Source organism: Falco punctatus (genome assembly GCF_963210335.1).
Source record: "Falco punctatus genome assembly, chromosome: 4".
Lineage (NCBI taxonomy): Eukaryota > Metazoa > Chordata > Aves > Falconiformes > Falconidae > Falco > Falco punctatus.
In genome coordinates, this window is record NC_137583.1 from 81,324,809 (window position 1) to 81,396,897 (window position 72,089).

The 72,089-nt window shown below is 36.6% G+C and overlaps 1 long non-coding RNA gene across 1 annotated transcript; it reads left to right on the forward strand.

Moving 5' to 3' along the window:
* The first annotated feature begins 13,803 nt into the window (after positions 1-13,803).
* Positions 13,804-54,739, forward strand: LOC308062434. The gene is made up of 2 exons (XR_013927583.1): positions 13,804-20,632; positions 25,789-54,739. It is a non-coding gene; the product is annotated as an uncharacterized lncRNA (long non-coding RNA).
* The last annotated feature ends 17,350 nt before the right edge of the window (positions 54,740-72,089 follow it).

Consider the following 72,089-nt stretch of genomic DNA (forward strand, 5'->3'; position numbering starts at 1 on the left):
TTATCGAAATTCTTCATCGTTTCCTCCTGTTGCAGTCTTCCAACTTCTGAGTGAAATTTGCCCTTGGCAAGGCCAAAGTGAGTCGAGCCCCAGACATTGTAATTTTCTGTTTTTAAATACTAAGTTGTACTTGACTGAATTTACATTAAAATTATTTTTGCCACAAATGTAAGAAGGAATGGCTCACAGTGAACATTGAAACAATTAATTAGAACTTTTTTTTTATTTATTCTTACCTTTGTTGTATGGTAATCAATAAATTACTTCAGTCCCATTTTTAAAAGATGTAGGAGTTTCTGTAGCTGTCTATAAAGTAATTTTGAATTTTAAGTGTCTTTTGCCTTCTAACAGAGGTTAAGTCCCGATGTATATAGCTCAGTATTAAGCACAAAGATGACATCACTTACATAACTCAGTCTTAATCTAAAATAAGGAAAAATCAGGAAAGTTGGTTAGAAGCTAAGATATTGCAATAACAAGACCATATTATGTTGACTTACTGATTCCTTGAAAATTCTATTGTAAGTACAGAATCAGTTTATGGAGGATACAAGATCTAAAAAGAAACACAGAGTTATCAGTGAATGATAATTGCTATTTATCATCTGTTTGCTGAGAAAACAGGAGCAGTAAGGGCATTGCATCACTTACTGCACTTGCTAACCTCAACTTGGCAAAGCAAGCTCTTCACAGCAGAAGACGGTAAAGCTGATCATGGGTTTGAAAACACTATTAGATGGGGCACTGTCAAGACAATAATCTTCTGACATTTAGTTTTTTCCTCTCTGTTACTAGTTGTAGATTAAATATTCAAAAATGAGAATTTTGACCACTGTTATTTGTTTCCATCCATTTTTTACTTCTACTTTTTGTGCTTGCATAACAGAGTAACATGGTTCTATACAGCTAGTTTCATTAAAGACTTTGAGACCTTATGGAACTGTACGTATTCCAGACATCCACAAATAATGCTATGTAATGTACAATCACATCTCAGAGTTGTGCTTTACATTTGTGTGCTGTAGCTTATGCATCTTCTTTCTATAACTTGTCACACAAAGCATTCCAGTGCTCCCTCACCTATCCCTGCAGAACAGACAGATATCATTGCAAATTAAAAAAAAAATCCTACCCTATTAATGGCAGGTGCTGCTATTCTTCCTTATTGCACAGAGCTCTGTTCTTCCCAGGCACGTAAGCCATGCCACATGCCTGTGTACCTGAAAGAGTCAAGGGAAGAGCTCTTATTCTTCCTCTCTGATTCAATTTAGCCATCATCTGCCATCGCAGCACAGCCTCCCTGTCTGTCCTGTAACAGAGCCACAGGACTAAAACTGATGTGAATTGCTCATGGGCTGCAGCTGACTTGACTTGCTGGCTGGACATCTCCCACCTGTGCAACCCAGCCACAGCCCTTCTCAGGAGTGCATTACAGGAACTCGTTTGGGACAGTTAACATTTAAGAACTAGTATATGGTGATGAACATAAATGTTTAAATCAAGAATATAAATGTTTGAAGAAGTGGAGCACAAATGGCATAGTGGCATTTGTTTTGCGGGAACAAATGAATCACCCACCCAAGGAGTGGTGTTTATATGCTTGCAGTAGTTGTCCTGGTTTTTACAAATACTGTGTTTCCTTCTAAATTCTCTGCTTACCCATTTCCCAAACAGCACTACCACAGAGATTATATGAATATTATGTAATAAAAAGTTCAATAAAATACAGTAAGATGCTGAAGTAATTTGGTTCTGATGCATTTACTTCTCTGGAATGGTAAACAAGGACTTACAACAATTTGGTTTTCAAGTCTGTTATCATCCACTACCCTTTGCCAAAAGTACATCTTTATTAAACCTCAGCAACAGTCCTCCTGTCCTCCCCCACCCCTAACCCCCCTTCACCTTCCAACATCCTTACTTTTTTCTGGCATAAACCTCCTTAATGTAAAATAGCAAATCTGAGCTGTTGGAGGTGTTGAGAGGGCAGTTTCCATCTCTGCGGCCTATAGGCACTGACTCATGACTGCACAGCTTTCCTTTTCAGCTGGCCATAGTGGTTCCTTCCTTGGACTGGCCACTCTACCTTATCTTCAGAGCTTCCTACCTTGTCTTAGCTGCTAACATAGAGGCAGATAAACCACCACAATTTAAAATTCAGATCATTCAGTTATATTAACAATTTCATTGTTTTATTTAAGACACAGGCCACGATCTCTGTTGTTTCACTGGTGGCTACCTGAGCACTTTACCTGTCCGTGCGCAACAGACAAGGGCAAGAGGCACGGTTGCCCCAAAGTAATTATTCTCAGTGATGGATCAGAGACCTTCATTTCTGTCTCCAAGACTGCTTTCCATTGCTTTTTCTTAAACATCTCAAGGCACGGGCAAATCTTATGCCCATTTTGTGTCTATATTGTTTTCAATTTATTGTTTCCCTGTCTTTTTACTACAATCTACACATATGTTCTTTGTATACTCTTAGTAACATACATTTTGTGTGAGGCATGAATAATTACAGGAATTAATGAGGGAATGAAGTTGTGTAAAAATCTGGAGCAGAATTTCTTGGTAAGCTTTTGGAAATAGCTGGCTGGCAGTCAGTGCCAGAAGTCTGGCAGAAGTGGTGATTTTTCTATTGGCTTGGTTTGGAGGGGAACTGCAGGAGATAAAAAGATGCTGGAAGTAGCAATAGATGTATTTTTAATGAAATGTACATAGAGCAGTATTTCTAAACTGCATCACTGGGGTGATAAACCAAGTAGATACCAAGTGCTGTCTCTGAAATAGGAGGAGCATTACCTACTTTGGTGGAAGCGGCACAGAGCACTTCAGTCTTGACAAGGCAGGCAGTTCTGAACTTGCAAAGTGACTTCATGGTTCTCAGTTATCTCTGTTCCTCAACTTATTCCAGGAAAAAATACAGAGCAAATCACCTGCCTGTACTAATCATTCCCACCAAAGCAATCTGTATTAGTTGAAATAGTTTCATTAAGTGTGCAAGTAGCAGAGTTGCTTTAAAATCTTGCAGTTTTATTGTCTTTCTGACTCATAAACCTCTAAGTAACTTTCAAAATTTACACTTCTTTCTTTTTTTGCTGAACATTACAGAATACAAAAGGGGCATTAGAGGGCGATACAGTTTATTGGAGCAAGTTGTGTATCCTAGGGTAACTAGATCAATGGGATAACTTCTCTGGCTACTGGATAGATAACTTGGGGAATAACTTACCTACACATTTCTGAAGTGCATTTGGATATACTAAAGTGTAGTTATTACTGCCAGTCTTCAACTTAAGACCTTGTCCAGCTACTAAAAACAAAAGAAAAAGACGAATAGGAGAATGAATCAAAAGGGATTTTTGAACTTACATCATACTTTTTAGATCTTAGAATGCTTCGGTTAATGATGTAAAAATTGTAACTATTCAGTACTATTTTCTGTATTTACTCTTACAGTGAAATAGCTTCAAATTGCATAATGTTTTTTTTTTTTTTCCTAGTTATTTGCTTGAGAAGGAAATCTCTAACTCTGTTAATTTAGATAAATGCGGGGTTTGAGTTGTTTGACATTATGATTTTTTTTCTTTTCTTTTCTTTTTTTTTTTTTTTTTTTATAGGCACAACACCAGACCTTCATATTGCTCATGAAAGATTAATTCTTGATCCATTATTATTTTTACTCTGTGTTAATAATGTATAAGATGTGCTTATTGCATATCTGTGGATGTATAGATGGGCACACTTTGGTTAGACCAGTCAGAAGTGTTGCTGAGATCACCCTCACTTCAAACGGATTCTAATGCTTATTGGTTTCATGTTTTAAGAAAAATGAGTCAGTGCATGAAGGAATTTTATTCAAGATGTACTTATTAGATGTGTTGCCTTAGTGAAGATTATATTTTCTGTATTGATCAAACCACTCTCCCCTGGTGTACAGATGATTAATTCCCTATTAACTCCTAAGATATGACTAACCCAAAGAGTGCATTTTAACAAGTGGCACTGCTTCCTCCAAAGTGCACACAAAACCCCTTTATTAAAAGTAACTCCCCAAAAGCCTTTTGTGTACGTTACCTGCTTACCTTGATGTATCGTTTCTCCTGACGTATCACTTTTTCCTGATTTTGCTTTATCTTTGCTTGAAATGATACCAGATATGTGCTTATTGCATTGTTTATATCCCTTCTTATAGTGGTATGTTTAGGGCTGGTTTTAAAAGTTAGATGAAATCTTTTAAGTTTAAAAAAAATCGTAATTCTGTGAAGCTTTGCTGATGGGTGTTTCTGCCTGTCCGACCTGGATTAACTACTAGCCCGTGGGAAGGACTTGTATAAAAATACCACAAGTCCTTGCACTGACCAAGTCAAACAAACCTGTGAACCTGTGTTTGTGCTTCTTGAAGCAAAGTATCTTGGCTGATGGCTATTCTGAATGAGACTCTTTCAGTTGCAATATTTGAAAGACCCAACACGGCTCAAGTACCAACATTACTGAAAACTTTGTCATGCAGATCTCTAGAAGGAGATGGAGAGAGTCTTAATTGTAAGTAGTTTACTGCTCTGTGATCTTGTCTTGCTAAGGGAGAGACAATGGCATAGCTGGAACCTCAGTCTTTGTGCATGTTTACTTAGGTATGTATGGGAAATCTCAGAAAGCTTCTGACTTGATCCTTCTGCAGCATAGGAAAAAATAAACCCAAAAGTATCATCAAGTATGAAGACTAATATTTTCAACTGCAGGCACGTTACCCGATAGCTCATCAGTTTGCCACACATTAGCTGCTGTCTGTAAGGCTGTTCCTGCAAGATGTGTGTTTAGAAAACTTGATCACATGAGTAAATCTCTAGCACAATATACAACTGGATTAGTGCTATTATTAAAATTCTTTGTGTGCCAGTCTCTGTAAGACTTAGTTTTTAATTACCTAACTTCTCTAAAAGGTATCTAAACTTGACATTGTTTCTCTGTTACTGGCCATGATCACAGCTTCACAAATTACTGTTGTCTGTGAATCTTACAAGCACAGAATTTTGTCTTTTCTTACAGAACATGGATGAAGCGGTGAGTTAGTCTGAATATATTACCAATCACTGTGACGTCTGATGAGATGCCACACGTTAAACATCAGGCTGATTACTGGCAAGCCTTTTTCTGTGGATATTTCTGTGTAAGGGTTCTAGCTAGGCTCACTAGCTAGGATTATTTGAAGGCATCAAAGGATTGGTGCATTCTACAGCAAGAATTAACCACAAATCAAGACAGATTTACAGTGACATTACAGAGAAGTAAGGGAGTGCCTTTTTCTCACATTTTTGTTTTAAATTTTGCAGTATCCCACCTTTTTCTGACAAGCTGCTTACCGTATCTTATTATCCTAAAATATCTAGGCTGAAGAGTATTGGAAGTTTTAGAGAATACACTTCTTGAGTTAGTGAAGACCCAATTTTATGTGTGGAATATTTTCAGTTGTGAATTAAAATTAACTAGGTCCTACTTTTAATGACAACTATTTTGGATGGTGTCAATTTCCTTTATTCAAAAATCTTTTCATGCAAGAAGTTTAGAACTAATTTCATAATCCATGGCAAATAAATTGGGAGACACAGTGGTAATGTTTACTGGTTTTGAACTGTGTCTGCCTACTAAATATTCTTGTCTGGTTTTAGCCAAACATTTCCTATAAATAACAGTAACGTGGACTGTTTAAAAAAAATTTCAAATGAACTTTAAACATTCAGATTATCTTGACTAGACAACACCGGTCTGCTTTTTAGTACTCTGAATATAAACTTTAGAAGCAGGCTTCTAGAACAAAAATTTGTAATTGTGAATTTCAGATAAACCTTCTGAAATATTCCACAATGCTTGCTTAAAATGTGATGGATTGGCAACTGTATTTTAACATGTTGTGGACATAAAAGATGGAAAATTAATATGAAAGGGCAAAATAATAGTAAAAAAGAGGATACTTTATAATTTTTAATATATTTTTTATATATTTCAGTATTCATCTAATTTATTTGTTTTTTTAATGGTAGAAAATAACCCAAAACATCTTCAAAATCTGCTTACACATAGCTTAAATTTATCTTTACTGAGTTCAGTGAATATATGATGGTTTGAACAGGAAAAATATATTTATATAAAACTGTTCCATGATTAAGGGGACTCTTCATGGCAGTAACATGTCCACTGCTTTATTTGTAAACTAGCTCAAAGAAGCATGTTCTTTGACCAGAACTGATCTTGCTCACTGCACTGGCAGTAGGAGAAGCCCACAAGCCCTGTGGTACCCTCCCGTAACATTCACAATCAACAGACAAGGGACAACAGAGCATGTGTCCCCACCTATTCCCTTTAGTATCTGCTTCTGAACCTGGCTGTCCACCGGCTTGTTCTTGAGTATCTTGTTTGCTCCAACTCTGTCTTTGACACCAAGTTATACAATCATTACCCTTTGTAGAAAGTACATATTTGTTTTATTCCAAGCTGCTACAAGTTTCAGCTGGTAATCCTGGTTCTAGCTCGTTAGGCTGTTTCTCTGTCAAGACAGCTGCACCATGCCTTTAATAATTTTACTACTTCTTCTCTGTACCTTTTCTGACTCCAGTATGTCCTGTAGATATGGACACCAGCACTACACACAGGTATATAGTGACAGTATTAGGACTTCTGTCCATTCTCAATTGTATTCTTGATGATGCCCAGCATTTTATTGTTGTGTTTTCTTTTTGGCAGCTGTTGGATTTTGAACTGATGATTTTAGAGAACTGTCCTCAATGGTTCTAGCATCTCTCTGCTGAGTGGTAAGTCTGCGTTACAAGATTTTCACATACCTGATACAGAGCAGAGGGCTTAAAGAAGCTAAACCTAGAAGTTAGAACTCTTTCATAAAGAAAGTCTAATGACTGCAAGGCATATTTCAGCAGTTTATTTGGAGCTGGGTTTGTATGCTCTGTAAGTAACATTTTCCTTCTATCAAAAGGTACTATTTAGATACCTAATGTATCAGAGCTTCTATACATATAGGGCGCTTCCCTGAGGAACCTGAAGCCTTCTATTTGCCTTCTGTGCAGGATGAACGGCACTTGCTGTGGCCATATTATATCATAATACAGCATTGGGTCACTGATTTGTGTTTTGAAACTGCAGGATCAATTTGATTCAAATATCACAGAATAATTTCTTAACTCATCTTCCCCCTTGTTCAGAGCACTTCAGTCTTAAGTATAAAATGAGCCTGGGTTATGATTCCTGGCAGATAAATAAAACCAAAGGATTTGTGACCAAAGTCTTAATTGTCTTAACAAGAGCACCGTATGCCTCTTAAACTAATGAATCATCAAGTACTATTGGCTTTTTTCCCCTTTAAACCTTTTGAATACTTCAGATTTTTAAATAGGAAGTTGAATGTTATGTGTGTTAACAGCTTTACAAATTATCTGTGATTTTTTACTTTGGATTCTGACACTTATTACTGGACTTCTGTCATTTCTATCTGTGATAAATGTGCCAGGATCAACTGATACTGCATTTTTGGTGGGTTCTTGTTTGGGTTTGTTTTATATCTTCAATCTTTATGATAGCAGACATTAAGTCAGCATTACTAGTCACATCCACCATACTGATAAGCAGATCTTTCCTAACACTAATTTCACGCACTTGACTAATGATGAGTTTATTCAGATGAAGAGTGAAACCCATGAGGTGGTGTAAACACATCTGTGTCTGGGACTCCTGTAAGGGCATCTATGTTGTGTGGAAGCTGCTCCTCCAAAAAGAGGTATGGCCTTCGTACTCAGAAAAACATATTTACACCCACACAAGTCTTGTCACAGGTTTGGCATTGATCCTTCTGCTTGCTGCTGAACTGTAGAGGAGTGCAAAGGGGGAAAAGGAGGAGAAGATAACTTTACAACAAGCAAAGAATGAAAATATTATTTCTAAAGTTGACGGTGGAGGTGATGGCACGTTTCTTCTACATGGCATTTTCATTTGCAGCTTTTATTTCCTTGGGTCCAATTAAACAAATGCAACCATACCTTTATTTTTCTTTAAATAAGTGTTTAAATATAATTTAGAAGTATTTTCTAGGTTTAGCAGAAGTGAAATTATGGGCTTATGTGCTTTATATAAGTAAGTGCAAACTGCCAGACCAAGACCTTAGTGTGTACTGTCGCCTTTAAGAAGCTTTCTCTTCTTGAATCTACTTAACAATGTTGGTTTTAACCAATTTCCTATTGGACAGGATCTAGCGTAATATCAAAATTGGTGCTAAGGTCTTCAGCAAAGTGTTTAAGTCTATGAGCCGTTACACCTTACAGACACTAGAGAGAGTGCAACATGATGAAATGCTTCATAAGTAGAGATGCAAGACTCAGATATCATTACACTGATGAACTTGGAAGGAGTGTACAGAATACAGCATAATAGTGATATGATTGTTTTATTAAGTTTACCTAGAAGACTACTTTGCTTTCAGAATTGCTGAAGGAAAACCAGATCATTCACAAGAATCATAGCATAAAGGATATTGTCACAATAAAACCTGCATGTGAAAAATGTCTAGATGAAGACCTTAGCACTCGTGTTAGCTGAAGAAAGATACAATCCACCCACTTTACTAACATTATCTGGAAGGAAATCTGTGTTTTTAGGACAGCAACATACTTCTTTTTTTTTTTAGTATATTTTCTTCTTAATCCACATGTCTCTGAAAATGTGAGATACTTATAGTTATTTACTTGTGCAGAAAAGTAACTTTAAGCTGATAGATCTGATCAAGTTTTATTGATGCAAGACTTTTTCTCTGATGTTGATAGAACAATCCTGTTCTGACTAATAAACTAGAAAGTAAGCTCATCTTATTATCTGTACTGACATGGACGATGTCATTAATTTCATTGAGGATTTTTGCTCAAGGAAGTATCATTCCTCAATTTATAGTGTAAGTTTAAACAGTAGCAAAAATCCCAGATGAAACTCCAAATGCAATTAAGACTATACACTGTCTGAAACACTAATGATGTCTAGTTCATATTTTATCAACTGTTGAAATTCAAAGCTCATAAAGGTCTCATTCTACCATAAACTGTTCATGCTTAATTCTTTTTAGTTTCTACCAGACACGCTTACTCCCAGGCAGATGATACATAATCAAGCAAATTCCTTAGCAGGTCATTAAAGACCTCACAGTAAGACATCATCTAAGAACTCACAGTACACTGATATGATCCGGAGATGGCAAAGATCATTCATTATTGGTCTGATTCTGCAGGACAGCAGACAATGTGAGTGATAATCTAAGCTGACATTGGAAATATATCTAGAAATTTTTCTCTAGAAGTCCAGGCATGGACTCCTATTATTTATTGCAGAATATTGCAGTAAGGGAGTTGCAAATTTGCATGATATTTGCAGAGCTAAGAAATCTTATAAAGAACTATGCTAAAATACCATTGCTAGAGTAAAGGAAAGGCATAACCTCCTAATCATAAATAAACCATGAAGGTCATGGTCAACACACAGATGACAGAATGCAACCAAAGGACCACTTCAGTCAACTCAGCCTCAGGCACTGGAGAAAAATTGTACTTAAGTTTACAGATACATCAGAAGGCAATAAAAAAACAGAAATACCATCAACTTCAGGATGACATTCGCAGAAACCTGAACTGTAAGAGCATTGATCTTATGTGTAAAGGCAGGCAGAAAATGATTGCAGTTGACAGGAACTGTGAATTTTAAAGACAAATCTTAATCCTAAATCAGAAATAATAAAACTAATAGTGCCTGAGAGCAATGTACTGTACATACATATAGCATCCTTGAATACATAACAGTAGTGTAACAGAGAGTTTAAAAATAAACTGAAAATAATATGATGGCAGAGGTTAGTAAAAGATTTGGTGTGAATCACATACTTTCAAAGGGAAAAGTAAAATAGTTAAAAGAGACTAGCTTGAACTGCTGAATGGCATCCAGATTGTTGTACATCTGGAAGTGTCATTGCTAGTCCCACTAAAACAGTCTTTTAAAAGGGGTTAAAAGGCATCTTTCATTTTTCATCTATAATAAGATTATCTATAGATATAAATGGCATTTTTAATATATAACTATCTGGGCAGATCTTCACCACATTTTCATCTGGTGAAAACTGACATTTACTTGTTCCATGTCAATTGACTTACAGTGATGTATGTTGCCTGAGCATCTGGCACTTTCATTTTACCACTCCGATCTTCAAACTATTTCCACTGTGGATTTCAGGTACAGGAAAACAGAAACGTTTTTTCAAAGCTAGTTTCTAATATTTAAATGACAGTATGTATTTTGTGTAAGAGTTATTGCAGAAGGAGTTTTGCATTGTTTTTCTATTAAACTCAGTATAATCACTGAGGAAAAAAAACCCAACAAAGTAAAACATCACCTATTGTGGCAATGAGCCTGAATCTTCCTTCCCTGATAACCATTATATTTACAGCAGGACAGTGTATCCTGATATCTCTGAAGCAAAGACCTTTGCAGTGCCTGCATGCAATACCCAGAGTATGTATCTCTCAGTGTCTTTTTCTTCAATTGCTATCCAGGAGACATATGCAACCTTTGATCTGGCAACATAAATAAAATGAGCATTTAGGAAAATTTTGAAGCCAGTAAACACAGTTTTGGGGTTTTTTTTAATGACTACATTTAACTAGAACATCATACTTTTCATCAATTGATGATTAAACGGACTTCAGGGTCTACCTCTTCTCATCTCTACATTTTAATGAATCCAGATAGATGATATTAATGTTTTAATTTTATGCAGTTCATGCAGTCATAATTTCACCATCAGAATTGTATGTCTCAGAAAAAGTAAAGATTCTGTAAAAGTGGAGAAAGATGAACAATATGAGTTTTAACTGCTGCATATTTTTCCTTAGTTACACAGGCACAAATATAGGTTTTTTTCATTATTTTTGTGTTTGTGCTCTCTGCAATATTTTAAAATGTCTCTTTGCTTTGCTAGCTGATTTCTAATTCCCTATCAATGTTTTAAGTGCATACAGTAGGAAAAATATTCAAACTCAGCTTGCAAAGATAAGTGATTTAGTGTTTCACTACTAGAGATTTGATAGAAATGTTATACGTAGTTTTAAAATTTCTTTAACAAAACAGATGATTTTTAAAATTTTATTGCTGTAAATAATTGAATTAAAAATATTCCCCAAACATTGAACAAAAAGTGATTGTAGAAACAAAATGCAAAGGAACTGTAGAAAAATTACACTTGGCATCAGAATGGTGTCTTCTACGAGACCAGCAGATTAAAAGCTGTGACTGCAACAATACACCTCATCAGGTGTTTCTCATAACAAAGAAAATTACTGCATGGTATGAGCTGTGCAGAATGATTGCGGAACCATTGTCAAGGCTTGTACTAAAAGGTAATCAACACAGTTCAGTCAACAAGCACTAGATGGAAGAAAAGCTGAAAGTCCTGTTATTATGCAGTCGGTTTATATATTGAAAGAACTACTGCCCTATATAGAAACAGAAAATTGGCAGTGTGTTTGTAGTGGACAAAGACAGCTGGTTCCTCAGTTTACAAATGTGGTGTCTTTCCACATTACCATTTTTTCTGGTGTCAGTTTCTTATTACTTTCGTGGACTCTTGGTATGCAATCTAATTACACAGGAAAAAAATATCTCAGAAATATTGACGGATTGTTGCTGAAAAGAGTGGGAAGAGACAAAATAAAATAATTTCAGGTCAACTCAGTGATGCTAAACAAGAAGTAACTGACCTGTGAAACTTCGCTCAAGTTGCCTTAGCTATCAATACTGGAAAAAAGTGAGCATTAGGAAATTTGTTCCTGTGCTTGTGTTAGCCTTAAAATCTGGTCCTCACATGGAGTTAAAGGAAACACTTTAGTTCTGAGCATCTAAAAATTCTTGAAACTAAGAGACACATTGTAGATGCTGTAACAGCTAGAAATATAACTGAAAATAAAACCCATGTTCATTTCCCAATACCATTTTTTTCCAGAATAGACTCTAAATGGAGAGGTTTTTAACTTTACTGTTTAAACAGGATCTGTTTGCTGAAAGTCACTAGAGGACTAATAATCGCCTTGTATACTTTGGTTGACCAGTTGGCTACAAAACCAGAATACTCCCTATTACCCATGCCAAAGTAAATGTTTTGAAACCGTATCAAGATCCAACTCTGGTTGAAACTGAAAGAACACAGGGGAAACTAATGTTCTGATAGCTGTCTCCTGACTTGCAACTCATACTAAACTTTGCAGGGTTTTTATGAAACTAATTTGTTTTCTGAAGTTCTGCCCCATCCATAATCCTTTTGCAAATCAAGATCAGAGAGAGTTCAGTGGCTGCTCTGACAGGAGTGAACAAGAGTCCATTGAAAGTCAGTACAAGTGGCCTCACTGCCTCTCGGGTTTGGCTCAGGCTCATCATGCAGGATCTTTAGAAGTCACCAAGCTAAACCCTAACCAGAAAATGAACCAACAAAACTAAATAGCTCACCTGTGTAAATATCTAATGAATAAAACCCAAAACACCACCCCCACCAACCACCCAAACCTCGCCCCGCTCCCCATCCAAATTACTGTCTTCTGTCATCTCAAATATTTGAGAACTGATTTTGGAATGAAATTATTTGTGGTCTGTCGATTCAGAAGGAATTGCATTTGGTCTGTTTTGGTCTGAGTGAAGACAGAAGCTGATTTTATTCATCTCCACAATTAGAACATGGAGATCTAAGGTATTCCAAAGCCATATGAACATATTATGACTTTTTTTAACTAATTTGCGTCAGAACTGAACAACACAGAACTGAACAGACTCTGATCATAACTTTAAAAAAAAGAAATCGTTTGATGATTTTTATAAGGAAATTACATGAATGTGAGAATGAACCGGAAAGAGAATAATTACTTATGTAATTTGACTCTATGAAAAAAGAATTTATCAGAAAATGGAACACAAATTGTATATAATGTTGATTTATTGCAAACCTTAACTAAAGTACTCAAAGTGTTCTCCATAAAATGCACCTAGAAAGTACCTCCCAGATTCAATATTATTTCACTATTCCCATTACCAAAACTGAAATTAACCTCCTTTCAAAGGATTTCTCTTATTCCTTGTTTAAGTTCCCTCTCGATATGACAGGACTTGCATTTGCCAACAGAGGGCAATAGTCAAGCTAGGAAAGACTGCATCCATCATTTTTGCAACTTCTAATGAGTCAGAAGGACACATAGAATCCTCATCTGCTTTTATGGATATTGCTGTGTAATTGCAGTGTAATTATGGCGCACAACAGCTTCAGAAAATTATCTTTGAAGAAAACAGCTGGTTCTCTTTAACAAACATAGATGAAATCTTGTCAATTTAGAAAAAAATCCAAAGGAAAAATACTAAAAATATATGCCAATAATAAACAGGAAAAAAAAAAAAAAAAAAAGAGAAATCACATAAAAAATTGAAATGGATAAATCAGAGAAACTGCTATGAAAAATAAGCCTAAAGTATAAAACATTAGAAAATTACAATGATGTGAATGTTCTTTCATTATATGGTTTTATATTACAAAGCAAACAGGCTTGTTGAAAAGATTTCCATTTTCCTTCTCCCACTCATGTGTAGTATGTAAGACCCTGATCCTGACAGCCCTTCTGCATGCTTTCCACTCAGCAGAAGAAACCCCCTTGGTTACAGTGGAATTTCACAGCCCAACAAGGCCAGCCTCGAGCCCCACGCTGTATTGCCAGAGCCACCAACATCATTACCAACAGCTTCTGCTGGGCTGTGAGGGTGTTTGGCCGGGGCACCTGCGCCTGGGGGCCGGATGGAGTGGGCGGCTGAGGGGAGAGGAGAAGATGTGTGGAGAGCTGGGCATCACTCTGTGGCCCTCAGGATGGGCACCACAGCCCGGGGGACGAGCGTGTTGTGGGAGCGGCGCTTGCAAGGAGCAGGTTTCAACAGCCAGTTGGGGAACGGGACCAAACCGCCTCTGCCACGGGCCTGGACATTCACCAGTCGACACGAGCTGAGGGGAGTGGAGATGGATTTGGTGCATTTATGGAAACAATAAAAAAGAGAAAGAGAATGCTGCAAAACACATTTTAGTAATTACAGCAAGTATTTCCAAGGCTTTTGGAATCTATATTGATATATAAATATAAGTATTGTTATTATTATGATAATGTAGTTTAACTTTACTAAAAACTAGCCCACAACAACAGTTAAACAATACATGCAAAAACATATGTCATATGGCAATGCTCTGTAAGCCCTAGGGCTAGAAAGATTTCAGTACTGAAGATCTTTATTTCCATATGGTAAAGTGGGTAAACTGAGGGAATGGTTTTATCTCCCATAGATTAATTTGTGCATGTGCTGTGTGGCTCTTCTGCAGGCAATAGGTAGACAGATAAGAGGGAATAAATGTATATCATAGTATCTGTGGAATCTGTGTGCTGCAGTTACATGATGAATTTCACAATTTGTGAAGTAAGTTGGACTACCAGACTCAAAATAGTTGTTGAGTGGAGAAGAGTATCTGTATTAAACTTGAAAGCATGTGGCCAAGATTATGCAGAGGAACATTGTTTGGCATATGGTATGATCTGTGAAACTTTGAAGAGTTAGAGTTTTGTTTATCAGAATCATATTTTAGTAATTCTTAATTTGCACATATTTAGAAATTTTAGGAATATATACTTTTTATATACATTAATTCTGTAGGCTATGTCTGCATTACATATGGAGGCATCACTTGTGGGTCCCCAGTTAAGGATGTGCTTTGCACTTACAATAGAGTTATTGAGGTTTAATGATACATTTTCAGTCAATTTAACAGCATAACTAATAAATTGAACCCACAGCATAAGTTATGAGAAAAAAATTAACATTTCTGAAAGAACTATTTCATTTTCTTAATGGTGCATGACTTTTTAGCTTCTTGCATTCCATCTCCTTGTTTGTTTAAAGTTAGTAGAAACAGTGATCAGGCTGAAAAAAACCCATCATATCAGAGACAGAGTTCACTCTTGCATAAGTGCATTGTCCTCTGTGTCTGATGCAGCATAAGACTTGCCTAAATATTTGTAAAGGCTAGTCTCTAACAGCTGATCTACTGTGCGGGCAACATTATTGCTCCATGGAATCAAAGTTTTCATTTAGTTCAAGAGCTTTGAACGGTGCTGGGAGTGGAGTGTCAGAAGTATGGACAACTGGAAATACAGATGCAGTGTCGTGTGTTTACAGCAGGAGGCCTAAATTCTCCCTGCCATTTTCTCATATGAATTCTGCAATGGCAAAGTGGCAATATGCCTGAAGAAAATGCATACGGGCAACAGATCTGTGAAAAAGTAGGCAACTTCAGAAAAATGCAGGCTTACTAGTAGTCTAACCAGTTAACCGCAAGGTACCTTCTGTGCTGTTATCTGTTACACAGTCTGGGGAACAAATAATCTTCAGCTATACCTCAGAGAAGCATGTGGTTGGTGTTGCTGTTCCTCCTGGCTGATAATTAAAGGTTAGGTAAACAGTCATCATTATGGATATTTCTTGCCAAGAGGACAAAAAAGATCAATGAGAAAGATGGCTTCATGAAAAGGCAGTTGGAATGTGTTATTGTCATTGGAGGAAATATTGGCAAATAGTCTAACTGAACTAAACATTGAACATGCTTTAACCTGTGTTCTAAAATGTTCAAACCACAGTTCCATTTTATGGAACTAAATAAACTACAAGTAATACCAGTGATAAAGCAATACCAGTGATAAAACATATGTAGACAATCACACAAGTTTTCCCATGAATTCTGCTGATTACTGAGAGATGTTTCAGTATCAAAATTAAGAATTAAAATTAAATATGAACATTCACTTCAAGAAGTGGCAACTGCTTTTGAATCAAAGCATTCAGTTAATAATAGCATGTTTTGTCATGTAGGTATTTACATTTTTCTTTAACATGATTATGAAAAATGCATTTTTATATGATAATGTTTAAAAACTGGCATATAGTTTTAGTATTTGCAAAGAAGAAAACATTGCTGTAGGAGTTAATAATTTAAGGGTGAACATGAAGTCAGACACTGGAAGGAAGAAACAAGGAATTCGTTGGTATACCAAGGACAAAGAATTTGTTTATCCACAGGGATTACGTAGACTGTGGTTGAGTGATCCCACCATAACCTTGTAGTGCTGACATTGAGAATAGTAGGTTCACATAAGCTTCAGTGCTGTTGTTGGCTTGGTTGGCTTTCTAGAAAAAGCTCGAAGGTGGAAACACTGAGGCTGAAAGAAGCTGTGCATGACAGACTTATTCTGGAGGCAGCACCTCTAAGTGCAAGTGGACTTCAAAGAAAGTAAGAAAGAATTTTTCAAATGACAACATTTTGACTTGATGATTTTTTTATGAAACTTCTTTACAGTTGAAGAAGACTAAAGAGGTGTAGCTGCCTGGGTCATAGTGTTTAGTTGTATTAGTGATATAGCAGCACCTAAATCCACAGCCAACCACAGAAATAGCAAATTACTAGATGAAGTACATTCAAAAGTTATATGCAAATTGATAGATGCTTATAATTTCTGAATAGAGCTTTAGTAAAAATAAAGACTAGCTAAGCCCTGTGAATCCCAAATCTTTTCATGTAACCAGGGCAGGAACCTCTAAATTTCAGGTGTTTTGGTCCAGATACCAGGTTACTCCTTGTGTTCAAAAAGTGTTCTTTTTTTTATTATTTTGGGCTTTACTTTTCTGCTTTATGAGCAGATTTTCTGTCTCTCAGGTAAGTAAATGGGAAAAGCACCATATGTTGGTTGGATGTGAGGGCTCTCACAATGGCTAATGTGTTTTACTTCCTAGTTTCTCTCTTGCTTTGCTACAAACTGGTTGTGACTTGGTTGTTTTTTATATGGGAACTTAGGAATTTATGGCCATTTTTGTGAAATGGTTTTCACCTCTGTGTTACCAATTATGACACCAAGAAGTATAATGGAAAATGTCTGTTGGAAGAACATAACTTGTATGAGCAGTTTTTTGGGGGTTTATACTTCAAGGCCATGTCTCAGTTTTATTTTTCATCATGCAGGAAGGCGGAGTTGAGTTGATACAACTTTGTCTCTCAAGTGATGATGGGAATGTCAAGATTTTCAGTCTTCTTGCTGGCAGCTCTACTTAAAATAGCCTTCTGAAGCTCTTTGGCTAGTTTAATGTTGTAGTAACAATGTAGGTTTTTAAAAGCCTCCTATTTTATTTCTGCTTAGTTGTAGTGAGCTGTCAGTTTTCAAAAATGTTTTCTTCGTTCTTGTTTATTTCAAGGTCAGATAGAAGAAGGACTGTGTGCACAGCAACTGAGAAAATGAAGCAAAATGTGTACTTCTCTGAAGTTCAGACATATATGAGTAGTTGACATAAAATTCATAAAGGTCAGACTGTTGAGATTTTCACAACCACATAAATACCTTAATCTCTAGCTTCTAAACAGTTATATTTAAGGTAAGACATATCTGTGATCAGACAAATCTTGTACCTAGTTTTGTTTTGAGTGAGGTTATTCCATAAATCCTAATGGCTGTACTATTAACTTTTTATTCCTCAAAAAAAGTATATGGAATTTAATTCCCCATTTGTTAATCAAGCTTTGTAAATCACCCTAAACCTCATTCCAAATCTAGATTAAATTTAGATGACATCAGAAGGAGATCACTATTCCATGTTGCTTCCATTTAGCTTGTACTATCAAGATCTGTTTACTATAGATGTCTTCAAGTAGTATTTTCTTCAGCCCTTCTGAATCTGGCTATCCTATTAACAGAATCTTTCAGGTTAAAAATGTAACAAAGCGGTAGGTTATGTTTCTCTTTTTGTACCAGTTCTGCTGCTGGAGATGACCTTTTATCTTCTGGCCGAGACAGAGTTGTTCTCTTTTTCTACTAAAGCCCTCATCCAGGTCTACCAAATTCTCAAACATAGGTAAGCAGCAGCTCCACAAATGTAGATTAGCTTCTCAAGGAAAGTCACAGTGTCAACCAATAATGTATTTTGATTGTAGCTGCTAGTTTTTTGAAGTCAGGCTGGAACAACTTCATCACTCAGAAAAAAAAAATAAATTCGTGTTCCTAAGAGCTTCCAACCAGTGCTACAGCCTGTCCTGCAAGGAACCACAGAGCTACATGCAGACATGCTCTACTGCCACCCAAAAATACCGTTGTCCTAACTCAAAACATTGCAAGCTATTTAAAAATTTACCAGCTAGTGAATCTGCTATTTAAAAGATTTTTTAAAAAGTTGTCCTTTGTTGTGAAGGGGAACAGGCTACATATGTGAGTGTTTCCAATGTATTTCCTGCCACCGAGCCCTCCATCTTCCATCTAGTCACTTGTAAGTACCCAAAGTTGGCGAAGAGCCTGTTTCTGAGAGAGCTTCTTCACCAACATATGGCTGTGCTCAGAATGATTACTCTGGCCTTCAGTCTGCTCATTTAAGTCTAATGAGGTCCACAGAGGTGACTGTATGACTCACACAATGAAGTCATTTTTCCAATTAGCATTCTGACAAATGTATTATAAGTAGAGCTGCTTCAATAGGTTTCCACAGCTGGGGGAGAGATCAGGTATCACCAAATACTCAGTTACTTTCTTCTGATCTGGTCAGAGAAATTTCATTCACTCTTGAGTATGACTGTTCACACAACAGATGGGTATTTCATGTCTGAAGAGTGTGACCCTTTCCTAAATCAAGCTCTGTATCTGCAAGCCAAAGTGCTCATGCAAGGCACAAAATTAACCTTAGTCTTGAGTAGGTACTCATAATGTTCATACTAAAAAGCCTTCCTTTTATTAGGAAGTCTTTTATTCATTATTGTGGCATATGATGTTTGGAAATGTAAGCAGCTGACACCTAATGGAAGACTTTTAAGTAACCAACTGAAAAGCCATTCTTCCTGTGTGCCTATGCCCTTTCATTCTGGTATTTGTGAATGTTTATTGCATGAATATGGGAGGGATAAGAGAATCAGAAATTACCTAAAGAGTATTCATTATTTTTTGTTTGTTACTGGCTAAGCATTATTTTTCATTTTCACATTTAAAAAATATTCATCTATTTAGAAAGCAGAAACCAAACCAAATGATTTAGCTAACAGTTATGCTCTACAAATTGTGAATAGTCAAAGTTCATTGTCAGCACATCACCCTACGTACTAAAGTTCAGTACATAAACTGTTCACAGATCTAATAAAAACAATGAATAAATTCATAGGAACTCAAATATCTTTACCAGGCAATCTGGAACAGAATAAAGTAATATACTGGTTTAGATAATTTATGTATTATGAATAATTCAGCTATTACTAATTGGAATTTTTCTACTTAAAAATAATAATAATTTGACCTTGTTTGACAAAACATTGACATTTCTATGAACAGTTTATTTTTCAAAATTAAACTTTGTTGAGACATACAATCAGCACCACTACCAAGTGAAAACGACAAGAAATTTGCAGAATCTATTTAAGAAATAAAAATAAGTCTGAAGATATTCCAAGAAGCAACAAAGAACTTAACCTGTGGCTTCCTTCACAAATTGTTAGGACTTCAGCAATGCTATGGTACATTTCTAACTGTGTTGTTATTATTTTTGCCTTTATTTCATTTTAATTTTGAGGGTTTGTTGCTGTTATCATGGAAGCAGGTAGCTAACAGGACACATACAACCAATTTACCCCTATGAAAAGAGACATAATTTAACCGCACTTCTTCAATAAAAATCCATTCTAAGTGATATTTTTTTCATAGTTCAATAAATAGATCATCTTATACTATGTAGGAGTACAAGTATTAGAGGTAACATGAAGTGCAAATTTAATTTTATACTGTGCGCACACTCAGGCAGGGAAGCTCTCAAAGCACAATGTTCTGACATAGTTGAGTCAAGGTCTGCAAAGTGGGGTAGTATCTACTACTGGACTAGCTGCTACAGTTGGGAAAAAATGGCAGGTTTTTGAATACACAAGAACTCCTGCAGATTCAAAGTAGATGAAGGAAACTCTGAAGCTAAAAGCACTTCATTTACTGCTTTCAAAATAGTAGTAATAAACAGCTATAAATACTACTCAATACAAAGTTCTATAGAAACACTCAAATTAATTCTGAACTAGCCAGAATAAGGCACTGTTGCCTAGACATAGAACTGTACTAAGGGGACGACAGTAGCCAAATAAAGATTTCTGGATGTTCTTGCAAACTTCATGTAAATTTCACCAAGTCATTGATAGGTAGCATGGGTAAGTGATCCTGAACTGCATCGAGTCATTCAGGTGCTTATGTCCTACTGATTTTTTTTGGTTATACTGCTTTTGGCAACAGAAGTCTTCTCATCCATTGTAAGACACATTTCACCTTCCTTTAGGTGTCTAAGAATAAATATCTACAGCCAGAGCTGGTGCTTCAGGTTCCTGGTGTGGAAGTGGGATAGAAGAAACATGAACACAGTTCATCTGACCCACATTTGACAGCAAATGATTTCAACACGTCACTTGCCTGCCAACAAAAGGGGCAAGGGAAGTCCTCTCTGGTTGACACAGTGACCTCTAGATTTATAGGTAAGGTGTTACAATCCATACGGTTGTTTTTTTTGTTTGATTTTGGTTTTGAAGAACAGGAAACCATTTTCCTTTTATTTACACCTTGCAGTAAAATTATTTCCTACTGGTCACAGTTAACGTAGTCTGTTGTGAACACTCCTCTTTACAAACTTGATACTCTAATCTTCAGAGGTCCATTAGTGAATCCTTCATAGTGACTTAGAATTAATTTGTTAGAATATTGTCTTTGTGTCTTTTTCTCCTGGTACAGAGCAAAAAACAACCCTCCCCCTAAAAAACTCCATGTGTTTAAACAGTTCTAATAGCCTTACAGAAAAATCAGACTACAAAGGGTGGGCTAGAAAAAAAGAGAGCAAGGTAGTAGCCTTCTGTGATTCCTGAGGAGACAATATATTTGATGATCTCATCATGAAGGTTACTAAATAAATGAAAGTAAATGGCTGGTTGATTCCCTTTAATTCAACATGTGGTGTAGACACTTCCTTCCCATTCCCTCGCTGCAGTACATTGGATCACATTAGGCTTGACAATAAGGATTGACTTAGTGGTTTTCAGTTCTGTGTAGTGATTTTGATTCTTTTTCAAAATGATTTACTGATTGCTGTAATGTGCTTTCTAAATCCTCGTTCTGTTGGTGGTGCTTTTGTTAACTTTTTTTTTGGAAATCATTGCTAGGACTTTATTGACATACCTTAGCTGTTAATTTCCAAATCTCCCAATCAGCTATTGCTATGTTGGTTTTGTTATAAAATCATTGACCTTTTAGCTTTTTTTTTTTTTTTTTTTAATTATCCCCCCCCCCCCCTTTTTTTTTCTTCCTCTTTTTTTCTTTGTTCTCCCCTGTTGGGAGGAGGAGGGGATGGACTTGTCAAAGACAATAACAGGCTACCAAAGTTACCATTGCATTAAGGCAGGTATGAATTTTAAAGTGTGTTTGACTTGAAGCAGGAGCACAGTACAAATGCAAATATTCCCCAGTGTGAAATAAAGCAAATGAAAGGAAATGAACATGAAGTACTGATTCAATGGTTCATAATCAATGCTAGTAAGGATGTTGGAATGCATGGTTTAGAATTTCTGAAGATGGTTACACAATATTAATCCACTATCTTGAGTTATTTAATATGTCCTTGATAGATGTTAAGGCATTGGTGAGGCTTTGCATACATCCTGGAATTAGTGTCATTTAAAAAATTATCAGTTTTTATCACCTCTCTTACCAGTCAGTACAAGTTAACTTATTAGATTGTAAGAGACTGAGAATGATGGAGACTGCAAATTCTTTTTTCAAATTTCTCATAATCATCCTTTCATGTGACTTTCATCTTTATTGCTTAACAGCTATGATCCTTCTCCAATTTATTAATGGTAGAACTTTTGCTTTTAAAAATTGGTTGACCCAAGTAAGTCTTACAAATGTCTTCGAATATTTTCATGTATCCAGTTTAATTAATATGATACTTACAGACTTTAACAAAAATCATTAGATATGGGCTCTTTCACCATTACATATTTTAATGGCAAAATCAATCAATTTCTGGTTTATAGTATTAATATTGATTTACTTTCATTTTCCAAAAATACCCATCTGATAGCATAGTGCAGTGGTGCTAGTACTTCATTAGCTTTAAAGTCATCTTTTCAAAGAGATTTTGATCTTAGTCAGGACCGTTTCAACTGAAGTGGACTGATAATCAATGAGGAGAAAAAAATGTCTCTGTGCTTTTGGGACAGAAGAATTGGAATTTCAATCTATTTTTTAAGTAGCTAAAGTAAGCAACTTCTTCCTAACTTGTTTTTGCATGCATTGTAAAAATGGGAGTGTAGCCAGGCCCCTGAGGTTATTTGGTGTAATGTAATTGAAGCAGACTGTCTTTTTTTTTTTTTTTTTTTTTTTTTAATTCATGTTCCCTTTTGGAGCACTCACCTTTTTAAGACACCTTCTGCTGTCCCTTCTTACGTAGTCCACTTACTTGAGCCTTCTGGAGCTGGTGAAACTCTTTGAAGACAGATGGTATTTGTTATGTGTAAAGACTCCAGAAGATGAAACTTCAAAACCATATAGGCAGTCAAACCTGCAGCTTTCAGTGAGGAGTAACCGACAGCACAAGCTCATTCTGTTGATACTGGCAAGCGCTGACCTTAACAACACGATAGCTAGGGATGTGTGAAATGTTCATGATGAAGCCAAACACCTCCGAAGTTTCATACTTTTCTAAAAGTCCTTCATATTAAAACTGGGGTAAATCTACTCTTGAATTCAAAAGGATTTTGACATTGAATTAGAGTCAGAACTTTAGCCTGGTTCAAAACCCATTCAGAGGTTTGTTATTCTATTTATAAGCTTTTGTAAAAAAGTGGGTGAAATACAGTACTTCCCTCAGAGGAAACTAGTACCAATCAAAACCCGTGTGAATATTCACACAACTTTTCAATGAACCACCACAAAATTTTTCATGGATCTCCTAATATAAACTTACCTATTAACTCTGTTGTTACTTTGTTATGGTAACAAGCACATTCATTTAGATTCTTCCATTCATTTTGACTTGAAAACATTTTGGTGCAGTCATTCGGTGGCCCACGCATCATTTCTGGCCTGGAACTCAGGCAGATGTATCTTTTGGAAAACTGATACCACTGTCTTGAGATGGGCAAAAAAATAAACTCCTGACTGCACCTAAGGGTTCCCAGACATGCCTCAGTCCCCAAACCTAGAATCCTATGCTATGCAATCTTTAAAATGCCATTTCATATACCAGGCCTTAAGCTATTTATAAAGTTAAAGAGGAGAAAAAAAGAGAGGGAGGGCAGGAGAGGAAAGTGTCACTCTGCCTACATTCCTACTGCGGCAGTTTTGTTTGCACTTGCATAATTGTGAGCACAAGTGGAACCTGCATTTGGGTGCATTTTTGTGAATGACTATGCTACAAAGGCAGTGAAGCTCAAGTAACAATAAAGTATTGGCTATTTTACAGTCATATATGGTTATGGTGCATGTGCTGAGATATGGCCAGTAAATCAGCTGTGATATGCAATGTGTGAATGTGATTTGCTTTAACCTTGGTATGTGAGGGTATCACCAAGCATATATGTATTTTCACTCAGACACATAACTTACCATCGGACCAGAGCAAACATGCACTAGAACATGTGATTTGTGATGATCTGAAAAAGTCAGACTGTGACCGTCTAAGGAGGTAAAGGAACAAAGACTGTTTCTTCCTTTGTACTCACCTAGCAGTGACCTGTGAACTGTTCCCATCTTACCACTATTTTGACCTGTAAATAAGGTCATGTATAAGAGATCAAAAAGGAGAAAGCTTTCTTTGTCAGCAGTTGTATAGACATGCAAGGGCCAGGGGCAGGCTGGACTGATCTAACCACAGATTCTGATTTTCCAAGCAGATTTCAAAAACGTAATTAGACCTCATAATACTAAATAAATGTTTGTGTCTCTTCTGCACTTGCTTTACAGAATATTTGAAAAATTATATTAAATTAGAACTTAACCTTCAAAGAATTAATTTTTCTTTTCTCTCCCTTTCATCTATTGATAGTCATGTCTCTTGCAACTTACCAAGAAACTTCAAACTAAGACTGTTCATGAAAAACTGAATAAGTGAGATTTTTACTCCAGCACACTGTAAAGATTGTATCAAAAGATTGGCAAAATGTGTCACCTACTTGGACCTGAAAGCTGTGATTTCAAGTATACGAACTGAAAAGCCTATGACTCAGCTGTAAGACATTTCATTACATGAGAGCCTCCATGTGCCATTTAAAATGTATAAGTGTCATCATAAACTTCCCACTCTCCTAAGAATAGAGCTATCACTGGACCCTGTTATCTCACAACCCCAAGGTACAATATGATAATGATACTGCTTAACATCAGTATATGGAGAGAGAAAACACTGGAGATGCCGCAAGCATCTCAACTATAAAGAAAATCAAATTAAAATATTAATTTACTGATTAATATAACATTAGATGACCCATTTCTCCAGCTTGTTAAACAACAAAGACTCGCAAAACTAAATAAGGGCCTAAGAGATAAGTGTTTTAAGAATTCCCATAGAGATGTTTAGCCCCTTTTTAAACATCATTAAAGATGTACTTTGCATATAACGGGCAGTTTTATTTTTTTTGCTACACTGAAAAGCCCTGCTTGTGTTTATTAATATACACTTTTAAAAAAGGTTACAAAGTGAGGGTTTTGGTCACAGTTTGAACAATCATATCATAATGTAGAATGAAAGAAAATGAGAGCAAGAAAAATGAGTGCAAGACAGACTTGTGGGGGTGAAAGAGAACAAAATCTTGCAGGTAAATCATGGGACAGAAGGTTCAAAGTTTGATGTTTAACTATGCTACAAAAAATTAACCATTTGTACCCTCTGTGTCTGGAAAATGAGGGGGAAAAAAGTTCCTTTGCTTATCGTTTCTATTTAAAATGCCTGCTGTTTGGGAAAATGGGAAACTGCAATACATGATTCGTATATAGGAAATGGCAATCCAAAGTAACTTATTTTAAAACTAAAAAACCCATGGTGAAGTCCTAAAGCAAATTTTATCCCTCTTGAACCATGGTTATGTCCCATGACATCAGGATATTGCTTGAATGTTTGTGCTGCATTTTACTGAAAAGTATCAGTAAGAGTATTTAGTATTTAGGTTTTTAAAAAATATGTCTCTCCCTAAGTCAAACCCTCATACTATTAGAATTGTCACTGCACTCCTATGAGCCAATCTATGACTTGTTAGGGGAAGAAACTGTGAATCTGCTGTTCCCATGGATAAATGCCTCTGTCTTTTCCTTAGTGATCCACAAGGTATCAGCCTGTGAGCATGTATGTTCACCTTGTATCTCACATACTATGTATATTTTCAAATGAGCAAAAAGCCAAGAGAGAACTATGAATTCCAAGTTGGTCAGAAAAAAACCACAACTATTTGTGTAATAGGTTCTTAATATTCCTTTTGCAAAGTTTTGCATTTCTGGCCTTGGCCCCCTCATTGCATAGGTTGGGAATAAGGCAATTCAGTCTTCCTAAAACACCGTGTGTGTGTGTGTCTGTCTGTCTGTCTGTTCCCTGTACATACAGCATTCCAAGTTCTTATCCCCCTCTTTTTTTGTTCTTGTTCCCCAGGCACTGCCTCCACGGTACCAACTATCCTTATCCCTGCTCCCATGGCAACAAGTCTCTGTTCCAGCGGTAACATCTCTGACTCTTCACCTCCTCCCTCTGCAGCTATGTTCTACACAGTGGAAGTAGCTTGATTTTCTCTCACTAGTTTCTTTCCTTTATTTATCAGGCCATCTGTGCTTGTTCCAAAATGTCTACTGTGAATATACCGATTCTGTATGTGGCTCTACTTTAGCAAAAAAATGAGTGAACCCAGGCCTGTTTTCTTTCTTTTCCAACCATACTCTGAACTCTTCTCTTCTATGCTTGGCTGTCTGAAAGAGGAAAGAATTATTATTTTAAACATTGTCCTCCCACATTTCCATGGCAGGATCAGCACGAATTGAATTAGAACCACAATCATTTTAAAATGTAAATTAGATTATGAAAGGTTAGAGTTGTATGTGCTTTAAAAACACTCCAACTGGCACCAGACTGATTTTTGTAGACACTTTGTTCACAGAAAAGAAGATGTGAATTTTTTGAAACAATTTGCTAATATTAAATGAGAAAAATATTTTAGAGTAACCATTCCCTTTCATTTTTGGTTGGCTCCTTAATATGCTGGAAAGCATTTTATAACACAGAATATTCATTTGGGACCACCATTCAATTGTGCAAACAAGCCAGTAACAGCTAACAGTTCCAGAATCAATATGCAACCATTTGAGAATGCCAAAAGTACATGGATCCGAAATGACCAAAAAGAAAAGGGGAGGGGGAGGATAAAATTTAATCGTAGGTGAGGGGTAAAGATCCAGAGATCCAGTGAGGGAGTTATAAATCTCAGGGACATGATAACAGTAAATGTGTCATTTTAAAAACAATTTGCTGATTTGTGATTGTTTGGAATAAATGTCGCTGCTAAAGAATACATCACTTACATTACAATGACTAGCAAGTTCCTCACTTTTCTGTTGCACAGTGACTTTATTTTTTAGAAATCTTTTCCTGTTATTTCTTTTCAAGATCTAAAGAGGTTTAGACCTGGAAGTTCCCTTAATCTTAATGGAAATACAGGATATTTAGCAATTGACAGACTGAAGTGCCCTGTTGAGATGGTATTGAATAGCTTCTTTCTCCTAAAACATGAGTAACTGCATCTCCGATAGCCCTTAGTTACGTTATTTTTGGAGGAAGAGCTGTTTTTTGCACCTATGCAAGTTGGGAGCCAACTGGCTGGAAAGCAGCTAGCTCTGCAGAGAAGGACAACGGGATCCAGGTGGACAGCAAGTTGAACATGAGTCAACAGTGTGCATAACAAAAGGTAAAAAAAATCCATATTGGGCTGCATTAGCAAGGGTACAGCCAGAAGGTCACCTAAAGTGTTTGTCCCCTCTGAGAACTGGTGTGTGCACTCGTCTGGAGTGCCACAGTCAGCGCTGGGCTCCCCTCTACAAGAGAGGTACCAACAAAGTGGAGCAAAGCCAGAGAAGGGCTACTGAGACAGGCAGGGCCTGGAGCACACAACATACTGAAGGAATGTATTTATTTAGCCAGGTGAAAAGAGGGCTAAAAGGTGTAACAGGTGGTTAGAGAGAGATAGAGGCAGTCTTTCCTCAAAGGTTCACAATGAAATGTAAAGGGCAGTGATAAAAAGTTACAGCATGAGACTTAGCAAGTGGATTTAAGGAAAAAATTGTTCACAATGACAGTGGTTAAGTGCTGAACAGGCTGTCAGAAAGGTGGTGGACTTTCCACAAGGGTTTCGAAATTGGACTGGACTATGCCCTAATCAGCCTGATCTTATTTCTGAGCTAGCCTTGGATTTTGAACCAGATAGTCTGCTGTGGTCCAGTCCAGCTAAGATTATCCTGTGATTCATGAGTCTACGACTACCAGTTCCCTAGCAAGACAAATCGTCACTGTTCTTTCAAGATTCCCAGAACAGAAAATACTAAGGGGGGGGGGAAGAAAAAAAAAAAAACAGACTAGCCCACAGAAATGGTTGATTCAGACTCTTTTCAATAAGTCACTTAAACCATTGTAACCTTGGGCAAACAACAGAGCATCTCTGTGCTTCAATTCTCCTCCAGTAAAATGGAATGAATAATATTTCTTGGCTTTTTTTTTTTTTTTTTTTCCTAAGAGTAATTCACCTTTATGCCTGAGGGTTTTTTACAGACTAAGCCAAATCAGCTAGTGATCAGAGATGCTATGGTATTATAGCAATTGTGCATCTGGTCAATGTAGGTATTAGTTCACAAGCATCATTAGAGAATACATGGGGGGGGTGGGGGAGGGGGGGGGGAGGGGGAAGGGGGTAAATAAATGGTCCTAGAGACCTTCTTCCTGGATATAGAACCCTGTTTCAGATATATCTGTGATGCAAATAACGGTTTCAATTATTATATCAACTAAACACTTCGATAAGGGATATAAGCACAAGGAGACAAACATCCTTTTCTCTCCAAATCTTCTGAGAATTCATGAATTGATGCCTCAACAATGTGTCTGCCCTGAAAGAAAATGCTGTCTCTAGGTCCTTGCTTCATGGTCTTGCTTGCTATTGCAGGTGGAGTGCTCTACCTCTTGGCTGTTTATTGAGACACTATAGGTGGCAGGTCAGTACTGTGTAAATGTTTTGTGGTTAAAACCAAAAGATGTGATTTGTGTTTATAAGCTTTAAATTGCCTTCCTGACAAAATATGCACAAGCTGAAAGCTTCTGCTCATGTAAAATTGTGATGGATTGCATTTTATTGGAACTTATTATGAATAGCTCTTTGATTTGAAACAATGAACCCTTTAAATGCCTTTAAAATTTATAGTGGGAGAAAGAAAGTTGTTCCCCTCCATCACCACCATTAGAGAGTGACAACACCCCCTATTTTTCAGAACACACATACATACAGAAGCATATGCACTCACTCACATATACATATGATCACATATTCACATTTACAGAAAATGACATACATATTAAGTTGAAACTTTTAGCTTGGTATTAGATGCCTGATTTTCAGAAATAAGCTCAGTGCAAAGTACTCAGAATATGTGCCTGTATCAGAATACAGACACTGTATTTATATACATATGTACAAAATATGGATACCAATGCATTATATATTGAAAGACACAGGACTTCCATGAAAATTATTTTGTGGTTTTCACCTGTAGCTGATTTAGTTAATACTGTACTAGAAGAAACAGAGATTAATACCTTTTCCCAGGACTTTGGTGAGTGTGAATATATAGATTTATTTATGCACATACACATTCAGTATTCTCTCTGTATTTATTCATATCTAAAAATGTCATTGTCATATTTTAATTTTTTTTATGCAGGGGTTACTTGGTTTAGCACTCTGAAATTAAAGGGAGCATAAAGTCAAAGGAGTATATAGTTAAGAGCATGTTATTTCTTTCAGCTGAGGCCTTCAAAGCAGGAAACTATTTCTCATATGCATGTGTATTTGATGGGAAAAGAAGGCAAAAGAGCCGAGTTAAAACTGTGAAAGCCTGGCTTTTTTCTGGCTAAGAAGCTTTTAGTGGCAATAGTTAAATGTCGAATATGATTACACAAAACTGCTGCTTAAAACTGAAAATGAAGTGGAGCATACTTGTGAAGACTGTCTATCAGAAATTTAAAAAGTAGTAGTGCATAATTTATCAGTGTTAATAGCCTTAGGTGCATTTCTAAGGGAATTAACCTAAACAGTCAAACTATTTATCACATCAGAATACATAAAATGTACTTTTAATTAATAAATGGACATTCTATTGCCTTTACGGCTACAACAAATCAATCCTCCTTTACCTTCTGTCTACAGTTTGGGTTCCTTTAATGGGTTTTAATGGGTTTTATTCTACACAAACATAGCAAAGCTTATTCATTTACTTCCTGGAAGACTTTCTGTACTTTGTGGCATAATCTCACCAGTGTCTTTGGTCCACTTACACCAAAATATCACTATGGAGAAAAATAATAGCATTGTCTGTTACCCTAAAGTATCATTCATTGCCCCGGAGATGACATGCCTGGACCAAGCCTACCTTGGAAATAATGAAGTTACTGTAATGTGCTGTAGTTCTTGTTAATAGACTGTCTGTGAAGTCCTTCAGTTAAAACATTTTATTGGGAAAGCAAGGTATTTCCAGTTGCTCTGAATGGTTAATGGAGTACTTTGCTTGTATAATCTCAAATTCATTGGCAAAGGAGATATTTTCACTGTCTTACACAGAAGTAAACTAGGTGGACCCATGTCTACACAATAAATGGAATAATTTTGTAGAGGGATAGTGAGCAAATATTTTGAGATGGCAAGTGCAGTCCTGAGACCTGCAGTGCTGTTTTGTTTTTTTGTGGTTTTTTTTTTTGGGGGGGGTGTTTTTTTTACTTAAACCAAAGTTCATTCATGACTGTTTCTATGATAATATTATAGTATCAGACAGTATTTCATTTGCTGGTCTTTGACATTCAGAATATGCAGTTAGCTAAAACAGTCCTGTAGAAAATGTAGCAAAGACATAAAGGCATAGGTTTGGGGAACACAGTGGAAATTCTTAGTTCCTCTGAATTCTGAGAAAAAAATGCCAAATAGTCTATGCTCAGAATTTCAAATAGAATACCTGAATTTGTTTACGATCTTACATTAGACAGTTATTAAACTTCTGCAAAAGGAAAGTAAAAAGCACAATAAATACTTCAACAATGTTGAAACATGGAAAACTGGGAAAAATCAGGACCAGAATTAATAATGAAATGCTTATAAAACCACTACAATTTGTTGTTTATCTACTGGTAACATTTTGTCAAGGTATTTATGTGAACTATAAAACAAAATAATAATTAAATTGAATATATTTGTTGAAACATTTCTCAAACAGCTCTCTCATGAGCCATGATATCTAGTTTGCTCATTGGGACAGATTTTCATAGGTAGCACTGCTTAGAGGAATCTTAAGGCAGTCTTATGGCATTTTCTGGGAAAGGAGAATGACTCTTTTACATCCCTTGTACTGCTGTAATGATGTTAAGCACGTATAAAATCCAGCTGCATATCTGTCATGAAGGCTCTTCCCCTTGTTATGGGACTGAGCTCTGTCTCCATAAGAATGAATTAGTTTAACAGAGAATAAAAAACACCTGGATAATCTGTCCTCAGACTGTACATATGCATGCAGTCATTTAGACATAGATGAATTTTCTTTGAAAGAGAATCAGACATTAAGAAATTAGGATTAAAAATATGTATTATATATTTTTAAATCAATATAATTGTTTGAAAATGTGGGAATCTTAACATAAGTCCTCATGGAAATGTAAAGTTTCTGGATTTTATTCCAAAACTTATGATTTCTCACATCTTGATGAAATATTTGTCAGTGATATAAGCTTGTTTATTAAATCTACCTTGTGAATCACTGTGTGTCATTGGCAGTTCCAACAGGGCGTAATTGGCACTAAAGAAATCAACAAAGACTTGAAAATAAGAAAGTATTAAATACTTAAATGATAATCCTTAAACAGCATACTGTGAGACAAATGATAGATACGTGTCTGGCACAATGCTGCTGTTAACAGGACAGGGTTGAATACACAGAAACATTTAGAGACAGTAGTTCATAAATCAAGAAAAGGTAGCCTGAAATACACACACACACACCCTGACCAAAAAAAAGAAAAAAAAAAAAAAAACCAAAAAAAACCCAAACAAACAAACAAAAACCAACAAACCAAATCAAATCCAAAACTAAAAAACACCAACCAACCAAAAAAACCAACCCCAAAACCCACCAAAAAAACCCACAAAAAAACAACCAAGCAAAATCCCCAAACAAACCACAAAATCCCTTTTCCTTTTCTTCATCATTTCCATAGCTAAAAGCAGATACATATCTCAGGTAATTAGGTTCTGCTGCTCTTTCTTACTTCTCACAACTTCACTTCCACTCTGTTTTAAAGCAAAATGTCTGTGGCTCTTTACTATTTATAGATATTCAAATCTCCACTTCTTTTGTAGAGCTCACCCACTGAACCCAAACCACAAACCAAATTGACACCAGCTGTCATCCATATCCAAAAATTAGTTCCAAGAACCTACAAATATCATTTTAGATTTTAACCCATGATTCTCAAACCTGAAGTGTTGCTATGGTAAAACCTCTATGTCATTTTAAAGAGATCCAGAGCCATAGATCAAATAAAAAGCATAATATGTCATAAGCAGCATATATGAATGGAAGCCTAAGTCAGAGAAGGAGTTTGTCCAGTTTCTACTTTTTTTCCGTTTATCAATTATTCTTAAGTTTTCCACACACAACTGTCAAACAAAAAAGGATTTTAGACAAAGTTATTACAAAGTAATAGCTTATACCCCATGGTTTCCAGTCCAAGTAACAGTATGTCAACAATAAGAAAGATGGAGGCAAGTATTTTGTTGAATAAATTAATCAAATAAATGTTTTGTGGTTGTGTTGGATTTTTTTGCTTCCTGCAACTTCCAAGTAATATTAGTGAATGAAGTATAGTAAAAGGTTATGAGTCCAGTAGAGTAAAAGAGTTGTCACCATGAGAAGAGGCTCAAATGCAGTTCTGGCTTTTATAATTGCAAATATGGAGTACTTCAGTTGCCAGCTGCTGAAAACTTCCACCTTTGAAAGTTTGTCTTTTGAACATTGCTCATTTTGAACCTCTTCAGGTAAAAGCAGCTATAGCTAAAGTTCTGATTGCAAAGAATGCAGAGTCTAAATTTTGCTCATTAGACTCTACATACCCAGAGTCGGGTTTTTGCAGTAGTCAGATTTTTTTCATGATTTTAAGTCCATTCACCTATGTTTATATAATCTCTAAACCTTAAGGATCTGTGACGAAATTAAACAATATTCGGTGTGATTTCTTCCCAGTTCTTTGATGTGCTTTTTGTTATAGACTAAATAAATAGCTGCATAAGTAGCTACCTCTATTAGCTACAGCCACTATTCTGTATTTGGAGAAATGTCTTTTTCCTTCATATCGTCACAGATACTTCATAGGATCCCATCAAGGTGTTGATGCAAAGCCTATTGTATGACTTCCAATTATAAGTTTTTCCTAATGAGACATATCCACTTTAAAGACTAAATTAGATTATCATCAGACTAACACCATCTACAAAACACTGTACAAAGGTTAAACTCTTTTAGATGGGTTTTCTGGATATTTATATGGAATTACGAATGTTCCTGTTAGAAGGTTATCCTTGTACCCATAGATTAAGGCCACTGCATGAACACTCTTTTGCAAATCAATATTAATTAAAAATTATTATGATCAGAGAACTAAACAAAGGGCCTGTGCTACTAAAGAAAGGGTATGCCCCAGTGACAGATCACTGTTAAAACCTCTCATGCCATTGGGTGATATTTGCCATATGTCCAATGATTGATAGTAAGATTTAATGAGTTCTTACAAGCAATTAAATAATCAAGGGTTCCTGCTGTTACATGGCATAGCTTGATAGAACAGTGACAAATGAGAGAATATCTGCAACCTAATCAAAGGGACATATTTCCTTGGGAACAAAATAATATTATCCACCAGTGCAATCAAAGGACAAAAGAACACAGAGAGGACGCAACAGAATGAGATAAATTTTGTGCTCTTTTCATTATTCTGGCCATACAGTTTCCATTTATTGGATCCTATTAAATCAGAAAGAAAATTAGGCTACTTAAATATGTTTCATTTGTCATACACTGTTAGCTAGTGGGTACATATCCATATCCAGTCACCTCAGGTCTCCTTTCCCTATGAAACACTACCTTAGGTTATGTTTTCTGTGTTCTTATGTAGTATTTTTTTCTATTATGATTACTGAAGTCTTGTACTTTTGGTTTTGTTTTCACTTTAACTAAAGGGATACAGTAAAGATCTTTGCACTATGCTGAATTTGTGAAACATTTTTTATTAATGAATTATTCTGAACATATGTATTTATGTTCTCTTAGAAGTGTTTGAAAATAGTAGTTCACAATAAAAAACAGGAAGTTCACTTAATTCATTTTGGAATTGCTTAGATTCAGATCATATATACATTTTAGTTTGGAAGAGTGATTATGCAGATTTAAAGTCTGCATCTTAATGAATTTGCAGGCTTCTATACATTGTGCAGTAGAAGTGAAGAGTTTTATCCTGAACTGTAGCCTAGTATGGCAACACACTTGATTTTCTTCATTAATTTTTGCAAGCAAAAGAGCTTTATAGTGACCTTTAGAAGACATCCAGAGAACTCAGGATTTCACCAACTACAGACTGAAAATCACTAGCAGACAGATTTATTTCCCCATTTTTAAGTTAAAATTGATTGCAAGTAATGGGTATAGATACATACAGCTAACAGAATATAGATCAGCTTATTCTGACTTTTAAAAAAAATATTTTACCTTTGTGATTAGAGAGATTCAATTATCTACCTGGGTCCTGCTTATTCAGTCTTTAAAAGCATAAACTTCAAACAGCCAAGCTGTCCCATTCAAACCAAAATGTAAACTTCTGTCCCAAAAGATGTCAATAAAACTGCCTTTGATTTTGATGTAATTTTTCCTTTGATTACAAGTAAAGCCCATACTTAAGAATCTTTTCACCTTTCAGATATTTTCATGTTAACATTAGCTTCATGTATGATAGTGTAATATTTTTAGGAACAAATTGTTTTTCACTAGAATTTCAAAGTTTTCTTTTTTATTTCTGTCAAAGAGAAACAAAAATGTTCCAAGACTAGGAACTGCTTTACAGCTATAATTTTAATCAGAAAATTTAAACATTAGACTGTAGTCTTCTATACTGTATTTCAATTAGCTAGCTGATGTGTAGGATAAATGTTACAGAAAGGCACTAGACAACCAACAAAACAAGATGCCTCTACTAATCGGTATATTTAGGTATTTAACATGTGATCCATCTTTAGACTGTAAAACACATGACCTTTCTAAACATACACTGAGGACTGAGCCCTTTCCTACTTTCATCTGTGCTGCTGCCATGTGGGAAGGGAGGTGAGCTCCTATGGAGCAGACTGGCTGCAGGACAGGTCATTCTCATCCCACCAAGCCTTCTCAGAGCCCATTTCTCAGACTGGAACTTAAGAAGCAGCAAATTGATTGGAAGGCACATACATACTCCAAAACAACAAAAAAAATATTTAGTGGCTTTGGTAGCTAATATTCAAAATTGTCATAGAATCATAGACTCATAGAATGGTTTGGGTTGGAAAGGACATTTAAAGGTCTTCTAGTTCAACCTCCCTGCAGTGAGCAGAGACATTACTTCATCTGTGTCTCCCACTTCCAAGAGAATGTGCAATACTGTCTTACCCACAAGGTGAATTTTCTTTTTCTTTTCTTTTCTTTTCTTTTCTTTTCTTTTCTTTTCTTTTCTTTTCTTTTCTTTTTTCTTTTCTTTTCTTTTCTTTTCTTTTCTTTTCTTTTCTTTTCTTTTTTCTTTTCTTTTCTTTTCTTTTCTTTTCTTTTCTTTTCTTTTCTTTTCTTTTTTCTTTTCTTTTCTTTTCTTTTCTTTTCTTTTCTTTTCTTTTCTTTTCTTTTCTTTTCTTTTCTTTTCTTTTCTAAGCTTAGTTCTAATGGGGGATGAACACAAGTTGTAAACCCTTGACATTTTCATAAAACAGAATACTTGCTTTCCAGCCAGCTCTATTCAACAGTGAGGGATGTATCACTGGTTCTATTTTTTCCACATGCCAGTACATATTTTTTTTGTTTTTCCATACACAAAGCAAAAATTTTCCAGAGTATGTAACATATTTCAGACATTAGTCATATTGTTTAATGCCCTAATGGAGAACATTCAGATACTACACCAAAAAGTGAGTGCAAACAAAAAATACATCAAATAACTGTAAAACTTAGTTAAGGAAATCAACAGTAAAAAGCTGCTTAATTTTTCTGTGATTTGAGTATATTTAGCTGCAGATTCTATTCTATCTGTATATGTAAAAATTCCTTAAGCTAATGGCAATTTTTAATAAAATATGGCTATGATAAAGCACAGTTAACAAAATACTATAGTTCTATGTTGGGTTTCAGTCGCGGACTGTTCTGCTGAAATCAGCAGTGATGCATCACGAAGGTAGGATGAAGATGCTTAAACTAAAGCTTACCTTAGATTAGCAAGATCTGTTGGGTTTCTGTGTCTTAAATATATATTATCTAACCTAAATTTTTGTATTGATTCTTTTAGTCACCTCCAAACACCTAGGTTCAAGAACTGCTTAGAATATCACTGTGGTTATTTGGGGACTCGAGGGATCATGCTGCTGCTGGGTCCCACGTGTGCAGCATGACTTTAATGAGCCTATCAAATGATGCATCAGTGTGGTTTTACATGGGTGTCAGTCAGATCACTGATGCATTGGGTCACATCAGGTCTGAGCTTAATGAGATCTGATCTTAATGGGATCTATGAAGACCAGCTAAATGAGTTCTGTGTGTAGTGGCAAGAATCAACAGCTCTTACTAAAATAGTAACTTTGTTGTTCCAGAAAGCAAACAACCCCTCTACAATTAGGGAGAGACACAAAGTTTTTGGCAACATTAAATTCCTAAGGACTACTCTCAATCAATAAATTCACAAAAAGTACACACCTCATTAGATTCCGTACAGATTGCAAAGCTAGCTATAATGTAAAAACAGGCAGACAGTCTGTCTCAATATTATTACAGGAAGGCTTGGTTAAATTAATAGCTTCTCATTGATTAAAAAATCTTGCATTTTACATGTTCTTAAGTTGGTTCCCACCATTACCTTTCAATAACAGAATACGAGTCTTTGGAGAAATGTGGTTATATTGAACTACTGTATTGAAATACAAAGGTAGGCAAAATAAGTTGTTTACATTAGCCTATCATTGTTTCCTGTCATAAAGTTCTGTCCACCTGAAAGAAAAAAAGACAATACCATCAACATGTTCAAAATGTTTGCTGTTTGTCAATTTTTATAATATTCCTAAACTGTTAAAAATGTAGTCAGTTTGGAATGGTCACTGAGCATGACTCCAGCAAATCATTTCAGTCACAATTGCAAGTGAGAAATCTTTATGTCCGTGTAACATTTGCCACTGCATAGAGCTCTCAGCTTTTGCCCATTCTTAATCACTGTCCTAAACGCAGCTAACAATAATAACACAAGTTCTGATATGTTAAAGTGCTTTCCAAATCATCCTGAGGACCAAAGTTATGGGCCGGATTGCACAGAGTACTTTGCTAGGGTGAGTTATTTGGTACCAGCCATATTACGAACACTAGCAAAAACTGTTCTGAGAATTTCTGCATAAACCTACTCAAATATATTTCATTGTCATGCAATGATGAAAGACTTTTCTCAGTGCCGCAAGACCATCTAAACTGAAGTAGTACAAGCCCATAGCATTTAATTTTTTTTTTTTTAATGTAAGCTGTTGTAATTGATTGCCCTTATTCTTTTTTCTTGTGCAAACTCAATCTGCAACACAAACTTTCTTATGGGTCAAGTGTTCTTCTGCCAGTTAAACAGCAAAAGAGTGATCAGATCTCCAAGTACGCCAGTATGCTAAGATTCGCCTTTTAAGAATATTTGTTCTTGTTTCAGTGCAATACTTGGGTTATCTTCTGCTTTCTCAGCAGAAACACCAAACCAAGCAGTGTGTTGTTGGATGCATGGCAAACAAATGGAAGCTTCTTGAGCTCCTGTGGTGTGACTGGGGTATTGGGGCGTGGAAGGGAGGAGACAAAGAGGTTGACTTTATGGGGACAGGACAGCTGGGTGATTTTCCTGTATCTTAGACTGGAATGTCACTTACTATAGTGCTTTCAAACAAACACAGATTTTGTACACTTTGGGGTTTAGGCCAATTTAAGGATTATTTTACCAATTGAACTGGCTGACTGCAGTTCGGTGTTACCTCTCAGAAGAGACAGTAAGGTTGTAAACTAATGCAGAACCAGTAGTAGCTGCTTCTCAAATCGCTTATATGCACTGTTCATGTTCATTTTTGTTTGAAAATATAAGCCTCAGCATCATCTAGAGATGGTCTGTCCTTTTGCCAGTGGAGCCTTCACTATAATAACATCTACTAGACTAATTTCTTATTGAAAAAAGATGAGGTCATATGTTAATTGAGCCCATTTTGTTATCTTGTACCTCAACTTTTGGTATATCATGTCATTTTGTAAAACTTTAGGGAAACACTGTCTCCTTGTATGGGGTCACTATCCTATTTCTCTGTAAAAAGTAGTGAAGCTTTTCTATCCTGTGAGGCTGAACCCCTTCTAAGTTACAGGGGTCATGCTGCACGTCCACTTCCAGCTATTCACCTCGTTGGCCGTGTGTTTGCTGAATCTTCTTTTTTCGTTCTTCTGTTTTTAATTCATCAGAGTCCTGCGGTGCAATGCAAAGATGTTGCTTGGTTCTCAATGAATTCTGTGGAAGTACCAAAGGGAAAGAGCAAGCATCTATATTTGGAATAAACACAAACTATTATTAGACAGAGTTTTTGGAAGTAGTTGTAATTTATCTGCTATCAGGAGCAATAGAAAACCATATGGATGATAAAAAACATAACCAGGGCAAGGTCCTTCCTGTGTCTGTTGACAACTAATATGCACCAGGAGGGCAGTGCCATATGTTTGCATGTACGTTACCGCAGGGGGCAGTGACATATGTTCACACGTATGTCACCCCTCTGGCCTGCTGTCATAAGGCTGTTTCCCAAGGGGCATGCTCTCTTGAAAAACAGAAACAAAACCCACAAATGTGAGTCTCCTACATTCTCTTTGTCAGCAGATTCTCTAAGACTAGCGCTGCTGCATTGGCGAGCAATCAGAACAGCTGCCTCAAAGCAACAAAGGCTTCTCCGATATCCCTTCAAGGTACTGAACGGCAAGGAAGGAAAATACAGCCATGCCACTAGAACAGTCACACCTGCTACAGAACAGCCATACCTCCTGAAATGCTAGATCTGCCAAAACCCATGAGGATGGTAAACACTTGCTCCTCCCAAAATATTTCATGGACTGTCCTTCTCTTCACTTCCTTATGGCTGGACCCAGCTTCACATCACATCACATCATAAGAAGTTCTTGGCAGGATAAAACCCAAAAGTTTGAGTGTAGAGGAGTACCAAAGTGAGAGACAATCAAAAAGTGGTGTTCATGATACTTTCTCCCGTAGTTTTTGTAGGTTAGAGATGAACAGTACTATTAGATTATCTTGACCATTCCCCTGTCAGTGCAAAATTATTCTTTGCAATGTAATTTCTAGTGTTTTGTTCATTCTATTTAGTACTAATCCAAGCAGATAGCCTTTCTGTTGTATCTCTTGGGAGACCATTTGCCTCTCAATCCACTTATTCCACTATTAGGCAGATTTTCTGAAATTTGCAGGGTAGTTTTTCTTTCCTTAATTTCCTTCCTCTCTTTAATTATCCCTTTTGGTGCAAATATGGCTTATTTTTATATATTTGCATTCTCTCAGAGGTCATCAAGTCTGGTACACAGAGAAGGAATGCAAACTGCAGTGTGAAATTCGCTTCTAGAAAAGGTTAACCTGGAGGACATTTTGTGTCCTCTCAGATGACTTATAACTACAAAACGTTTTGGATGGCTTTGTGGATATGGACCTATTAACTAAGTCTTATTTCATCTAGATCTGTTACGTTATTTAGACTTGAATGTTAGTAACCATTCCAAGGGCTCTCTGTGAAAGTTTTAATAGGAGCATACAAAGCTGCTTCACTGTTTTATGAGGGAAATCCCGATGTGGAGAAAAATAGTGAGACTCTTGTCTACTTACAAAGGCAATTCTGGATTAGCTGAACAAAAATTGCATCCCCTTGCTCTGAACTGTGCACTGTTCAAAGCCAAGTCTAACACTTCATAATCTGATGGACTTTATTTTCCTCTCCATGTTTCATAGTTAATGAAACCATGCTTGTCTTGCACTTTCATAAAGATTTGGGTGTTCACTAGTGTCTGCTATAAAAGAGCTATGATTTTTGCTTGCCTCTTTCCTTGTCTAGCCATTTATCCACCTTGTCTCTATCTTAGTGCACTGAAAGCAGCATTACCCTTTTCTTGCACAGCAATTTCACCTCCTCCAATGTCTAGAAGCTTCCCTGTGCTTTAGGCAGCTGTGTTTTATAGCTCCAGCACCTCTCAGACAAACTCAGCAGGAAGGTCTGGAAGAGGCAGATAGCTGAGGCAGATCCCGGGCATCATCACAGGCTGGTCTGCAAAAACCAAAGCAAACTGAGTAGGAGTAAGTCACAGGGAAGAAAGAGAAACCATGATGTGTTAGGTGGAGAGATTTTTCCTGTCTTCAGGAGTAACTGGGCCTGCTCAGGATGGAAATTTCTGGATTAGAGGTTGTGGCAGGCAGGAGAGAGTCACAGCACAGAGGCAGGCTTTGCATCTTGAGGATAGAGCTGGAGACCGCTGAGAGAAGGGATGATGAAACGGTGCTGGCTTCAGAGATGCTAGAAACAATAAGTTCCCAGAGATCAGAGGCTACTGTGCAGTTTGCTGCAAATCAAAAAGCCACCAAGTTGACTGAAACCAAGCTGCAAAGGACTTTCTATGCAGGGACAAAGTAATCAAGGAGAGATTTTGGCAGAGATTTCTTTATAAAGCTTTTGTTATTTTTGTCTTTCCTGAGTTTTCCACTACTTAAAATAATACTAACAAAACAAAACAAAAAAAAAAAGGGGGGGAGAGAGAAAAAAGAAAGAAAGAAAGAATATTCATCTTTATATTAACAGAAAATCTAGATAATTGAAGTTGAACATGGATTTGACATTCTCTACGGATCTCATCATAAAAGCCCTGGGCTCCAATTCGAAGTATCTTAGCTACAGCACCAATATAATGTCCATATGTCATGAAGAAATAAAATTTCAGTCCAATAATTATTTGGAAATAATTTTTTAATTAATATGCCTTTTTTGTTTGTTTGTTTTTTGTATTTTGTTCAGTGCTACAGAAGAGTTGAAATTTGTACTCAACTTTCTTTTATCACCATGCGGTTACGATCACATTATCTAGCCTAACAAAGTAATATATATCTTTCATTTTTTCTGCAAAGGACAAGCAATGTAAATTTGAACCCAGAAATTCTGGTCTTGTCATCAGTTTAAATGAAATAGCATTTTATCCCAGCTAGTTACTATCCTACCTTCCAGGATACTTTACTTTTGGTTCACACTGCTACATTTGTCTGGCTGTAGGCCATCAGCATCAGACTTAACTCAGAATACTGACGAAGTTCTTGCCTGACTGGACCAGAGGGTTAAAACTCCTTAACAAATCTAGGAAATACTTTCAAAATCAAATAAATTAGACAAAGCTGTAAGTGCCTCATGGGTATTCTACAACAGGAAGAAAAGTCAACTTGAATACATTATTTATTCAAAGTAATTTGCTTTGTGAAATAAAGTAGTTTGAAAGTAAGGTTCAGAAATTGGTAAAAGTAGATGCTGGCTAAGGAGATAAGCTCAAATAAGAGAAGCACATCCTTGTTCATGGAAATGCTTGTGAGGGAGTGCAAACTCGACAGGAGTAAACAGTCAGGGCAATGAAGGTTTTCAGTGTTCTGGCCAAAGAGGGTAGGTATGCATTTTTTAACTTTATTTAAAGATATGTTTTAAAAGTCATAAGAAAAAGCCTAAGAAAGCACTGAAGAAGATGGTAGTCATGTTAGCAGTCATGCAAGACAATTATGATAGTGGTGTATATCTGCACACTAGTATTTTGAGATGCTAACTGTCATATATAACTTTAAGATAATTATGTTTGTTTGTCTATCATACCTTTCCCCCAGGGAATATTGTTCCTTTTATGCTGAAGAGAGAATTAGTTATGAATGCTGCAATCAAGATACTCTATGTAAACTTCTGTTTCTTATCCATGTTATAGATTAAGAATTTTGTTTGAGTGTATACATTTCTAAGAAATGGTAGAAGATGATATTTCAAAGTATTTGCTTTGTGAATGTATGAACAGAGTATTGTAATCTATTACTTTTATAACCTTGTCACAGGAATATTATTTCTGCTTCTGCAGTCTTGTACTTGCTACATTTGCTCTTGAAGATTTGAACCTCCGTTGGCAGAAGACAAAAATGTGTCACCCCACTCAAGTTATAGCTGTGACCTAAAGTTTTGTTATTTACATCAAATTCTGATTTCAGCTTCTTTAATGTCTTTCTTCTTTTTTTTTTTAATTTTTTTTTTATTTTTAATCTCAACTCTGAATCACGGTACAAGACCACTGTGGCTTTATAAGCCATAGAGAGAATTAAATGCCATTCATCTCTGCAATTCACATAGTCCACACTTACTGAAAAGGTTAAGTCACCTGGGAAAAGAAAGCTAGGCTATCCCAGTCACTGGCCACTGTAGGAAGACAGACTATTATTGTACTACCATGATTATGCCATTTGGTATTTGAACTCCAGTTTCAGTTATGAAACTCTGGACCTTTCAAGTTATTAGCATCACTGAGAAAGTGGATTTTCTACAGCACTCTTTCATTCCAATATCCAGTGAGGCACAACCCAGGAACGCAGAAGTGGCACATTGCAGCTAGAGTCACTAGCGTAAGCAAGACGGTGGCAGGTGGCTTATGGGGCAGAAGTGGGAAACTGGGGCAGGAAAGGAACTGGGGCAGAGGCCTGTGCTGAAGGGAACCCATGGGCTTGCTGCTTCGCCTGGGGCTGAGAAGAGGCCACAGGAGCTGGGGCAGGCTGCTCTTGGAAGGGCTGCTTCCCTTTCCAGCCAGCTGTGACCAAGGTTTTTCTGTTCCCCCTGTATCTTATTCACTGGAACTTTAACTTCATTGAATGTTGTCCTCCATTTCTGTCACTTACTGTCCTGAGGTCCTTCCTCAATTCTTCATGATCTCTTTTGTTGTATTAATAATATTTTTTTTTGCCAATATACATATCTTCTCTCCATTCATTGCGTTACCTATGAGAATGTTGAGCACAGATCCTCTCTCTAATGTAAAAATTTTTATTCCTACAGTTTGTTTCGTCTCTTTCCTTTTTTTGAAATCTCAGTGGAGAGTAGGATATTTTTCCCTCCTATATATACCTATATAGAAAACAAGTAGTCATTTTTCTCACCAAGTCCCAAAGGTGTTGGGATCATCTGGGGCTTGGCAAGAACTCTGCAAACATACTGTCATTTGGAAACAGGTTCTAGCGACAGCACAGAGCACCTGGGCTGGCTCAGATTTCCACAGCATTTTACTACCTGTGCTCCATCTAGAGGTTTTACTCTTAATTCTAGTGTCACAGAAGCAATAATCCTGTGTGAGCCCTGTATTTGTTCTTCACAAATGAACTGTCTCTTATTAACTTGAGAAAAGAAAGAAACTGTGTTTTGTTGTGCTTTATTTCATGCACATGAATATTTCATACGATTCTACCACCGTGGAGGTCGTAGTCCCACACAGCATCTAAAAATTCGCTTGTAACCTTATTCCTGTTGTTCTCCAGAACTGTGTTTTCTAGAATCCTGTGTGTTTCCTCAGTGTCACTCATCTGATCTCAGACTCCTACCAACAAAACTGGTGTCTTCAATAGATGTTCTTCTTTAAATGGCAAATTGTGGCCACCTTGATAATCCCTCTAACATTTTCATCATCCTTTGAATAAACAGGTGAGCTCACAGCCCTGGGATAGGACAGTGCTCTCTGCTGTTTCTATTTTTAAATTTATTTACCTTTTGAAAAAGCTAGCTTGGTAGAAGTGGTAGCTATTTGAGGGGGTGTAAAATTCTTTTATCTCTCTAGCTGCTTCTTGGTTGGGTTACATCAAGGGAGCATGGGTCAGTTTTAATGATGGAAGTGGCAATTAGTGCTGCTGAGCTATAGTTTCAGGTTTTTGACAGAGCTGCTGAGCTTAATAAATTATGGACACAGGGAAATGGGGGCAGCAGAAGGGGAAGGAAGGCCTCAGAATCTGCCTGAGCAGCACATGAACTGGTAGTGCAGTGCATTGCATCTCCATTCGATAAATGTCCATTTCAGTCTGTTTTTGCGGTCAAGTGTGAAGAAGCAGCATCATCTGTAATTAATAACAGTTAAAGAAAAAATCCATATGAATGCATGCCAGCACAAGGAATGAAACAGGGATAAAAAAGGGTTGGAAAAGAGAATAAAAAGTGCTTCAGAATAATGGTGAAGATTCAGATGATCAGTCTGTGGGGTGGACAGACACCTCCAACACAAAGCTTTGGGGAAGACATCTGAGCTAAAGACCTATTTAGCACCATGCCAGCTTTCACAGAGATAAAAATATATCATCATACAGGTTATCCCAGTGTGTGAGGTAAGGTACAAATTGTCTCCTCCATGCATCTGTGCATTACCACAGCCAGGATTTGTAATATGTGAGCATCTGCGGTTGAAAGAAGATTCAAAAACTTGTCCTTCTGTGTGTTCACAGGGGCATGTCTTCTTTGCAGTTACTTATATTCCAACTGTACCCAAAGTATGACAGGCACTGTGCAAGTGAATGGAAGAAGAGGCTTTGGGACACAAAGACCATGGTGTCCAGAAGCAAAAACCAAAAGCGGAAAAAGACAGTGCCCACAACAAAAGCAGTTGAAGTACTGACCAACCACTTGCCATTGATGGAATTTCTGCTCCTTTTTAGAGTTGTAAACTATTCCCTGTGCTTTCTGAATTTTATCTTGTTATATTGATACATGTTTGGCCTAAACCTCAGCATATGGCTTTGCATCAATATTTAACTTCCTGTTGTTGTGTTCAATGCAGTAAATATTATTTCAATTCTAAATACCCCTTATTAATTAATACTAAATAGTACTTTCTTAGCAATAAAGTCAGTTAAATTTGAGTGGGCACTTATTTAGATATGGGTTTTTCTAGAATAGGATCAGTAAAATACAGCCTTACAGGATGGCTGAGCAGAAATGAGAAAAGTGACATATGAGTCAAGAGGGTATATGTCTAACTAGCTAATAATTTAGGGATCTACATGTGTCCTTTTCCCTTCTTTGTGCCTGCTTCTCTTTTCTAAGTTTACTGTAGTAAAAAAAAATTGCACAGAGCCAGAGTACAAGCTCAACTCAGGCACTGCATTTATCATATTGCTTAATAACCAGCATACTCACTGGCAGGATACTGGCACGGAATGGCTTGCAGAGTTCCCATTTGAGGACTCTGTCCCCAGTAGCCAGACTGAGCACAGCTTCCCTGCTCTGGAGACCCAGGAGCAAAGCTGGTGTCAGTCACGCCACACGACATGGCTTTTTCCCAATGTACTTACAGGTACAGCTGTTACCTTTACAGTCTATCTTTGGGATATCTTAGGGGTTAAAACTGTTTACCCTTTCTGGAACCCTTCAGGGAAGCAGGTGAAATACGTTATCCCCACTCTGGTGAAATATGTTGTCCCCACTCTAGCAGCTGGGAGGGAAGCACAGAACTGCTGAGTGCCAGAAAAAAATCCATCTCTCCAGACACAGTGGTGAAGCTCCCAAAAGTGGACTTTTTATAAAGCTATGCCAAAATAGTTTTCTGCCTCTATTATTGGTGTTGGCTAGTAAATCAGAATTTGTTTTCACAAAAAGTTGGCTTTGGAAGTTTAGTAAGAAATGAAAACCAAATAGACCTCTTTCACATATGTGAAGAGTAATATACATACTCAGATACTGAATCCACTGTAGCCCACAATCATGATACAGACATATTATATTGGAAGACCAAATTCAAATTCTTTCTCTTCTTCAGACCAAAAATTCAGTTTCTGCTCTCCCAGTTCCCAAGTGGACCTCTAAGCTACCATGAGGATGGTGGATAGGGGGATATAAACTTGCTGCTAATCAGTCCCCATTATACAAGCTTATATCTGAACATTACACTTTGTTTTAAAAATTCCAGCTTTGAAAAATTTGCAGTTCCTGGTTAAAAAATAAAATAAAACAAAATAAAACTTGTTGCAAAGATCTTGGTCAGTGTTTTGCATTACAGCAAGACTGATTTAAATTTTATGGCTTTTATTTAATTCAATGGTGTGCTAAATCAGCTTGTCCTTTATGAAAACTTGAGTGAGCCAGCAAAGAAGTACTTGATCAGGCTTTAAGTGTTTTTTTCAGACTCGACGTGGCTAGTAAAAGTGAGCTGCTTTGAGTGTCCATTTTGATGAATGGTTGACTAAAACGCATCCCAAGAAGTTGCAGTCTTACTGCTTCTACTCACTTATTCAGTGTTTTAAGATACACACATATTGGACTGCCACAATGTAGCATGAATATTGCTCCTTTCACAAGGATGACACGGTCTCAGTGTATTGGCTCTAGGGATTTTTCGCATGACTGCACTAGTAACACATTATTTCAGGTCACATTATATCAGCTAGCTCAACAAGAATGCCAGTGACTTTCACCTTGTTCCAGCTTCCTGTAAACATAATAATTACCACAATTATATCGTCTTTTATTTACTTAACAACCAGTACTTTTGAAAAGAAATAGTCTGGCATGAGCAAACACAAATGCCAGCAGAAGCAGTTGAGAGTCTTCCTTACTTTCAAACCCAACTTCTGGCACTTTTAAAACAGAGTGAGAAAAACTGGAAAGACTAAGAGACGTCTCAGGGTATGGTATGTTATCTTCCTTGCACTTTCCCTATAAATGTCCTGTTGTCATTACTCTGGGCATAGCTCCACCCATGGGTGGTAGCAAGACGTACTTGCAAAGCACTAATACTGTTATCCATCTGTCTAACCTTGTCAAAGCCTATTAGACAGTTTGGTTGCCAGTGGCCAATTTTGCTTGCTGTCACTCTGACCCTTTTCTACCAGGGATGAATGGCCACAAAGAAATCAGGGGTTTCCAGTATAGGGGGAAAATATCAAAGGAGCCAGTATATGGGTTTACTGTCATATGAATATTTGCATTTTTAACATTCTTTCTATGAAAACATATGTCATCACCTTCCTCCCTTATTCTACTTAGATCTTGGTCTTGCACACACACTAGCACTTCATGCTGTCCAACATTTAACTAAATACTTTCAGCTCATGCCAGCTGTGTAAGTTAAGTTAGTAGGTGCTATCCAGCTCAGCTCAAAACACATGTACTCGGTGACTACCTATCCCAGTATAGAGTTGGAGTGAGGTTTTTAAAGCCACTTTGCAGAAGCTTTCCAGACAGGTATGAGACAATGGAAGTTCTCTAATTCTAAAGCAATTTTTTTCCCCCTTTATTAGGAAATATTTCATCTTGCTTTAATAAAAGATTAAATATAGTTATTATTTTTTAAGTACTGTTCTAATTTTAGGAAGTGGTAATTTAGTAAGTTAGACTGTTACAATCTGGGGAATAGAGTCCTCCCAGACAGAGTCCTAAACAATTATACCTTCAAACCCCTGAAAGTTATATGCAGGTTTCCCATTTCCCTCTATCCCATTGAGCGTATATTAGCAATTCCTAGCATAAACTATTGAAATTATTCAGCCAGTTCACAGAGTGTTGTTTTTAAAATGAAAAATGCTATGATCTTTTAATGTCTCCACTGTTATAATACATACTAAATTAGCAGAACCCTGATGCTCTGATCATTTACACCACAATGTGCTATTTAAAACTGGAAGCCCAGCAGGAGATTTTATTTTTATTAATTTAGTATAATTTTAAACATTACAAAAATAGCTGTCTTACAGCTTCCCTGCTGAGCCCTAGATTGTTGCCACAGCCTCTGCAATACTTTATCAGCAGAGTAACATCACTATAAATACTGCATAGTTGATTCTGGTTTCAACACAGAATAAAAAAAGGATGTGGAAGGCTGAAGAAGAGACAAAAGAGAAACAGGAGTGGTTCTGTTTTACGTTTTGCTTGTCTTTTTTGTTTGCTTGCTTTTAAATCTCTCCTTTTGTTTTTTTCTCTAACAGAAGTTGAGAATTTGTAGTCAAAGCCTAAAGGCTGGGGTCCCACATTGTAGTTAACTTTAGACATGTCACACAATGCTGCTGTAGGAAAATGAGTTTCATTCTATCTCCTTTGTCTATTGCCCTGCCATTCCTCTAGACTAAACACTACTGTAATGTTACTATTCAAGTCTAATGTGCAGTGTAAGAGCAACCTCACATGAATTGCAGCTTTGCAGTTTTAAGTACAGAACTGGTTCATATCTGCTCACCTTTGCATGTATTTAGTGAGCTTACATCTACCTGAAAAAAAAAATAAAAAATAGGCAACAGATAATTACATCCAATCTCTTACTTGTACTAGAAATGGCAACAAGGTCAGATAGACATAATAGCTTTGGGCCCTTTTTATCATGCTTTTCACTTTTTTGAATGAGTTGAGCTGTGCTTTAAACTTTTGCCAGGAGTGCCAGTTTCCAATGGAACCTGTGACCCTTCAACAGTGGAGAGGTCTTGGCAATGAAGCAGCATTTGCTATGCAAAAGGTGTGGTTTCAGGTACCACAGTCCACCATTTGTAATGAAAAGTTGGGGTGAACTGCTGCGGGGAAGAATGGACTATGGCTGAAAGTTATTTAAGGTTAAAAGATGTGAGTTTCTACATTTAAGCTCACAGTGGAACTCTTCAATGCCTGTATTATTTATACTTACTGACATTAAAAAAAGTTATAGAGAGAATTCATTTTTTAATGGCTACCTGTGTTATGGACAGTGGTGGTGCTTTCCGTGTACAATTCTTAAAATAAAATTTGAAAACTGAATAAAACTCAGTTCCAAATTATTAGAATTTAACATGTGATTATATATAAAGAGAAGCATACTTCACTGGCTGGCAACTGATTCTCTTGTAACACCCTTGTAGTTTTCATTAAAAATTACTGATTTGGCAGATCCGTAGTGCAAATGTGATTGGCATGTATGCCCCCTTTTTGCATTTGAGAGAGGGAACCTTATATTCAAAACGTCTTGACACTTGGATGTTAAATGTCATAGAGATATTGATTGATTGACACATCAGCTATTCAGTAGGGTCTCAGACAGGGGCTGCATGTTGTCCTGTCTGGGGCGTAGAAGGCAGGAAACCTTCCTCCTTGATGACCCATCAATTAACCCTAATTAAATCAATAGTGTTTTTCTTTGATGCACATCAATACTGACTAAAACTCCCCCCACCAGCCCTCAATCCATAGGAGTGGGTTAGCCAAATGCCTGTTAATTAGCTATAGATAAGCATGTTCATCACTGAAATGTTTGTTGCTCAAAGTTGCTGTATCCCTGGTGTTGTGATGGTTACACCTATGTACCCACATACAGGAAATACCAATTCATTTGCAACTCTTGTTTTTCCACAACTGCCAGGAGAACATGAGTGAGGGAAGTCATTCCAAGGATATTGGAAGAAATGAAGCATGAAATAAAAGCCTTCCTGCACTCTCTGCTGATCCTCAGGAATGTAAGGCGAGTCACTGTATTAAAGAGGAGCATCCAGGCATTAAGGCACTAGGACAGTGAGGAGTGAGTCCTGTGTCACACACTCTCCTGAGCCCATGACATCAATGTCCTCTGAGATATCACTCTGATTTCATGCTGATGAGATGTGCAAGATGTCTTACATGCTATTTTTCTTCTTGGCAATGTCAGAGGACTTCAAATCAAGATTTTAAAAGATTTAAGAAAGCTCTTCCTTTTTCTTTTTCTTTTTTTTTTTTTTTTTTTAATAAAATATTTCATGAATGAGGTGTATTGCACTGACAGTGTTACAGATAAGTATTGGGCAATTCTCTGTTCTTAATATTATTAGTCATACTAATTAAATTAATCAAGTGGATCAATCTGAGCACGGTTTTAGCTGTTTCATGAACAAAAGCTGAAGGACCCTAAACGGCTTGTACTGAGCAGTGTTCTGTAGAAACAAAGTGGGATTTTTCTATTTAACACAGGAATTTTCATTTGTTGGAAAGATCTTATCTGTTTTTCACTCTTGCAAAAGTAGTTGTGCTGTTAGGTCAGTAGGGTCATGTGACAGGGTGACTTAGAAAAACATTGCCACAAATTCGTAGTGCAAGAGAACTGGAGTTTGGAGGGTTTGGAGGTCTAGCTCTGAGGTCATTGCAACTGCCCTATAGGATAATAACTGTCCTGAAAGGAAGATTGACATATTGGTGTTATTGTGTCTTTCGTTAAACTCCAGTAGGAAAGACAATACTGCAATATTGATTTTACCAGAATGATTAAATTCAGGTTTAGTATCTTGTCTAACCAGAAATCTTCATCTTACTTATCCAAATGGCACAAGTCCCATATATTTCAGCAACAGGGTCTAACACTGAAGAGTTATTCCAAGGTACATAACAAAAGTGTATTTTTCTAGCTTACTTTCTTTTCACAACTAGTTGACAATAATACTACAGAAGAAAAAATGAAAGAAGGTGTCTGATTTGCCTTTCCAAAGACCAATTATAGAAAACCAGACATTTTTGGTGTGGAGACAAACATACCTCAATATGAAAAATGCATACATAAATTGAATATTTTGTCCATTTCTTGTAATGTGGATTTCAACACCAGAACAGAACTGGAAAAAGGGTTATGACTTCTGATAAGAATGCTACAAGGGTCTATTTTTTGGAATACTACAGTTTTTAAAAAGTTGAAATTAAATGTTTCATCTGTGACAAACACTAGATTGCAGCGCTCAAAGACTTGATGATAACAATTTGGTATATTATCATAAAGAATGTTCATACAAGATAGCATTAAAAAATCATGCTGTTTATCATAAATTATATTTTCAGTAATCAATACATAAATTATGTATTAGATTAAAGGTACATAGATTTTGATCAAGTCACACTCACTTGAACTGCAGTTTGCTTAAGCCTACAGAGGTTGTAAAAATATTCTAGATATACTAAAAACTGCTTGAACCTTTTTCATTGTTTCTTAGTAAGGCACATACAGCTTTTTATTAAATTATTTTCCAAATGTTATTTTGTAAAGAAATTTAATAAAATTTACTACTCTGCAATCCATTGAGCACTTCCTAATTTAATTTTCAGATTCTGCATTTCCTGGGATTTACAATTAAAATTGTGATGAGCCAGACATTCAAACTCTTACATGTGTGAGATTTTTTTTTTTTTTTTTTTTTTTTTTGTTGAACAGTATCAGTAGGACTTTGGCTTTATAAAATACTTTCTAAACAAAAAAATGCAAGCAAATGAGGCCTTTTGTACATAAATTGTGAAGTTTTTGCTAAGTTTGACAAACACTTTCTTCTCTTATTCTTACTCCTTTACCCATTCAACTGTTTGGTGAAGTTGACTGTTTATACCAATGCCAGATACAGTTAATAGAAAATAATAGTTCTGACATTTTATACTCTCCAACACTGATCAAATAACATTTTAAAAATCCTGTTCTCCAGAACAGACACTGTCATTAACATTCTTGCAGATTTATTTACATAAAACGCAGCATGTGTGTAACCAAGAATGAGCCATTGTGTTAGACTTAGTTGATTTTAATACCATTTTATTATGCAGAGTTCTTGGAGATTGCTACAGATAAATATACTTATTTCTTTTTGTAGTAATAATGCTTTGTTTTTATGTTGCTTTTAAGAGGCCTCTTGAGCTTTACGGCATATTGCAAAGTTTGCATTCATTTTTTCATCCATTTTCTAAAAGAATAGGTTATTGTTGTGCCACTGCCCCAGAAAAAGCAGCACTCCAAACAAACCTTAAGGTACTGGATCACCTGTACATTGTTATGAACGTGCTAGATGTAATCACTTTTCCTATCCTGAATTTGGGAAGGATCTTTTAACTAGTGTCTGAGCTGAGTCCTTGAGCTCTAAGCAGCAAATGCAAAAATACTTGAATTTAATCAATGGTTCAGACAAAATCTATCATTCAGGCCTCCCAGCAGCAGCTTTCAATTTATGTTCAAGCCTACACCATTTTCATATACAGAAGCCTCTTCTTGAAATTTTATAGTATTTTAAATTGAGATTACATTGCATGGTTAGAAAGTAGCTTCTCTTTAAGCTTTTATCAGAGTCAGTAACATACCTAATTTATAGGAGGACATGTGAGGATTGAGAGCCTTCTATAACATCCACCATGTGGCCAAAAAAACGAACAGGTTTTGTCAGCATCCCTAGGAAAGCATCATAAATAATTGGCTCCAAAAGCTGTAAAAGCACTCAGGATAGTACAGCCCCAAAGACATAGACTTAGACAGCTTTGTAGTTTGGCTGCCATTACGAAATAACATTTGTTACACACCCCACCCCACCCCAGGTGTATTAATTTTCAGAGCCATAGGTCTGCCTAGCGTCCTTACTCGGCATTGAAGGTCAGTGCTCTGTCACCGGCTTTCTATCAACAGTGCGTTGTTTCCCCCTGTATTTAGTAGGGAAGGAGCAAAAGGCGAGTCCCATCCCTCTGAGGACTGGGATGGTGGGTGTCTGAGTGCACGAGGGTGCAGCTGCTCCTCCCTGATGCAGGACCCTGCTCATGGCAGGCTGGATTTGACTGTGCGATGGGAAACAGTGTCAGAATTAATAACATGCATGTGCACATAATGTTGTCTCCACTGTACTCTTTCCATACTTTCCAGTCCAAATTTAAGACCTGTTAGGTCAGGCAAGCTTGCTGAATAATAATAAAAAAATAGTAAAAAAAAAAATATCAGGCAATAGAGGTGTACACTAATTAGGGTCTAATAAAGCAAGCTGTAATTTTGGCTACAATTCTTAGCAATATTATTGATGGCAGACTGTGGCTGCTTTTAACTGTTTTTCTGGTTAAGAACTATCTCTGAATGGATACTAAAATTTGCCTAGAAGTTACAGATTTGATTTCAACATAAAGGGTTTGCAAGCAGTGTGCAAGTTTGTTTCATATTTGTGCTAGATTTCATTGCTGTGTACCCTATTGACCTGCAAGAAGTTTTCACCTCCAGGATTTTCCAACAGGAGTGTTTACAACACCTACTGAGGAGATGACATTACATTATGGAGAAATAGATGAGCCAGGGAAGCAAAATGGCTACTAGTAAGTGTTTCATTTTACAAGCAGAAAAAAACTTTTTGTCCATCTCTAATCACTCTCCCAGCCACAATTGCTTAAAAGGAAGATAGATAAAAGAAGGAGCTAGGCGATAGCTGCTCTGAGTTGTTTGGGATCTTTCATATGACTTAAATATCTGAATAACAACAGCACTGTCAGTTAGAGTCTGTTGGACTGATGGTCTTCAGTATCTCTCCCTCAGCTTTCTATAAGCCTGCTCATATAGGTTCTAAAAGAGTTTTATTGGCATATGAAATACTAATTGGTATTTTTTTAAAAAAAACAACAACCAGACTATGCCTGCAGAATATAATTAAGTTCTAATATATTTCACAATACATTTATTCAGTGACGGAAAGCATTCCTCTAGCCAGCAAAGTAAATTTTCTGATCTCAAACTGGACATTTTATCCTCCTCTGCTTGGATCTTGTCGTGTCATCACGAATTTCAGTTTTGTTAATCAGCAGAGTACTCCATAAGAGACCTTTCTTGGCTAAAAGTAAATTTACTATTTCTTTTAAAATATCAATATTCCAAGTTCCCAAAGCATCCCTTTGGATCTAAGATTCCTACAGTATCATATTTACAGTGTGCAAGAAGCTAAGGTAGGCTTAATTAATTAATTAATTAATTAAGATTAATTAGTTCAGATAATACCACAGACTACAACTTATGTGGACTATATACATATCTTTCGTAAATGTTATATATATATATGTTATTCTTTTAGCATCTCAGTGTTCCTGTGCCTTTGATGTCACTTTCCACAGGTTTTTGCTGAAATTTCTGATAGTGTTAAGGCAGATTAAGAGAAATTGAAATTATATTCCAGGTGCCAGTGATCTGCAAAATAGAAAATGTTCTAAAATATGTGTTTCCATTCATTGCTGACTTTATTTTTTTTTTTTTTTTACTTTTTTTACCCACCCATCTCCGTGATTAACTGGTGAATGCTGGCTTTTATTCTGGTCTTCTGCTATTAGCTTGATATGGGTATTCACATTAAATAATTCTAAGATAAACTTTTAAAATTAAAAGCAGGGATAAAATGTTCCTGTCTGAGAACATCATGGTAAAATGGTTAAACATGCTTACAAAAAATGGTTTATGGTTTTCCAACACTGAAAAGTACTTTTGTAATTGTCACAGAGGGCAAGAAAGAAATCTTCTCAATTGTCTGTAGAACAAAGTAATCTCAAATATTCTGGAAGCTTTCAGTGACACCTGTGTCATACAACACAATGATGTTGTGTGACATGGCTTTGAGGTATACAGATAGGTTTGTCTTCAAAAGTAAGAAAAAATAAGAAGCAAATAGGAGTTTGGGGGTGTCTTTTGAGTTAAACTAGGAACATACTCTGTTAAAATCTAGACTTCCATTGATGAGATTATGCCAGCATTTCAGAAGCTTATGTTTCATCTCCTATTACTTTCTATTTCTTCATTTTCCTATATTGGATGTAAATTAAGGAAATATCCATGTTTTTTTTTAAAAAAAAGGTTTTTTTTCAAAACTTCATATCTAGCTTTATCTGTTTACATATTAAACAATATTCTTGTTCTCTTGCCAACATTACTGGGTTTATTTCTACCAATACATTGTAACTATGTCTATGTGCATAAACTGTACATTGAAGTCTATGCATTATGTAGACAACAGCAATATTTATTTTGCAGGGTTGTTTTTTCTTTTTTTTTTCTCTTTTTTTTTTCTGTGAGACTAGAATAAAAAATGAACAATTTAGTTTACAATCTAATTTTGAGGGAAATGAGAAGTGATGAAATGTCATGAAAAGAAAAAAAATCCTGAAATAAAGCAGAACTATTTCACAACACACACAAAATAACTCCTCCTCTGTAGCTCGTAAACAACACTAATATCCATTGCCTATTAATCACTTCTTTGCAAATAACTGACATTAAACCTGTGCTTAAAGCCAAGCATGTCACTATGGCATCAATGTGGCCACCTGTTGCTCCTTTGCCCATAATTTCTGTGCTATAAAGATCTGTAAAAGGGATCCTGATTCTTTTGTCTGCCTCATATCAGCAAAACACTGCCACAACTTGAGAGAGGAGTTTGCTGGCCAGAAACATCAAAGGCCACCCAATTCACACTGAAGGTAAGGGTACAACTGTCAAAGAAGAAGGGGCTAGAGCTGGCTCGTGTCCCCTGCCCTGTGATCTTTTCCTGCAGCACAGCTCGTGCCTTTCCAGGTGGTGGGGTAGAAAGGGCACCTGGGGTTCAAGTGTGTTCAAAGGATAATGCAAATATTTCTAGTGCAACGAAAAGTTTGCTGAAGCTGACACTTCTCCAGGCAGATTGCTCAGCCCTGTCAAGAGTCAGCTGAAGAATAAGAAACAAAACTCTCTAACAAGATCTCTCCACATCGCATCAAGACAGACAGACATCTGTAGTACTTTTAATTGCAGTCACACCATTAAAAAAACATGGCATCAGACAGCAATATCCAAGTCCTCATGAACACAGTTTTCCCTGTCTATATCACACCATTGCAATTGCAGATAACAAAAAGGGAAAACATGTTTTTTTATACACTGAGGTTGTAGGTACACACTGAGTAACTTTGTTCTGGTCACATTGATTTCCAAAGGTGTCAAAGTTAGCCTTTAGAATCATAATCCTCAGTAATGGGAAAGGGAAGGAAACACTTACTGTGCTTTTGAAGCAGGGTTTGTTAGAAAACTTTTTGCCTTTGAAACTCCCTTAAATACGTTTATGTTATCTCTCTCCATTTCCATCTTCTTTGGTATCTAAAAATGTACGTATGGTTTATTCCACAGAAAATTATTGCAAAGTTCTGTTGTTTTCAAATCAGTAGTAATACTTTTTTTTTTTTTTTTTTTTTTTTTTTTTTTTTACTTCATTACATAAGTAATGATTTTACCCTCAAAAAGTTAATCATTCATTTTCCCCAATTCAGCTTCTGGAAAGAATTTCTCAAGTTGTTTCTTTTTCCTCAATAATTATTTTAGCAATGTTTTCATAATAAGCATACCTTCATAACTACAAGAAAATATGTAACTGCATCACTCCTTAGTGCAGAACTTTTTGTGTCCACTGGAAATTGTGGCACTGCCATACAAGGTATCTAAAACGTGTAGTCTTTGTTTTGGGGTGAAGTTTCTTGCCTGTCTGTTCTATTTTTCAAAACATAAAAACCAGAGACCTATGTATCAGAAGAGTTCTGAGTATATGTGTCTTTTGGGATGTTTTGGGGGTTTTAAAGTTATTTTATTTATTCTGTAAATGCATCAAAGATCATTAATTTTTTTTATTTGTGGAAACTAGAAAACTTGGCCATTTTTTGCTTGTCATGACTTGGCTTTATAATTGCCTTTTAAGAATTTTGTGTAGTGCAAGACTCACCTTTACTTTGTGATATTTATTTTGTGGAGTATAATTTTTTAAGGTATTTTCTTATAAAGCAAATTCCTGTCAATAAGACTTTTGCTTAAATATAGTAATAATAATCCCTTGTGTCTCAGTCAAATTGATTTTTCTGATGAGAACCTTGAAGATAGTTATTATTTTTTAATCTATCAGGCAGTCCCTACATTAGAATAAACCATTCAGTGCTATGGTTTTAGTTTATTTTATGTCTCTTTTTTCATGACACTAGAGTTTGTTCATTCCCCACCAAAGAACAATCAGTTGATCAAAATTTATTAGCTGGTGTTGACCTATCTGGATCTAGTTAGAAACTGTGGTTTCCTATGTTGGCCATTTAGTGAAATCTTCTATGTAGCTGACCAGAAATACTGTAATGTTTGAGAATTTGCATCTCCTTTAGTGTTCCCCTAAATTTAAGGGCTTAAGAATAAGTTTTGGACTTCCTGTCTTGCTATAAAAGGAGAATGAGGGTCCTGTTTAATTCATTAAAGAAGATGGACTTGCTTTATTATTAGAGCAGTAGTATTTTATATAAAAGCCAAGGAAGGATGTTCATTTATAAGGCAACTTTTCCCAGAATTTAAATTGGTGGTAACAGATAATGGACAGTTAAAATGTGGTGTTAGTCACCACTTAACATCATGAGCTATGGCTGAAGTAGGTGAACACCTCTTGAGTGCACTGTTAAATGATCATTGGAGTGGATGATGGAAGAAACGTATACTCTGATTGGATGCCACAGATATCAAGATATGTCTAAGTTTTACATCTAGTTTAAAATAATACGGCAATCTTACAAGCAGATAATTAACAAATAATTTGCCTCCATGTTTTAGAAATGAAAAACAGGAGAAACTGAAAAATATTTGGCTTATCCATCAGGGAACAGAATAGTTCTTGTATTTTCCTTGACTCCTATTGACTGATTTAGGATGATTTAAAATCTGCTCCATTTTCAGACTAAGCTTTGTTTTGACCTTAAAAATAGCTCTTCAAAAGGAGACTAAATAGTTAAACTATATTAATGGTGTATAGTAGATGGTTACTATCATGTAATTAGAGATCCCTAGCTGAAAACACTATTAGACTCATCACTAATTGAAACATTCTGTCTATGAGTCTGGTAAGGTCTATATCTGGCTTTCCCACCCATCAGATTGTACTTGGAAACACCAGAAGATGCCAAATTTAGCTTTCTAGATATTTTGTTCAACAGTTCAATGAAGCCCTTAAAATGTGATTAAGTGTATCAAACCCACCATGATTAGCTGTATTCCTCCAGCCTCTTTAATTAATCAACTAACATTAAGCATGGAGAATAAGATAGTACAAGGCAGCATGTCTTGCACTTATTTGCAACTATTATTGTCCAAATCAACTGTGTGAAAGTCATTATGCTTTGGCAAATTTGTTACCAGAACTTCCTGGCCAGCCTTTGCATTAAAGCCCAGTGAAGTCAGTGGGAGAGTCCTTAAAGCTGCATGTGTTCCAAAAGCACTATTGAAATTTCCCATGGAGCATAGCTCCCTCCACTTTTCTAATAGGCAGAGGTGTCATGTCTTACTGACTCAATACAAATGTTTCTGAAATAGAGTAGTATTTGCTGAAATGGCCTTAATTTTTAGAAATAAATTATCTAATCTGGTCCTAATCTGATGTATGGTTTATCGTTAGTTTAGTTAGGTCTCTAGTTTAGTGTGAACTCACATGTCTTATAAAAACTGACTTTTATGCTCCTGCAATGCTGCTTTTCCTTTCTTAAAAAAGCAGGGGAAAAAAAGGCTATCATGCAAATGAAATCCTGAAAAATATTTCTGGATGTAATTACAACTTTGGGTGTCTTCCTTCACAAACAAACAGAAGAATTCTCAGCTCATAATGACCTTTCAATCAGATGATAGATACCTGAAGTCAAGACTGAGTTTTGTCCTCAAAAATAATTATATAAAAAATTATCTATTGATATTAAGAAATAATAGGAAAGATAAAAACCAATTACTTTTATTTTAATATAAGCCTTAAAATGACCAGGGACACATTGATTACTTTTCAAAAACATTTGCTACAAGCAGAATACCTTGTAGTTTTGCCTGCCATCAGTCTCTACAGATCTCTAGCTGAAACTCTGTGCTCCCAAAGCTTGCATCTTTCTTTTATTATTAAGGATCTGTAGTTTAATTAAAGTTTATCAATATTTGGAGTAAAGGAGCCTGGGAGAATCTCCTGTTGAACAGCCTTGCACCTCTAACTTCATTCTGGTCATTGTATCCCTTTCCAACCCATAAGGACACAGAGCTTCTTCTTGTAACATATCAGCTGCTAAAGCTAACACTGCCGTTGCTATTACCTAAACAAAATTACTTATTAATATTTTAAAATTTTATTAGTAATAATAATTTTAAATCTGTCCCACAGCATATCTATATAAAGATCACCTGCATGCAAAATTAGCAAGTTTACTATATAAAGCCTGATTCTGTTAACATTATTCAAAAGAAAAATCTCTTTCCCTTTAGGTAGATAAATGCACATATTGTAAACCTGTGGTACCGTACAATGCAATATTAAGTACAAAAGATAGAACTAATGACTGTAACAGTTTGTATGTATGTGGTAGTGAAGGCATACTTTCTCCTGCAATATAAGCAAAATGAAGCTATTCAAATGGTGCAGTAGGTACATGTTCTGATGTATACTCGCATTCTACTTAAGTGGCCTAATGTGATCACTTTACGGGCTAGCAGTGACCTCTGTTTTGGTGTCATAGTGGATGCCTTCACTGTCCTGTAATAATGGAGGGGTATTGGCCTCTCGGGAAGGAGCAGCAAGGAGGCTTAAGCAATGCCTCCATTCCCTGCTCCCATCAGAGGTTTCCACAGAGGAATTTGGCTCACAACAGGGCTAGACTTGATGTTTTGCACTGGCATAGCAAGGTCCCACTTGGCAGTCTGCAGTCTGGTCACTCCTGTAGTCTGTCCCATGCCCATGGACAGCACCTGCATAATCTGAATGTCTGGAAAAATCCCACAATAAACAAATATGTCCACTCAATAGAAATGTGAACTGGGCTCCAAAAAGTTTGGCTATTTGTTTGGTTTATGTTATTTTTTGTCCATAATTGTATTTCTTATAATATCTCTTTAATATGAGGCATCACAGGAAGTTTGATGAGATATTTTTGTAGTTGAGACTTCAGCCCTCTGCCTGCACCAGAGACCAAGTAAAGGCAGAAGTTAACAGTTTTATGGTTCCTATCCTAATCAAATGAGTCTTGAACTTCATTCTTGAAGACTAGCTAAAGAAAACCTAGAAGAAAGATGATCAAGAATAAGCAGGACGCCTAAAAATTGTGTTTCTTATTTCTTAAAGTCAAAGTCAGCAGGACTGATCGTTTTCACACAATGAGGCATCAGTTCCCAGTACAGCCATACTTTTAAAAGGCAAGATTCGATGTTATGGGTGGAGCACACCATACGCAGTTCACTCTTGACCCAGGTGCAGTTGTGAATAAAGTTACTGATAGAGGATCCACAGTCTGTTTTCAGCTTGTTATTTGTTGGTGAATATCCTAAAATGCTTGTAAAGCTGTAGATTCTTTGGTGTTTCACGGTTTGTGGTTTTTTTTTGGGTTTTTGTGTTTTTTTTTTTTTCCTATTGTAAGTAATTTTGGTAACAGTATGACTCTCACTCTTTCTGTAGCCTCCAAAACTTCTGGCCTTAGACACATCTTGTGTCAGCACAGTCCAAGGTAGATATGGGCTGAGAATATAACAACCCTTCCTAATTCTTTCTAAAAGCATTGCATTGCAACTGAACCCTAGCTAGTTCTTGCAGTAAGACAGAGAGTAAATACCAGGATCAGATTTGCAATCTGAATACAATATATTATTTTATGTTCTTCTCCTGTGGCTGTCCTTATATATATCCCCTGTTAAGTAAATTGCATCAATAACCCCCTAACTGATGTGAAAATTGTTAGCTCTTTACAAAACTACTGTACTTTGTGTATATGAATAGATATGTTTGTGAAAAAAGTAATAGGTAGATGATATAGCAGCCTAACTCTCAAATCCACTGGCAGTAAATGGTTTTATACCAGCAACAAGACACTAGATAGAGTGAAAGAATACGTATTGCTCTGCTCTACCCCAGCTGCCATTTAATTTTTAAAAAATAGTTAGAAGGTTCGTAAACCAAAAGAAAAATAACTTTTGAAAAGAAAGAAAAAAAGTTTTTGCTTAGTTTTGCTTTGTGTATGGTGAAATTGCTGAAATTTTTTAAATGTCCTGAAATAACCATGAAAGAATGTATCAGAGTTCTTCTGGCAAAGGCTCAGAAATGAGAAACTATTGTCATCTTGACATTTGCCTCTGATAAACATGCCATGCACATTAAATCAAAATTGGTATAAAAGTGTGCCATGTGACAGGATAGCCTTTGCCAAGTGGGCTGACCTGTAATGAAAAAGTCAATCCTCTTCCCCCTTTTTTTTAACTGAAAAAAATACAGCAGCAATAATATGGGTAAAAGGCTTAATAAAATCTGTCAGGATTGATTTCTAGTGACACATAATGTCTGGCAATCTAAAGCTTTATTTTGCCAACTGTTTAATCTGTACTACAAGTAAAAGTGTTCCATATGCATAACTTCCCATTTCAGTGATGATCCTGTTTAAAGATTTGTTCCAGCAGCATTTATTTAATGACCTTTATAAAGAATTTTCTCATTCTTCTGTGGGTTATATTTAAACCAGGGAATAATAAAAATAAAGTGCACAATGGGAGAAAAAAACTCCCTTCTTTCCCTATTACTTTTTTTTTTTTTTTTTCCAAAGATATAATTACTTCTTAGGCAGCATTAATGAGGAGGCCTGGGAATACAGGCATTCCAATGTTAGAAATTATAATAAACCAACGGTCATTATTTACATTGTTATAACATCCTATTGTATTTTTTTCCCACTTAATACCTGTGAAGAAATCTCACACGCACTGCAATATCCACAGCTATGGCCCCCTTCTATTGATTTAAATACTCTTTTGCTTCTCCCTCCTCAAGAGGAAGTATGAGGTCATCGCTATAGCTCAAACATGTCTTGATAGAGCACTAGTCAAACCAGATAGACACTGTACTTTATATCATATTTTGAATTATTTATCTGTCATGGGAAATAATGGGAGAGGAAGGAGCTAGCTAGGTGCTTGAAATGAATGTGGCAAAAGCATTAACGTGTGGGTCCAGCTGCACAAAATCAGATGTCAAGTCCTGGTACAAATGGTCAGAGTCAGTGATGGCGGTAGAGCTCTTGGTAATACCAGGAGAGCAAAGAGGCTCATAAATCCAGAGACAGGCTATCACATCCTGTAAAGCAGGTACAGGTGAAACAGAGTACTAATTTCCAGTGGGCCAGGGAGGGCGGCTGCCCCAAAAATATGTTTAAAACTGACACGTGCACACAACCCTACCATTCAAAAACTTCCACATGTAGTACCGAGGAAAAGGTTATTTGAGAGTGCTGTACAGCTTAAGGAAATGTGTAGGGTAGCTGGCTGATTTTATTCATATGTTCCAGTGACAAAATTCTTTCCGGGAGATCCACAGTGTCTGGGTTCTTAATTATCTGGTCTTTTTGTGTGTGTGTATGTGTGTTAAAAAAAAAAAAAAAAAGGCCAATAAAATGTCAGCCAAGCAACACACTGTTCATTCCTTTCAGGTTTATTTTAAACCTATTGCACTTAGGCTCCAGCTAAATCAATTTTTCATGAATATCTACCCTAGTAGATTACACCTCAGCCAGTTCAGATCTCCAGAGAATATAAAAGAAAGAAAAAAAAAAAAAAAGATTTATCAAGTAACAAGTAACACCTCAGGAAAAAGAAACAGGGTTTTTAATTGCTTTGTGTGCTCCATAATTGAAGGCAGGCACCTTCTTGAGGCACTCACTGCCAGGAGGAGTGTGACTTCACTTGGCCCTGCCTAATTAATCCTGTGATACAAACCTTCTGGCTTCAATTTTCACATTTCTGTCTCTTTTTAGAGGTGATAATAAAACTAAAAATTTATGTTGGTTACTGTATGACTATAACAGTGCCAGTGGAACACAAATAAAACCATATGGATGAAAGAGACCTTGTCTTCCCATCACTGGCTTCTCTGTTTCGTGAGGTGTACAGGGACACACTTTGTGCTAACAAGAAAAGGTAGAGAAAGATTCAGTTACAGGAAGGAAGTACAGGTCAACTGATTCTTGTGACAGTTTGCTCTGCTCAGATGACTCACTGAGGCATATGTCTTATTTGTTTATTGACAAGATCTCAAAATAGAAGTACACACTCTGGAAGCTCAACTGAGCTGGCTACAAATCACAAAACTGCACAACAGCTCTTAATGAAAGACAAATTGTGCAGCTTAGCCTTTAAAAAGCAGTCAAGGCTGTTTGATGCCTTCAGTCTTAATAGCTTACATACTGTGACCTGTGCACACTACCTACCAGTGCCTACTGAAAGTAACAGACCATCTTTATTTTCCATGGTATGTAAGGATCCCACTATTATTATTATTGCTAGCATTATGAGGCAAGGATTTAATTCTTGGACACTGAGAAATTGTCTGTACATACACATGGACACATCTGGCAGTTATAAAATACAGCAGGACAAATGCTGCCTTCAGTAAAATGGTGTCTGTTTTCATTGCATGATAAAGAAAGTGGATCTAGACCTCATTGGATTTAGGTGGGAGGGTTTTATCTTGTCAAGTGAACTAGAGGACTATTCTTCCAATAAAGCTGTCGCTCTTATTTGGAAGTTATTGCTAATGAGTACTTTGCTGGCTACACTCGGTTCATCCAGCTCCCAGGACCCAACAATACAATTCTATACATTAAAATTCCTTCCTTCAGTTGAACATAGTAGGATTGTAATGTGGTTTTGTTCATCTTCATCAAGAGATGTACTGGAAGAAGAGAAGAAAAAAGAAAAATGATCCTAATTTTGCTGCTATGTTGTTCTCACACAGTGGTAAGAGAAGCGAGCAGCTTGGCATCTTGCTTAGGACAGGACTCTTCCACTTCCTCCTTCATCCCATCCTTGCTACAACTCTGATCATGGCATATTGTTTTATTAGGTAAGTTAAAGTCAGTGTGCCACCTTTACTTACAGGATAAATATTGGTGACATATGTTTGTAAAATGTCACATGTCTCTAGGGATATTATTTTAAAATAAGTAATGTATTGAGGGTAACAAAATGTCTTTTTGATGGTGTGCAAGCTGGCTGCCGCACAAGAGTTGGGAGGATCAGTGGGGTTGGAAAATTAGGATAATTTTGCTGCCAAACTCTAGAAAGTTGCTACTGAGCATCTACAAACTAGATTTTTTTCTGGCTTCACACTTGAATGCATTTGGACAAAAATTCTCTGTGGATGACAAATACTGTAGCCCTCTGCAATTCCTCAGAAATTTTAAGTTCCTTTTCCAAGACAAGGTGATAGCTTTTCTCATTTGAATGCATTTAAGAATTTGCCCTTGCCTCTGTACAACCTGGGTTTGCAAATGGCATTACTATTACAGCTGAAAATTTCACCCACAAGCAGAATACCAAGTACAGAAAGCTCAATTCAAACACTTGTAAGCAAATGTAAGAAGAAAACTATAGCACCAAGCACAAAGCATATGTGGCATGGCTAGGTGCCTAATATGAGGCTATACAGGAAAGACTAGGTGACAGAAGTATCAGAAGCAGAGAGAGAGACGGTTACCTGACATTCAGTGGCTATGACTGGGCAGGTCTTCCCAGGGAACAACTGCTAAACTATTCCACCAGTGCATTTTGGATAAAATACAGGATTTTTTTTTTTTTGTCAAATGTTTAAGGAGTGCAGACAAAGGGATGGGTAGAGTGTGGTTTGGGGTTTTTTTGGTTTTTTGTTTTTGTTTTGGGGTTGTTTGTTTTTTTGTTTTTTTTTTTTTTGGGGGGGGGCGGGGGGAGGATCCTGTATCAGTAAGAATATGTAAAAAAGGGAGTGAATAAAATGGAAAAAGTTCTTATCACATTAATACAGGATGTTCTAAAGGAAAGGCTAATATATATTGATTAGCTCATGTACTTTAAGAGAATCCAGATGATTTAACCACTTTTTTAATAACATCTCTGAAGCCAATATAAAGTATTCTATCAAATTTTCATGATGTTTTGTATATAACTGGTTGATGATCTATACGTATCAGACAGGCCAGGTCACATGTCTTGAGCTTCCTTTTCCATTTTTTTTTTTTAATTAAAATAGCAGAAGTGTTTCTTTTTAATTGACAGTAATTCCAGGTAAAAATGTATGTGCCATCTGATTGTCAAATTAGTCTCTGTGAATGGGCTGCTCTACACTGCTCTTTCCATTGCATCTTGCTGAGGGAGATATGTTGAGCTTCTTAAGGCACAGACACCAACTGTCATCTCATAGTGAGAACCACCACCCCTTTTCATTCCTGTCTTCTTATCCCCAATCCTAGGCCTCAGGACCTTCTTCGGCTCTGACATTTATTGCTAGAAACAGAGCTGTTGCAATAGTTTCTGCAGGATCTTCAGGTGTCTCCTGGCATTGAAAGAAAACCAAAACAAAACAAAAGCAAAAAGTCTTGGATTCACACTATTTAAGCAGCTCCAAAAAAAAAAATGACCATTTTGTTTCTAATTCACAGTGTCATGTGCAGAAAGCAAGGGACAGTTGGCCCTTTGTTCAGTTCTTGAGGTGGCAGGATTAGGCCAATACACAGTCTTCTGAATGGAGACAAGTGCTATGTGTCCGAGGCTGCTTTCACAACTTTCTCAAGAAACATTCTTCATAGGCAGTGTCTCACGAATGATTGCACAGAGAAGTGGGTTCAGCCTGGGTTTCTCGCTCACTATAATGTCTGGTCTCCAACACTTTGTCTAGACTGCTCGTTTGATGGAAAATTTGGGATTATTTTTTTAAGCCAAAAATTGTGTCTTTCAATTTCCATTTCCCATGAGAAAGTGTACTGTTTCTAAGAAAAATATATCTGTTTTCATTTTTTAACAAATATTTTTACAACCAATTCCATTTCCAGGCTCTCTAGTTACATAAGCATGTAGGATTTTATCTGTTCCTGGTCAACAGCATATTTGGTACCACAAGTCCAGGGGATAAATTTTCAGTTTGCAAAGAGCATATCGGCTAAGTCCTCTCTTAGCTCTCACTGAGTCCTGCTGTGGTTAAACCCCAAAGCATCACACCAGGGGTTAAAGACCAGAAAGCGGTGGCTTCCCAGCCACTGCTGGGGAGCCGAGCAGCCCAGAAGCAGCAATATGGGTCAGTTAATCCAGGGTAGAAGGGAATTAGATCCTCTTGGAAAAAAACAGGCCTATTAGTACAAGTCCTGTCAGCTGAAGACTAAAAATGTCTTCAGTAATGTTGGTGTGAATATGTGAGGAGAGGCAAAAGACTGATAAAATACATTCAGGATGGCCTTTTAGTCCTGGATTTTGAATCCATCCTGCTTGCACCTGGATTATATAATATACCTGAACTATTCCCACTACCACTCTTTGAGTGACTGGACTCTATGTAACATGGTATTTCAAGTTAGGACTCATATCCCATTCGAATTGCATTTCTGTTGAATATCCCCACAAAATCTTTCCTTTTATGCCATTTAGTAATATGTCTAATCTAGCAAGGGGAGGGAGGAGGACGGGTTGTCCTAAAGTAAAAATGAGAAGTATAAACCAGTGCCTAGCCTACAGTTAACATTTTCAGTGTGGGTATTTAAAAATTTTTTGAACATAGTTTTTTCTTTTCCATTAATCTAATTTAAATAACTGAACTCTTTTAGAAGCTATGGTATGTTTACACTTAAATGGCTGTGAAAAGTGTCGTCGTTTCAGTAAACAGGTATGGAAACTATATTATGTCATATTAATAAAATCAAATATGGATACCATTCCAAAGAATAACTGCACTCATATAAACTTAAAATTCAGGCTACATATAGTAACTTATAGCAAAATGTATTACAGAAATAATGTAAATAGCCTAGGATAAAACATAATGAATCTGGGAAATCAGAACAGAGGTTAAACTTCAGTGTAATCTTATTACATTAAAATATGACATCACAGTGATTATCTCAGCCCTGTTAACGTTGCTATGCAGTGACACATGTGAAGTAAATATAATTATAATGAAACCATTTACGTTTTTTGCTCTCCTACAGGACTAAAAAAAAAATGGAGGACCTATTCTCTTTGCACTGCTCCCTCCCTGCCCCCAAATAAAATGCTTTCAAAGTTTATACAGTTCTGGGCAAGTCGAATGTATGTAGATTATAAAGTGTTACAGGCTTCCACAGATGTTTTACAAATTATAGTCCCAAATTGTGACCCAGTTTGTATGGCTATGCAGGATAGGAGGGAGAATAAAGGAATAAAACAGTCCTTTATTACTAATACCCAGGGGAGCTGTAAGGGGTGAATAAAAAGAATAACCACAATAGGGAATCTTGCACTGTGTGACCTAGTTGCACCAGCATGTAAGAACTCAGGCACTGAAAGGGAAAACTGGGAGACTCATTGTATCTTTGAGCCACAATTTGCCTCTCTGTTTAGTTTAAGGCAATGCAAAAATATGCTTGGCTTTGTTCAGGGCTCAAGAGCAGTCAAAACCCTGCAGCAATTATTTCTGTGAAAAGTGTTTGATTTCTGTGAGTAGTATCGGTATTGCTTTGAAAGACTAAGTTAATACCAGTGTGTTATCCTTCATAATTAAGTATGATGCTTTTGATAGTGTCATGTCTTCAACAATTAAGCCCAATATATAAACTTCATTCTTTTCCACGTAGTAGTCAGGAGAGATGGGATCCATTTCCTGCCATGCCTTTCTCTTTTATTGCAAACAGTTCCAGTTTCAGCAGAGGCTTAGCTTTGCAGATGAACAAATTACTTCCATCACATTGAAATGCAGCTACCTCAAGCTAAAATAAAGACTTGTGAGCACACTATATTTCGGATTATGTATAGAGCAAGCTATAGAAGCAATTAAAAAAAATTACTCGTTGTTATTGGCTACATAAAGGAGGAATAGTATTGCTGAGATGTATAATACAACCCTTTTTTTTAAGCAGAGCACTTAGCTACAGTTTGGTGCCTAGGAGTTGTGGTACATGTGGTTGAAAATGGTGATAAAGTGATCTCACAAAAAAAACCCCAACTTTTTTATTTTTTCCCTAACCCTAACAGGAATCAGACCCAGATCATTTAGATGATACTTAATACTTAATCCTTAATCCTTTTCTTTTACTTTTTCTCATGTCCATTTTCTCTGTTTTGCTGACAATATTTTCCTTCTCTCATGGATGGGGGACAGTGGTCTGTATCTGTTGTGCTCTTTCCTACATCGCTTAAATATGCAGAGCTTTAATCATGTAATGCTCAACAAAAACGATTGTCACTACTATTCAAATTCTTAAGTGATGTTAAGAGCATTTATGGGGTTTTCTTTGATTGTGAAAGGTCTCTTGGTTTGGCTGTAAGCTTCCTTTGTTTCAGCTGTCTGGTTTCTCTAAGCAGCATAGTAGTCTTTTACAAGTTTCTGGAAGTTACTAGTTGTAAGACCCACCAATTTCCACTATGTTTGACTCACCATCTAACATGCAGAATTTTTAAGAAGTCATCCTGAGATTAACTTCCAAGAGCACAAGTTCTTACTAATTTTACATTGTCCTCCAGCCTCTGTATTCAGTTAGTATAGTCATGAATGTCATCATGTCTTAGCCCTAATGCTTTCAGTTGGACTCCCACTAACAACACCTTTTAAATCTCCACTGGATTCAGTGGGATTTTACATGTTTCAGTGTTTGTGGAAATAGCACCCTGTGCTGTATCCTGTCTGGTGTTCAAGCAGGCTTTCTTATGCAGTGTTCTTGTATCGTGATTATTGCAAAGTAGCTCCAATCCTGTTGGGACTTCTAAATGAACTGTAAAGCATACTATAATAATAAATAATAATGTAGTGACTATCATAAAATCACAGCATTCCTCAGGCAAAACACTAAGTCAATCAAAGCAGAAAATAAATATCTGACCCACATCCAAACTTTAGCTGTGTTTCTGAATTTCTGGTTAGAAGGCATAATATATTAATGCCCTGCAACTTGCACTGTGCTCACTTTAAAATTTATATTAAGTAGATTGTTACATTATGGTAATGTACTAAATTACCTAAAGCAAAGTAATACAATGATTAACTGACCATAAACATTGGTTTATGGTCAGTTTATAAAGTATTACAAAGATTAACATTATGCATTTTCATAACAGAAGAAAATTGCAGGATGAAATATCTCTGGATTGACTTGGTGCTATTAAGAATAATAAAATAGTGGTATAACTCACAACAGTCTCAAGTTACAGCTTGCAAGTAAACTTTGTCTTAAATCATCTTTGAAAACAGCAGAGGTATTCATCGTTTTAAAAAATGCCCAAAGCTTTCCAAGCATAGAATAATGGTTTCCAGTATATGTTTTCTAATATATAATGTATTATCTTTTTTTACCCCCCTCTTTGTTATTCAACTTTTCGTGTCAGATTCTGACCTGGCATAACTGCTCTGATAGCAGAAGCATTTTACCACCTTATCCAAGATAAATTTGGGTCTCTCTTTATCAGATTATATTTGTCCTTAATAGCTAGACGCAATCAAAGTTCAATGCTTTATGAATTAAATTAACTTAATTATGCATGAGTAAAAATCCTGTTCACCTGTTGTTCCAGGGTTTCATCTGGTCTGTCTTTGTGTTTAACCCCACACAAACTAGATTTTTTAGGGGACAGAGACCAAAGGTGGGTGAAAGTGAAGGAATATATGGTGAGGAATCAAGGATGGGACAGGGAAACAGGGAAGGCTCTTGGACAACCTTTGAGAAAGCAGGACCTTTCCAGGCCCATCCGATATGCACTCATAGTAATATGTGCTTCTCAGGCTGCAGTAATATCTGTATCTACGTAGTCACAAATTTACAATGTCGTAGGAATTACAAACATGTGGGGGAACATCTTAAACAGCTGCAATAGCTTGATAGAGACCCTTTAGGAAAGACAGAGAAGATAAGGAGCAGCAGGATACAGAAAGGGCTGAGGAACTCATTGCTTTCTTTGCCTCGGCTGTGGGTGGTAAGGTCTGCTCTCAGACTCCACAGCTACACACCTACAGCAAAGCTAGCAGCAAAGTACTATCCAAAGCAGAGAATACACAAGTTAGGGCTTGCTTAAATGTGCAGACATATGCAGGACTCTAGGATCAGAAAGGACATACGTGAAGGTACTCAGGAAGATGGCAGTTGTCTGACATCTTTGAAAAGTTGTGGCAAGGTCTGCAGGAAAGGTCCCTGATTACTGAAAAAATGTTATTCCCATGATCAAAAGAAAATAAGAAGGAAGATCTGGGGAAAACTACAGATTGATCAGCCTCATTTCAACCCCAAGGAAAATTATGGAGCAAATCGTCCTGGAACCCATGAAGCATAACAAGATGATCTGGAGAACTCAGCACAGATTTCTCAAGGAATGGATCAACATGAACCTCCTTGAACCTCAGCAAAGACAAATGCCAAGTCCTGCATCTGAGATACAACGATACAGTCTGGAAGCCAGCTGGCTAGAAAGGCCAATTTGCAAAGCCAGTCCTGGGGGTTCTAGTAGACAACACGTTGAACATGAGTCAGCCGAGCTCCTTGCAGTGAGGAAGGCTCACCACAGACTGGGCTGCACTAACCAGAGCATGGCCAGCAGCTTGAGGGAAGAGATCATTCCCCACTGCTCAGCCCTTGTGAGGTGATGTCCATAAACCAGTTCTGGGCTTCCTAACGTAGAAGAGATACTCACAAACTGGGGAGAGTCCAGAGGAGGGAAACTGTGATTTAACGGAGGTTGGAGTACTTGACATGCAAGGAAAAGCTGAGGAAATCTGGGTTTGATCAGCCTGAAGGCTGAAAGGGTATCTGTTTGCAGCATACTTTTGCCTCAAGGGAGGAGTTATAGGAAATGCTGCGACAAATATTTTGCATGGGTGCACAGCGAAAGCGAAAAAAGCCACAGTCACAATTTGCAGAGGAAAAATGCAGTTGGACTTAAGGGAAAAAAATAATTAAAAAAAATGCACAACGAGAATGATCAAGCCCTGGAACAGGTTGTCCAAGAACTGTGGGAAACTGTCCTTGGAGATTTTTCAAAACTTGGTTGGACAAGTCCCTGGGTGACATGATCCAGTTTGAGATTAACCCTGATCCAAGCAGAAGGCTGGACCAGATGGCCTCCAAAAACTCCCTATAACCTAAATTTTTATATGATCTTATGATTCTCCTGTGTTCCCTCAGCCTTAAAAAATGCAGTTGTCTAACACTGCATTAGGATTCCAATATTCTAAAGGTTAAAACCAGAAGTAATATTCATGTTACTTCATTATAAAAAACCTTAACTTTCAGAGAACCTTTCAAAACTCAGAAAATTAACATTAAAGTCTCCTTTATTTCCTTTCATCTCTAACTTCAGGTTTCTGAGATGTTTAAGTGAACTCAGCTCGCTTTCAGGCTTTTCTGTGCAATTATTGAGTCTAGAAATATACTTCATTTTAAAATAAAACATAAGTACTACAGGAACAGAGACATTCAGAAAAGAATCAGTTATCACAATGCACATGGTAAATTTGCAAGAACTAGTAAATTAATTTTCTTGTATTTTTATAGTTTTTATTTTCACTCTTTTTCTTTCCTGTAAAGCTTAGAGACTACCAAATTTTGTAGTTTGTGTGATATTTAATGGTCATCATCATTATCTTTCCTGCTGTATATTGTGGCTTTTAATTAACTTTGTTTTATATATATATATATAAATTTATATATAATTCCCATATATTTGTTATTAGTAAGTTATGTTAATCTCTATATACATCGGAGACATTAATAATATGACTCAGTTAGGATGGAATGCACTTTCCTGAAGTTCTTAAGTAGAAGAGCTACTTTTACTTGTGAAAAAGAGGGAGACGCAATGGTCCATTATAAAACCAAGGAATTAAGAACAATAGCATTGTTTCCATCTTTATTGTGAATGTAGGGATTTACTCTGGCATTGACTTAATCAAACTATCATCAAAATGAAACAAAGGCTTGGCTTATAGATATATGGAAAGGTGGGAATAAGGAAACACCAGGCAGCACAATAACAGCAATGATACTATAGTCCTGAGAACATAAGAGAATACCAGCTTCTGGCTTTTGGGGTTGACTTACAGCTGAAATAATTTCAAAGTAGTGATCAAAAATATTTTATTTCCACTTGATTCTTCCCGTGCACAGGAAAACAGGATTATATACAGTCTAAACAAGGTTGCATCAAGTTTACTTAACTCCTACTAAAAGAGGCAACATTCCAGGCCATAAATTTGACGTAATCATTTGTCAATGTTACAGACGTTTATAAGCCCAGTAGTAAAAAGTTGTAAAGTAGTCACAGTTTTGACTACACATAACTTGTTTTGTAACAGACTTTAATAATTCGTAGCACTTCAAGTTCTGAAAATATCTACTGATCATTTCTTAACTTGTAACTGTAGCCTTAGGGTAACATTTCCCCAACCAGTTGAACCTTTTTTCCTGCCTGTTGTCTGTTTGATTTTGATCCTAATAAGACTTCATTTCTTGAATTCAAAGTTTAAGGAAAGGAACTGTAGGGTTCCCAAAAGGTGCCAGGTGGAGTGTGCACACATATCTGACCATTGCAGTGGGCAGGGTCAAACTGTCCAATTCTGAAAAAAAGTGGGGGCCCCAGAAGTTTGCA